Below are 72089 nucleotides of genomic sequence, written 5' to 3'. Positions count from 1 at the left end.
TATGAACAGGGAGGAGACGTGCTTGTTTGTTTGTCCAGGTGATCCGGCGGCTGAGGGAGCGAGGGGAACCGGTGCGTCTTTTTGCAGAGTCAGACTACGAGGCCTTCCAGAGGCTCAGGAAGATTGAGATTCTCGCTCCGGAAGTCAACAAGGTAACATCCTGTCACTGTAATGAGGCGGTGCGAACTTGCTCTTTGTTTTTGCGGTGGGTTTTATATTGTTTTTGTAAGGTTAAAGAAGAGTTAGACACACTTTTAAACACTCACCTCTCATTGTCCCTGGTAGTGTTGTGTACATGCTAGCCCAGAACTTTATACGTAACTTTTCAGGCACTGACAACCTGTGATGTAAAGATGATCACCTGTGTTACTGTGTATTCTCTGGGCAGGGTTTGAGGAACGACCTGAAGGCAGCCATGGATAAGATTGATGCACAGTACCTGAATGAGATCGTAGGGGGCACTGGGGAGCCGGGTGAGGTGGACACACAATTCGACCTAAGAGTACACGAGGCAGACACAACCATCGAGGAGCTGGAGGTACACAGCGACTGGAGAGTCACTAAAGCCACTATATTTGTTCTTAACTTAGGGTTTAAGGGCCACATTTAAATCCACAATTGTAAATAAAAAAGTGCTGAATGTCCCTCTTCTACCACAGATCAAACAAAGTCCTATGTGTCAAGGCATCATAAGAACAATGTATTCCCTTTGTCCTCTTGTTTGGTATTTGTTGTCCTACAGGCCCTGGGTAAATCTCTGGGAACGGGAGATGACAATGGGGACCAGGATGTCATCGACAAAGTCCTTAGGGTGAGACTGAGAGCGTTATGCTCAGCTTTTTGCTTCAGGGAGAGTTGTTTGCTAATTCAACAGTTGCTGATGTGATCTCTATCCAGTGTTGTAATTATTTATTGTAATGCTGCGATGGAGATATAAAAAAAAATATATATATATAATGTTTGTGTGCTTAACATGGTTGTGTTATGGTCAGTAGTTTCTTGGCAGTTGTGGATATAGTTTGTTGTGGTCTGTAGTTCCTGCTGGGAGTCTGGGCGAAGGACCTGAACGGTCGAGAGGACCACGTGAAGCGCAGCGTCCAAGGCAAGCTGGCCAGCGCCACCCAGAAACAGACTGAGTCCTACCTCAAACCTCTATTCCGGAAACTACGCAAGAAGGTGTGTTCACCTCAGAACTGCCCTCTGTGAAATGAGTATGGTGGATATGGTCTTGTTTTATTGTCATTCTTTATGTTTTTTAGAGTTTGCCAGCAGACATCAAAGAATCAATCACAGACATCATTAAATTCATGCTGCAGAGAGAATATGTAAAGGTATTGAACTTGTTTTCTACCTGTTGTCACTTATCACTTATATTGGGTGTTTTGTGTTTATTATGATTGGTAATAGTGTGTGTCATGTAACTAAACTAAGATTGGGTGGTTGTCCTTAAACTGTGCTTGTCCCAGGCGAACGATGCATACCTGCAGATGGCCATTGGTAATGCCCCCTGGCCCATCGGGGTGACCATGGTGGGCATCCACGCCCGTACGGGGCGAGAGAAGATCTTCTCCAAACATGTGGCCCACGTCCTCAACGACGAGACCCAGAGAAAATACATCCAGGTTAGGACTTCCAAATAGAGTATCATAAGTAAGATAGCTGACTGCTCAGCCTTCTTGTGAAAATATCTTAACGTCTGCTCTCTCTTCAACAGGGACTAAAAAGGTTGATGACTATCTGCCAGAAACACTTCTCCACAGACCCCTCAAAGTGCGTGGAGTACAATGCCCTGTAGTACACTGACTGTCTACACCTGTGGTTACCAAGCCTTGTCTTAGAGTCCTGGGGTGCGCAGGCTTTTGTTCCAACCTAGTGCTACAGCACCTAATTCAATTGACTATGGTCTTAATGATCATAAAATACGTTGAATCAGGTGCGCTAGTGTTGGGTTGGAAGGAAAGCATACCTGTATACTTTGTAGTCTTACAGGATCAGGATTGGTATCCACTGGTTGGTTACACGTCTGTGGAAGTCGCTACATACCTGTCAATGGAGATCCAGCTGTTCATGTATATTTGGAGGCTCAATTTTTGCCACTGTTTACTGTTTTGGCTTTTTTTTTTTTTAGGGTGTACAGGTTACTCAAATGAACGAACATGCCGTGTAAATATCCCTCCTAAGATTAGTCTTTCTCCAGTGTGCCAGTTCTATATCTTTGTAAGAATAACCATGATGTGTACGTTTTCTTATGCAAAGCTTTGAAAAAATAAGCTTTAAATTCAAGAATGAGAAAACAGCAGTTGAAACCTGTCAAAGTATACATCTCTGAATAGTAAACTGTTCTTATTAATGCAATACATATTTCTAAATTCAGGGGGTGTTTGGTGTCAGTCCATTTTCATTCCTTTATTGAGAAGTAATATTATTTAGAGAATACATTTTGATGGAACTTTTAGATAACTGCAAATGTTCCCTATAATTTCCCAATGCACAAGATTATTAAATGAGAAGCGTTCGCTATACAGCTGTACAATTATTCATCTATAAACTCCAGAGGCCAACAGCAGAGCCAATGTTTATTATACACTTGTCTGTCTACAGACCAACGCATTGCTGCATATCTTTACGTGCTGACCAGACACTGCTGTGAATGTTGCCAAATAAATTTACACATGTTAACAAATGTTGTTCGTGCACGTCTGCGTGGCCAGGCGCTAAAATGGAATTTGGTTCTATTTGTGAAGTTTAATGCACTGCAAATCCTGCCTCTCCCATCTCATTTGTTTTTAGGAGCATATACCCATGTGATTGAAAGATGAATTGAGGTTCATACTCCAGTCAGTTGTGGTAATGCACCTTTAAAGTTGGTTGCCAACTGCTATATAAAATGCCAAAAGAAGAAAAAACCTGAAGGAGAGATTACGAGAAACAAATTTGGTTGACTGTTAATCTGTGGATTAATTGTAGGAGTAGAGATCCTTGGGCATTTCAGGTAAAATAACAACCCAAATTTATATCCCAGGGCAAATTAGCTAACAGCTAGCTAAATTGCCGTACATGTTTAACGCTTTTCGACCAGTCCTCAAATTAATATAGTTGGTTCAGAGTTAGTTTTCATATTTCAACCTGCATGTCCTGATAGCATCTGGTGTGGGGGGACAAAATTAACATGTTAAACCTTTGCGCCACTCAGCAGCAAATGTTAAAATAAAAAAGACATTCGGACCTTCAAACTTCAATAACTCGCAAACGACCTCAGGTAAGAGACTATGAAAGGAAAAAAACATGTGCAACATTGCACAGGTCTTATTTGACACATTCCGACCCGAGTTTCATACATCGCAATGGTGTAGGCAGCCTAGCGCACCGACATTGCAACTAGTTAGGGTCCGTCAAAAAAGTGCTTGATCACAATATTCAAAATGTCAACTGCTTGATTTAGGAACCTCATTTCAATTTTCCATTATTCCTAACACGGAGAGAAATGTTGCACACCCTTGGGTTTTCTCATAAAATTATTCATTTTATACATACAGTGGGGCCACCAATTGTGCAAGTTCTCCCACTTAAAAAGATGAGAGGCCTGTAATTTTCATCATAGGTACACTTCAACTATGACAGACAAAATGAGAAGAAAAAAATTCTGAAAAATCACGTATGATTTGTAATGAATTTATTTGCAAATTATGGTGGAAAATAAGTATTTGGTCACCTACAAACAAGCAAGATGTCTGGCTCTCACAGACCTGTAACTTCTTTAAGAGGCTCCTCTGTCCTCCACTCGTTACCTGTATTAATGGCACCTGTGTTTGAACTTGTTATCAGTATAAAAGACACCTGTCCACAACCTCAAACAGTCGCACTCCAAACTCCACTATGGCCAAGACCAAAGAGCTGTCAAAGGACACCAGAAACAAAATTGTAGACCTGCACCAGGCTGGGAAGACTGAATCTGTAATAGGTAAGCAGCTTGGTTTGAAGAAATCAACTGTGGGAGCAATTATTAGGAAATGGAAGACATACAAGACCACTGATAATCTCCCTCGATCTGGGGCTCCACGCAAAATCTCACCCTGTGGGGTCAAAATGATCACAAGAACGGTGAGCAAAAATCCCAGAGCCACACGGGGGGACCTAGTGAATGACCTGCAGAGAGCTGGGACCAAAGTAACAAAGCCTACCATCAGTAACACACTACGCCGCCAGGGACTCAAATCCTGCAGTGCCAGACGTGCCCCCTGCTTAAGCCAGTATATGTCCAGGCCCGTCTGAAGTTTGCTAGAGAACATTTGGATGATCCAGAAGAAGATTGGGATATGGTCAGATGAAACCAAAATATAACTTTTTGGTAAAAACTCAACTCGTCGTGTTTGGAGGACAAAGAATGCTGAGTTGCATCCAAAGAACACCATACCTACTGTGAAGCATGGGGGTGGAAACATCATGCTTTGGGGCTGTTTTTCTGCAAAGGGACCAGGCCGACTGCTCCGTGTAAAGGAAAGAATGAATGGGGCCATGTATCGTGAGATTTTGAGTGAAAACCTCCTTCCATCAGCAAGGGCATTGAAGATTAAATGTGGCTGGGTCTTTCAGCATGACAATGATCCCAAACACACCACCCGGGCAACGAAGGAGTGGCTTCTTAAGAAGCATTTCAAGGTCCTGGAGTGGCCTAGCCAGTCTCCAGATCTCAACCCCATAGAAAATCTTTGGAGGGAGTTGAAAGTCAGTGTTGCCCAGCAACAGCCCCAAAACATCACTGCTCTAGAGGAGATCTGCATGGAGGAATGGGCCAAAATACCAGCAACAGTGTGTGAAAACCTTGTGAAGATTTACAGAAAACGTTTGACCTCTGTCATTGCCAACAAAGGGTATATAACAAAGTATTGAGATAAACTTCTGTTATTGACCAAATACTTATTTTCCACCATAATTTGCAAATAAATTCATTAAAAATCCTACAATGTGATTTTCTGGATTTTTTTTTTCTCATTTTGTCTGTCATAGTTGAAGTGTACCTATGATAAATTACAGGCCTCTCATCTTTTTAAGTGGGAGAACTTGCACAATTGGTGGCTGACTAAATACTTTTTTGCCCCACTGTACATGTATGTGTTCCAGTCAAAAGTTTGGACACACCTACTCATTCAATGGTTTCTTAATTTGTACTATTTTCTACATTGTAGAATAATAGTGAAGACATTAAAAATATGAAATACACATATGGAATCAGCGCTACAGGGAGACAGGACGGACAGCTGATCGTCCTCACAGTGGCAGACCATGTGTAACACCTGCACAGGATCAGTACATCTGAACATCAAACCTGAGGGACAGGTACAGGATGGCAACAACAACTGCTCGAGTTACACCAGGAACACACAATCCCTCCATCACTGCTCAGACTGTCCCCAATAGGCTGAGAGAGGCTGGACAGTGGGCGTGTAGGCTTGTTGTAAGGCAGGTCCTCAGCAGACATCACTGGCAACAACATCGCCTATGGGCACAAACCCACCGTTGCTGGACCAGACAGGACTGGCAAAAAGTGCTTTTCACTGATGAGTCACTGTTTTGTCTCACCAGGGGCGATGGTTGGATTCGTGTTTATCGTCGAAGGAATGAGCGTTACACCGTAGCCAGTACTCTGGAGCGGGATCGATTTGGTCGTGGAGGGTCTGTCATGGTCTGGGGCAATGTGTCACAGCATCATCGGACTGAGCTTGTTGTCATCGCAGGCAATCTCAATGCTCTGCGTTACAAGGAAGACATCCTCCTCCCTCGTGGTACCCTTCCTGCAGGCTCATCCTGACATGACCCTCCAGCATGACAATGTAACCAGCCATACTGCTCGTTCTGTGCATGATTTCCTGCAAGACAGGACTGTCAGTGTTCTGCCATGGCCAGCGAAGAACCCAGATCTCAATCCCATTGAGCACGTCTGGGACCTGTTGGATCAGAGGGTGAGGGCTAGGGCCATTCCCCCCAGAAATGGCCCGGCCTGAAATCCCAAATGTCCTCACAAGGATAGAAAAACAGGAACACACACACACACATTGAGGCTAGGATACTGTATACACACTTCCATGGCCCCTGTGTGTGTGTTTGGGGGTGGGGGTTATACTTTTTTTTTTAAATCGTGTTTTTTAATTCTTTTTTTTACAGGGTCCAGCGGTAGAGAACAGTCTCACCTGTACCCAGCTCTGTGTCCATGAAGAGTGACTGGTCTATGGGAATACCAATAAGGTTCACAATGGTAGACTCAGAATTACAGAAAGAAGACATTCACAACAAGGCGAAGAGGTAGGAGGGGACAAATGAAGAAAAACACACACACATGCACAAGCACACAACCCCTGGATTGAGTTTTTTCTGGATTTTGATTCATTTATTGCATTAAGAAGACTTTTGTTTTGGTATACCTCTACACTTTTACAACATGTTTTAATAATATACTGTGTTCACATTTCTTTTCACAGGGTCCAGCAGGAGAGACCAGTCTCACCTGTACCCAGCTGTGTGTCCATGAAGAGTGACCAGTCTATAGGAATACCAATAAGGTTCACAATGGTAGACTCATAATTACAGAAAGAGGACATTCACAATGAAGCAAAGAGGTAGGCGGGACACAGAAAGCAACACATAGACAAAATGATACTCATCGCCATGTGAGAGGAAGTGCTACTTTTCGCTCACAAGGATTTGTTTATGCTCCGCTCTTCCATTTTGTGGAATGAAAGCATTTTCATCAAGGATCTCTCTGTTCTTTACTCCGTTCATTTTTCCCTCGATCCTGACTAGTCTCCCAGTCCCCGTCGCTGAAAAACATCCCCACAGCATGATGCTTTCACTACTATGCTTCACTATATTTTATTATTATTTAACTAGGCAAGTTAGTTAAAGAACAAATTCTTATTTACAATGACTGCCTACCCCGGCCAAACCCTAACCCGGACAACGTTGGGCCAATTGTGCACCGACCTATGGGACTCCCAAACACAGACAGTTTTGATACAGCCTGGAATCCAACCAGGGTCTGTAGTGATGCGTCTAGCACTGAGATGCAGTGCCTTAGACTGCTGCGCCACTCGGGAGCCCTAGGGATGGTGCCAAGTTTCCTCCAGACGTGACGCTTTGCATTCAGGCCAAAGAGTTCAATCTTGGTTTCATCAGACCAGAGAATCTTGTTTGTCATGGTCTGAGAGTCCTTCAGGTGTATTTTGGAAAACTCCAAGCGAGCTGTCATGTGCCTTTTACAGAGAAATGGCTTCCGTCTGGCCACTCTACCATAAAGGCCTGATTGGTGGAGTGCTGCAGAGATGGTTGTCCTTCTGGAAGGTTCTCCCATCTCCACAGAGGAACTCTGGAGCTCTGTCAGTGACCATTGGGTTCTTGGTCACCTCCCTGACCAAGGCCCTTCTCCCCCGATTGCTCTGTTTGGCCGGGCTGCCAACTCTAGGAAGAGCATTGGTTGTTCCAAACTTCCTCCATTTAAGAATGATGGAGGCCACTGTGTTCTTGGGGACCGTCAATGCTGCAGAAATGTTTTGGTACCCTTCCCCAGATCTGTGCCTCGACACAATCCTTTCTTGAAGCTCTACGGACAATTCCTTCTACCTCATTGCTTGGTTTTTGCTCTGACATGCACTGTCAACTGTGGAACCTTACATAGACAGGTGTGTGCCTTTCCAAATCATGTCCAGTCAATTGAATTTACCACAGGTGGACTCCAATCAATTTTTAGAAACATCTCAAGGATGATCAATTGGAACAGGATGCACCTGAGCTCAATTTAGAGTCTCACAGCAAAGGGTCTGAATACATTTGTAAATATGGTATTTCTGTTTTTGATTATTAATGTATGCAAAAAAGTCTAAAAACCTGTTTTCGCTTTGTCATTATGAGGTATTGTGTGTAGATATGATGAGGATAAAAATGTATTTAATCCATTTTAGAATAAGGCTGGAACGTAACAAAATGTGGAAAAGGGGAAGGGGTCTGAATACTTTCCGAAGGCACTGTAGCTCCATTCTTGTGTATTATTTTATTCCTCTAGTGATTCTATTTTATTTGAAACTCTGCATTGTTGGGAATGGCTCGTAAGCAAACATTTCTCGGTTAAGTCTACACAGTTGTAATCGGTGCATGTGACAAATAAAATGTAATTTGATTTTGAGTTGCGTACATACAGTAGGTTTGTGGTGTTAAAACCGAATATGTAGTTATGTAGAATTGTAGGTTTTCAAGTCATCACAACATAAATGCACCTGTACAGAGCCCCTCTTTGTCAAAACATGAAGTTAGTTAGCTTGCTGTTAAATTTAGATATGTGTCTATGGCAACAATAGTGTTTTCTTTTCTTTTTGCAGACTATCATGCTGTAGTGTCACAGAGATTGGTTGTGGTGCTCTCGCTTCAGCTCTGAGCTTAAATCCCTCACATCTGAGAGAGCTGGACCTAAGAAACATTCACACAGGAAGTTCAGGACTGAAACTGTTCTCTGACTTCATAACTACAGTTGTCATGTTTTAGTTCAGGTAATGACTTTATATAGTGAGAATTGTTTCGGATTTTGATTGTACAAATACACTCAAAAGTACTTTGGTTTTAAAACCGTATCCAAATACAGTATGTATTGTAATTGACTGATTTCTATAGTGTATACCATTTCTGAATGTACATATTGATTATTAAGGATGTATTTGTTTTCATTATTGACTAGATAACATAATTTTTATGAATTTATTGCCACCTCACAAACCCTTCTACTGTTCATTCTCAAGCTTCATTTTGGGTCATCAATGTTCATGCAGTTTGGGCTTAATTTCAATCATTGGAAAAACATGTATAAATGTATCTACAAACAGGTGTGTGGTTTTAACCTATTATGAGCTGTATGCTCACTCCAGCAGTCCCATGTAACCATAAATTCCAAATATAGATTTTCTGTAAAAATATATATATATATTCTAAACATTCTCTTAAATACTTTAAAGGCCCAATGCAAACATATTTTTACATCAATATCAAATCCCTTCGGGGTTACAATGAAGTACCTTACTGTATTAGATTCCATTAAAATGGGCAACAATAGCATACATTCAGATATTACATACATTTCTAAGACAGGACACTACTAGGTGTGTGATGACAGTTGAGATGTTTGAATAGACCAGAAGAGGGCAGCAGTTACAACACAAGTCTGTTTGTGCTTTCATTCCAGTCTATGGTATTCAGGGTTTATAACATTTAAAAACTGTTCCAAAGATTTGCAATTGAGTTTACTGTGAACTGTTTCACTTGATTGTCAACATTGTTTCATGGTTGAATTGTGGGTGGAAATGCTTGCCCCATCAGTACAGTATGCCAGCACAAAAACATCCTGTGGTGTTCTGCATTAGCATCCAATAGCCCCCGTGATATGCAACTTTTCAGGGAAGTAAGGAACAAATATACTCAGGCAGTTAGGAAAGCTAAGGCAAGCTTTTTCAAGAAATGTGCATCCTGTAGCACAAACTCAAAAAAGTTATGGGACACTGTTAAGTCCATGGAGAATAAGAGCACCTCCACCCAAATGTCCACTGCACTGAGGCTAGGAAACACTGTCACCACCGATAAATCTGCGATAATTGAGAATTTCAAAAAGCATTTTTCTACGGCTGGCCATGCTTTCCACCTGGCTACCCCTACCCCGATCAACAGCCCTCCACCCCCCACAGCAACTCGCCCAAGCCTCCCCACTTCTCCTTCACCCAAATCCAGATAGCTGATGTTCTGAAAGAGCTGCAAAATCATCTGGACTCCTACAAATCAGCAGGGCTAGACAATCTGGAACCTCTCTTTCTAAAATGATCTGCAGAAATCGTTGCAACCCCTATTACTAGCCTGTTCAACCTCTCTTTCATATCGTCTGAGATTCCAATAGATTGGAAAGCTGCCGCGGTCATCCCCCTCTTCAAAGGGGGAGACACTCTAGACCCAAACTGCTACGGACCTATATCTATTATACTCTGCCTTTCTAAGGTCTTCGAAAGCCAAGTTAACAAACAGATCACTGACCATTTCGAATCCCACTGTACCTTCTCCACTATGCAATATGGTTTCAGAGCTGGTCATGGGTGCAACTCAGCCACGCTCAAGGTCCTACATGATATCATAACCGCCATCGATAAGAGACATTACTGTGCAGCCGTATTCATCGACCTGGCCAAGGCTTTCGACTCTGTCAATCACAACATTCTTATTGGCAGACTCAGCAGTCTTGGTTTCTCAAATGATTGCCTTGCCTGGTTCAGCAACTACTTCTCTGATAGAGTTTAGTGTGTAAAATCGGAGGGCCTGTTGGCCGGACCTCTGGCAGTCTCTATGGGGGTGCCACAGGGTTCAATTCACGGGCCGATTCTCTTCTCTGTATACATCAATGATGTCGTCGCTCTTGCTGCTCTCACCATTCTGTATACCTCTGGCCCTTCTTGGACACTGTTAACTAACCTCCAGACGAGCTTCAATACCATACAACTCTCCTTTCGTGGCCTCCAACTGCTCTTAAACACCAGTAAAACTAAATGCATGCTCTTCAACCGATCGCTTCCCGCACCTGCCCGCCCATCCAGCATCACTACTCTGGACGGTTCTGACTTAGAATATGTGGACAACTACAAATACCTAGGTGTCTGGTTAGACTGTAAACTCTCCTTCCAGACTCACATTAAACATCTCCAATCCAAAATTAAATCTAGAATCGGGTTCCTATTTCACAACAAAGCATCCTTCACTCATGCTGCCAAACATACCCTTGTAAAACTGACCATCCTACCGATCCTCGACTTCGGCGATGTCATTTACAAAATAGCCTTCAACACTCTACTCAACAAATTGGATGCAGTCTATCACAGTGCCATCCGTTTTGTCACCAAAGCCCCATATACTACCCACCACTGCGACCTGTACGCTCTCGTTGGCTGGCCCTCGCTTCATACTTGTTGCCAAACCCACTGGCTCCAGGTCATCTACAAGTCTCTGCTAGGTAAAGCCCCGCCTCGTCGCAGCTCACTGGTCACCATAGCAGCACCACCCATAGCATGTGCTTCAGCAGGTATATCTCACTTGTCACCCCCAAAGCCAATTGTTCCTTTGGCTGCCTCTCCTTCCAGTTCTCTGCTGCAAATGACTGGAATGAACTGCAAAAATCACTGAAGCTGGAGACTCTTACCTCCCTCACTAGTTTAAGCACCAGCTGTCAGAGCAGCTCACAGATCACTGCACCTGTACACAGCCCATCTGTAAATAGCCCATCCAATCTACCTCATCCCCATACTGTATTTATTTATTTATCCTGCTCCTTTGCAACCCATTATCTCTACTTGCAAATTCATCTTCTGCACATTCTACCATTCCAGTGTTTAATTGCTATATTGTAATTACTTCGACACCCTGGCCTATTTATTGCCTTACCTCCCTTATCCTACTTCATTTGCACACAATGTATATAGACTTTCTACTGTATTATTGATTGTATGTTTGTTTATTCCATGTGTAACTCTGTGTTGTTGTATGTGTCAAACTGCTTTGCTTTATCTTGGCCAGGTCGCAGTTGCAAATGAGAACTTGTTCTCAACTAGCCCACCTGGTTAAATAAAGGTGAAATAAAATAAATGTTTAAAAATGGTGTGTCACTCAATAGTTTCCAAACTAGGAGTGTGGTAGTCCAGTTTACCTTATCATCTGTACTTAAAAGACATCAGTGAGATCTGTTATCTGCCTGATTTATGTTATTCTATAAATAATCTGCATTGGTTATTAATCCTTCACATGATATGACAAGCCTGTCTTGATGTGGGAAGGAACAGCAGGAGGATGTGTAACAGAATAGACACCGAATAGCAGAAATATACTATTTTTAGCTTCTGTTCTCAGATCTGCTTAAGGTCAGCTTGATGGTGTCTTTTTTTCTGCTGGGATCCATCTCCTAATAAATGGTTCAGCTGACTATATAGCATGGTCCAATCATTATTTGAAACAAGTAGGATTTGGTTCCAGATAGCCTACCAGTTTTGTTGGATTCTTTGATCTTAAAACTAAAGAAAGTATTAATGATATAACACATTGATGAAAGTATTATACATTCTGCTATATTACGTATGGAATATGCTTTCTGTTACTATACAATTGAGGGACAAATAGGCCAACAATGGTTAGCATTGATTTGTGAAACATTTTCACTGGCTATGTACTGGTAACTGCCAAAATAAAGGAAACACCAACGTAAAATGTCTTAATAGGGCTTTGGGCCTCCCCGAGTTGACAGAACAGTGTCAATGTACCATGTCATAGATTCTACAAGTGTCTGGAACTTTATTGGAGGGATGTGACACCATTCATCCACAGGAAATTCCATAATTTGGTGTTTTGTTGGAAAACGCTGTCTCTGGCACCGCTCCAGAATTTCCCATAAGTGTTCAATTGGGTTTAGATCTGGCGGCGGAGACTGCCATAGAATATGGTTTACATAGTTTTCATGCTCATCAAACCATTCAGTGACCACTTGAGAGACCACAAATGATTCACCAAAAGTTGAAGGTGATCACACAGAATGGCTGTTAATTGCCACTTACCTTGCCCTCTAAGTGGTTGACAGAACCTAAACCATGCCATTAAAATGCACCCCACACCATAACAGAGCTGCCAGAACCCTAAAGTGTTTCCTTTATTTTGGAAGTTACCTCTGTGTGTAACCATACAGCGATGCATAGAATACAGCAACCTTATTATATTGAGTTACCATGGTAACTTCATCTGTTGCTTTCTGTTATTAGTCTGTTCTTCTGCTGTAGGAACACACACCACTGTTCTACTGTATGTCTCTGCTCTGGCTAAATCACACAGTACTGCTCTATGACTGTTCTACAACTGCTATGTTTTATGTATTTGTGTTCATAGGGGTTCATAGTATCTCTATTCCCTTTATTTGTCCTTCAGATTAAGAAAGCTCTCCTTCACAGCTTGCTGGCTTCAGTCCAACCCAACCCCTTTGTCCCACTGCCAACAGTGATACTCAGTTTTACTAGGATTCAAGGTCATTACTTCATATTCCCATGAAAAGCATTTGTACTTATTTTCATCTCAACAATGGCCCTCCCTATGAGCATTATCAAAGCACAGAAGGTTGTATTGGTTCTGTTATATCTAAAAGCCAGAGCAGAGAGAAGTTTAGCGGGAACACTTTACTCTGGCTGACCGGGCCTAGTACAGACCACCCTGAATTTTAAATGGATAGACAAAACTTGTCTAAATGTTCTTCCGGGCCCCCCTCCCTTTCTACCTTCTATGGTAGATGGTAGAAATAATATTGTTTTAGAATATGAAAAACAAATATTGATACTCACTCCTGGTTTGATGAGACACTAATTCTGAAAAGATTTCAGGAGGCTTTGCTTTGTGTGAGTTAACGAAAGCTGGCCATGCAAACTCCTGACCCATATGAGGACCTCAACTATCTCCCTCCCCCGTCCCTCTGGTGCCCTGACCCACCATCGTGTGCTGAAGCACTGAGCATTCTGGCACCAACCATGTCCTTCATACTCTACCAAAGGGTTTTAACTTGGTGGTATGCATCCATGACTGGAAGTTACTTTTTCGCAGCAGATTAGGAGAATTTACACAACAGGTTAGGATAATTAGGTTAAGTTCGGAAAAGGTTTAGGGTCAGCTAAAATCCTCTTCTTACCTGCTACGAAAAGTCACTTCGGGCCATAGGTGTACTCCATCTAGTCACAACCAATGATATGTATACATAAATCATTGATCACAACCCTATAAAAGGGACTCCTCATCTGTTGACAACATTCTCAAACAAGAAGCACTGGGAACAAGCAAAACAGAAGAGTGAAATTAACTCTGATTTTCTTCTGATTCACATTTTCTTTGGATTGACATTTATTATAGGCCTACTCTATGCGTTTCTAGTCATGGCATCATGTCGACAAATGACATGTTGGTTTTCATTGCGTGCTACAGCTGAGTGGGGAAGGCAGAGTTGGGGATGTCTGATTGTTGACAGGCTGAATAAAGGAAGGTAGAGCAAGAGAGGGAGATAGGAGTGTTGGTATTGGGGACTAGGGGACAGTGGGTCAGGGTGCATGTGTAACGGGATTCTTCCGTCGAAGGAGAGGCAGACCAATACGCAGCGTGGTTGAGGTTCATGGTTTTTTAATAAGGAAAACTATACATGAACAAACTACAAAACAATAAATGTGAAAACCCGAAACCAGTCCCGTGTGGTACAAACACTGACACAGGAGACAATCATCCACAAAACCCAACACCAAACAGGCTACCTAAATATGGTTCCCAATCAGAGACAATGACTAACACCTGCCTCTGATTGAGAACCATATCAGGCCAAACACAGAAACAGACAAACTAGACACACAACATAGAATGCCCACTCAGATCACACCCTGACCAAACAAAACATAGAAACATACAAAGCAAACTATGGTCAGGGTGTGACAGCATGTTAATGTTTCTGCTCTCAATAGACTGGGCCTGACAGAACAGACACCAGGGCTAAATCAAATAAAATACTATTCTATTGGTACACGTGACACGTGATTGGTACACATACACGTGATTAGCAGATGTCATTGCGGGTGTAGCGAAATGCTTGTGCTTCTAGCTCCGACAGTGCAGTAATATCTAACAAACAATATCTAACAAATTACACAACATATACCCAATACACATATCTAAGTAGGAATGAATTAAGACTATATACAGATGAAGTTGGAAGTTTACATACACCTTAGCCAAATACATTTAAACTCAGTTTTTCACAATTCCTGACATTTAATCCTAGTAAAAATTCCCTGTCTTAGGTCAGTTAGGATCACCACTTTATTTTAAGAATGTGAAATGTCAGAATAATAGAGAATGATTCATTTCAGCTTTTATTTTTTTCATCACATTCCCAGTGCGTCAGAAGATAACATACACTAAATTGTATTTAGTAGCATTGCCTTTAAATTGTTTAACTTGGGTCAATTGTCTCGGGTAGCCTTTCACAAGCTTCCCACAATATGTTGGGTGAATTTTGGCTCATTCTTCCTGACATAGCTGGTTCACAGATGTTCTATAGGATTGAGGTCAGGGCTTTGTGATGGCCACTCCAATACATTGACTTTGTTGTCCTTAAGCCATTTTGCCACAACTTTGGAAGTATGTTGGGGTCATTGTCCATTTGCTACCAAGCTTTAACTTCCTGACTGATGGCTTTAACTTCCTGAGATGTTGCTTCAATATATCCACATAATTTCCCTCCCTCATGATGCCATGTATTTTGTGAAGTGCACCTGTCCCTCCTGCAGCAAAGCAACCCCACAACATAATGCTGCCACCCCCGTGCTTTACGGATGGGATGGTGTTGTTCGGCTTGCAAGCGTCACCCCTTTTTCCTCCAAACATAATGATGGTCATTATGGCCAAACAGTTCTATTTTTGTTTCATCAGACCAGAGGACATTTCTCCAAAAAGTTGGATCTTGTCCCCATGTGCAGTTGCAAACCGTAGTCTGGCTTTCTTATGGCGGTTTTAGAGCAGGGGCTTCATCCTTGCTGAGGGGCCTTTCAGGTTATGTCGATATAGGACTTGTTTTACTGTGGATATAGATACTTTTGTACATAGTTTGCCCCCGGTAATGCGTTGGGCATACCGCACCACTCTCTGGAGAGCCTTGCGGTTGCGAGCGGTGCAGTTGCCGGATGCTTTCAATTGTGCATCTGTATAAGTTTGAGGGTTTTAGCTAACTAGCCAAATAGCTTTAGCCTCCTGAGGTTGAAGAGACTCTGTTGTAGTTTCTTCACCACCCTGTTTGTGTGGGTGGTCTATTTCAGTTTGTCAGTGAGGTGTACACCAAGGAATTTGAAATGTTCCACCTTCTCCACTGCAGTCCCATCGATGTAGATAATGGGGTGCACCCTCTGCTGTTCCCTGAAGTCCACAATCAGCTCCTTTGTTTTGTTGACATTGAGTGAAAGGTTGTTTTCCAGGCACCACACTCCCAGAGCCTTGTCACTGTTGGTAATCAAGTCTACTTTTTATTTTGAATTTTCAACAATGCCTTGTTCAGGGGAAGAACGACAGATTTTTACTTTGTCAGCTCGGGGATTCAATCTTGCAACCTTTCGGTTACAAGTCCAAAGCTCTAACCACTAGGCTACCCTGCCGCTGTCATACTACCTTTGTGTTGTCTGCAAACTTGATGATTGATGTGGAGGCGTGCATGGCTACGCATTCATGGGTGAACAGGGAGTACAGGGGGAGGGCTGAGCACACACCCTTGTGGGGTCCCAGTGTTGAGGATCAGCGGGGTGGAGGTGATAGTTCCTACCTTCACCACCTGGGGGCGGCCCATCAGGATGTCCAGGACCTAGTTGCACAGGGCAGGGTTCAGACCCAGGGCCTCGAGCTTAATGATGAGCCTAGAGGGTACCATGGTGTTGAATTCTGAGCTATAGTCAATAACAGCATTCTTAAATAGGTATTACTCTTGTCCAGTTGGGATAGAGCAGTGTGCAGAGTGATGGCGATTGCATCGTCTGTGGATCTATTAGGGTGGTTGGAAAATATAAGTGGGTCTAGAGGGCAGGTAGGGTGTAGGTGATATGATCCTTGACTAGTTTCTCAAAGCATTTCATGATGACAGCCTTGCGAGGGTTAACACGTTTAAATGTCTTACTCACGGTGGCACTGTGTTATTCTCAAAGCGTGCGAAGAATGTGTTTAGCCTGTCCTGAAGCAAGACTTCGGTCTTGGCGACGTAGCTGGTTTTCCATTTGTAGTCCGTGATTGTCTGTAATCCCTGCCACATATGTCTCGTGTTTCACCCATTGAATTGTGTCTCCACTTTATCTCTATACTGACGTTTAGCTTGTTTGATTGCCTTGCAGAGTGGATAACTACGCTGTTTATATTCTGCCATATTACCAGTCGCCTTGCCTTGGTTAAATGCGGTGGTTTGCGCTTTCAGTTTCACGCGAATGCTACCATCTATCCATGGTTTCTGGTTAGGGTAGGTTTTAGTCACAGTGGGTACTACATCTCCTCTACACTTCCTAATAAACTCAGTCACCGTATCCGTGTATGCGGCTAATTTTCGCAAGCTACCCGGAACATATCCCAGTCCACGTGATCAAAATGATCCTGAAGCATGGATTCCGATTGGTCAAACCAGCGTTGAATAGTACAAATCACGGGCACTTCCTGTATGAGTTTCTGCCTATAGGACGGGAGGAGCAAGATGGAGTCATGGTCAGATTTGCCGAAAGGAGGGCAGGGCCTTGTAAGCATTCCTAAGTCGAACCAGCAGGCCGCCTCGAGTGCCTCTCCGCCGGCAGTGTTTTTTAGTCAGCCTCTGGTTCAATTCAATTGAACCAGGGAGAGTAGGATCTGCTCCAGGGAAGTCATATTCTTGGTCGTAATGCTGGTAGTTCTGGCCGCTCTAATATCCAATAGTTCTTCCCGGCTGTATGTATGTAATGACACAAAACATTTCCTGAGCTAATAATTTAAAAAATATTACATAACAAAACTAAATACTGCAAAGTTTTCTAAGAGCTAGTCGCGATGCTGCCATCTCCGTCGGCGCCATCTTAGGTGTGTGTGCGAATAGATAGATACTGCAGGAGAGAGAACACACTGCAGTCAGACACTGTAGTGAGAGAGCGAGAAGGCAGTGATTTACTAATCAAAGTGCAAGTTATGACCTTGATAAAGTGACATGTACTATAGCCAGAAAGATCCACAAACACAAGCACCACTCCGGTCGACGAGATCTGAAACATCTTTGTGCTGAATGTGCTATTTCCTAGGCTCAGAAATCAATGGAGGACACAAAGCATCATCAGCTGTGCAGAGATTCTGTTCACATGACATCAATACGCCCTTGTGTCTCACCGTAGTGTAATTGTATAATTTACCTCTGTGTTATTTTTATAAAATTTAAAAAAAAAGATTATTTCACCTTTATTTAACCAGGTAGGCTAGTTGAGAACAAGTTCTCATTTACAACTGCGACCTGGCCAAGATAAAGCAAAGCAGTGTGACACAAACAACAACACAGAGTTACACATGGAATAAACAAACATACAGTCAATAATACAATCGAGAAAGTCTATATACAGTGTGTGCAAATGAGGTAGGATAAGGGGGGTGAGGCAATAAATAGGCCATAGTGGTGAAATGATTACAGTATGGCAAATGAAACACTGGTAAATGATTATCCTCTGTCAGGTAAAGCCATGAACAGATCCAGTAGCTCCACACTGCTTGCAGCAGCCATGTGTTCCCTGTTCCATGTGAGAGCACATGCTCTACTGAGCCACAAGTTGCTACCAGTTCCACAGAGGTCAGGTGCCTCTGTGGGTTTTAATTGGATATTGAGAGGTGACACCCAGGGTTCATGGGTCATCTGATTCATACTGAGAGTCTTGACTGTGTCTGGTTCTCTCTGCCCACACACTCTGTTCAGCCATGGCACACAGGCAGACTCAGACACTCAGACATGTCTCTATCGCTCTCTTTCTTTCTTTCTTTCTTTCTTTCTTTCTTTCTTTCTTTCTTTCTTTCTTTCTTTCTTTCATTCTTTCTTTCTTTCTTTCTTTCTTTGTCTCTCTCTCTCTCTCTATCGCTCTCTTTCTTTCTTTCTTTCTTTCTTTCTTTCTTTCTTTCTTTCTTTCTTTCTTTCTTTCTTTCTTTCTTTCTTTCTTTCTTTCTTTCTTTCATTCTTTCTTTCTTTCTTTCTTTCTTTGTCTCTCTCTCTCTCTCACTCTCTCGCTCTCTCTCCTCATCTGTGTTTAACCACATTCGTTATGTTCTATTCATTATGTAAATGTGTGGAGGTTCCATGTGTGAGATGTCCTCTCTGCTTTCCAATGTGTTGTCTAATGCTTCTCAAATTATGAACAGGACAACTCTGTGTGTGTGTGTGTGTGTGTGTGTGTGTGTGTGTGTGTGTGTGTGTGTGTGTGTGTGTGTGTGTGTGTGTGTGTGTGTGTGTGTGTGTGTGTGTGTGTGTGTGTGTGTGTGTGTGTGTGTGTGTGTGTGTGAGTGAGTGAGTGAGTGAGTGAGTGAGTGAGTGAGTGAGTGAGTGAGTGAGTGAGTGAGTGAGTGAGTGAGTGAGTGAGTGAGTGAGTGAGCTGGCAGTGTAAGGGAGATTCACTCAGTGTTAATAACACATTCATAATCCTCAGCCCTTATGGCTGGCTTAGCTTCATATCCCTGGGTAATTGCATACATTAGCATGTCATTATTTTGTTTTTGTTATTCTTAAAGATGTTTAGTACTGCAGAAAATACTGAGGTTGGAGGGGAGCATCTCTGTTCTGTTATTTTGTGTGATTCCAGAAATGTAATATGAATTGTGTGTGTATTAATTTAAATGTATCTTAATCTAATAAGGCTGGTTAGTTCAGAACCAATTTTGCAATGTTGACTTGGCCAAAGGGAAGAGACCGAGGTGAATGGCACATGCTGTTTGTAATAGAGCAAGCTTGTGTTTAATTCACTTCTTTGTCAATAAGCTGTTTCTGTTCCTTTCTGAGAGAGACAATGAGAGCACAGACAAAGACTTTATAAGGTGGTCATTACAGAATCAGGATATTTCATCCCATCATTCTGTGTTCCTAGGTGACTGCTAATCACGTCACGCTTTCCTGGAACTATCTGCTCTACGGGCCGTCCGCCCGTCTGCCTGTCTTTAATTAGAGCCTTATTTCTCTTTTGATCAGGCCCTCGGCAGGAAGCACGTTGCCAAGCAGGCGCCTCACCAGAGGTGGAAACCAATTACCTGTTATGAGAGAGATACGCACGCACACACTTGTATATGCACACAAATGAATGCACATGCACACAAACACATGCAAGCAGTTTGTGTGTTTGTACTCACATGTCTGTGAGTCTGCATGCTGATATTCATGGTCCTCTGTAGCTCAGTTGGTATAGCATGATGTTTGCAACCGCCAGGATAGTGGGTTCTATTCCCGAGACCAACCATACTGTATGTAAAATGTATACATGCATGACTGTAAGTTGCTTTGGGTAAAAGTATATTAGTATATTCAGCGTATTTAATGCACTGTGAACAGGTTTCTGTGAGCTCTCATGCTCTTACAGGCCCATTACTGCACTGTCTACATGAACACATACAGACTGCTTTGCTATATTACATCTAACGCTCATAACCAATCCCTATACATCTCTCTTGTAATAATACACTTACCACTCTACCTCTCCTCCACATAAACACATGCTCTTATTATTAACAGCCACTGTGAATGGATGTTAGTTCTCTCCTCTATTACAGTATGTTTACCAATCTTCCGCTCCTATAGCACAACCCTATACCTCTGTCCTCTGAAAAACCATGTATTACCTCTTTACCTCTATTCTACTAACAACTCATGTGACAAATGAATGTCTGTTCCTCAGCTCTCAGTGCTCAAAATGATCATTTTATTGGCCAGGTCCGGATGGCTTTAAACGTCAGAACAATAGGCTACACAGGCTGATCAGGACGTTGGGTTTGATGGATTAGGTCGTTCAGGAATAAGTCAACGCTGTGGGAGCCTCTGCAGAGAGGGCTAAATAGAAATGTGGTGTTTTATTGATGTAGAGTGAAACATGAAGGAGAGGAGAGCATATTCACTTCACTGACACTTCATTTAGCAGTAATATAATAGACACATGATTTGTTTTATTTTAGAAGGAATGTATTGAATATAAAGTAGCATTAAATCCAGAGAAAGAGAGAAGTAGACAGAGAGGTATGGAGAGAGAGAGACTGTATTTGCTGTGTTTTGTGTGATAATTTATCTTGAGCTCTTTCAGTTTCGGCTGTATCATTTCTATTTATTTCCACATAGTAACAGCTCTTCCCAGGCCTTGACAGAAACCATCTCCATGGTAAATACTCTACAGCATCTAGGAGCATAGCAGGGAAGAGAGGAGATGCAGGCTTACAACGCCCTTCCATTTCTCAAGCCAAGCCACTGAAACACAGTAACTGCTGTAGTCTATTAGCTCTCTGTATACAGTACTCTAATTCACCACTACACTGATGTACTGTATACTGAGCCTGAGAAAAGCAATCATATTTTATTAAGCTGTTTAGTGAGGTATGCCTTTAATATGCCTGATTCCTTTCCATATACAGTACCACTCAAAAGTTTGGATACACCTACTCATTCAAGGGTTTTTCTTTATTTTGGATATTTTCCACATTGTAGAATAATAGTGAAGACATCAAAACTATGAAACAATACATATGGAATCATGTAGTAACCAAACAAGTGTTAAACAAATGAAAATATATTTTATATTGAGATTATTCTAAGTAGCTCCCCTTTGCCTTGATGACAGCTTTGCACCCTCTTGACATTCTCTCAACCAGCTTCATGAGTTAGTCACCTGGAATGCATTTCAGGTGTGCCTTGTTAAAAGTTAATTGTTGAATTTCTTTCCATCTTAATGCGTTTAAACCAATCAGTTGTGTTGTGACAAGGTAGGGGTGGTATACAGAAGATAGCCCTCTTTTGGTAAAAGAGCAGGTCAATATTATGGCAAGAACAGCTCAAATAAGCAAAGAGATATTACAGTGCATCATTACTTTAAAACCTCTTTGGGCTAGACAAGACAAAACCAATGGAAAATTAAAAATGGATCAATGATGGCTAGAAGGTCGGTGACGTCGACCGCCGAACAACACCCGAACAAGGAGAGGGACCGACTTCAGTGGAAGTTGTGACACCGGTGAAATTGCAGAGCGCGAAATTCAAATGACAGAAATAGTAATATTTAACATTCATGAAAATACAAGTGTCATATTTCAGAAAAAAAGCTTAACTTCTTGTTAATCCAGCCGCTGTGTCAGATTACAAAAAGGCTTTGCGGCGAAATCGCACCATGCGATTATCTGAGGACAGCGCCCAGCTAACAAATGCATTAAAAACATTTTACAACCGGGCAGGTGCGCCACGAAAGTCAGAAATAGCGATAAAATAAATGCCTTACCTTTGAAGATCTTGTTATGTTGGCACTCCAAAAGGTCCCAGCTACATCACAAATGGTCATTTTGTTCGATAAAGTCCTTCTTTATACCCCCCAAAACTCAGTTTAGCTGGTTTTCCTCCTTCAAAACGCATACAAAATGAATCCCAAACGTTACCTATAAACTTCACCAAACAAGTCAAAGAATGTTTATAATCAAACCTCAGGTACCCTAATACGTAAATAAATGATAGAATTTAAGACGGAGAATCGTTATTGTCTTTACCCGGAGATAAACAGCAAAGTACGCGCTCTTATCCATGCGTGTGAAAACACTACAGCCAAAATGGGAGCCACTTAGAAAAACTACAAATTCTAGCTCATTTTTCAAAAAACAAGCCTGAAACTCTTTCTAAGGACTGCTGACATCTAGTGGAAGCCTTAGGAACTGCAATCTGGGAGGTTTTCCCTTCATATTAAAAATGACAGCCATTGGAATCAGTGGTGGGCTGAAATTCTTTTTTTTCTGGATGGTTTGTCCTAGGGTTTTCGCCTGCCATATCAGTTCTGTTATACTCACAGACATTATTTTAACACTTTTTAGAGTGTTTTCTATCCAAATCTACCAATTATATGCATATCCTAGCTTCTGGGCCTGAATAACATGCAGTTTACTTTGGGCACCTCAGTCATCCAAACTTCCGAATACTGCCCCCTAGCCTTAAGAGATGAAGGTTGGTCAATCCGGATAATTTCAAGAACTTTGAAAGTTTTCAAGTGCAGTCGGAAAAACCATCAAGCTCTATATTGAAATTGGCTTTCATGAGGACCGCAACAGGAAAGGAAGGCCCAGAGTTACCTCTGCTTCAGAGGATAAGTTCATTAGAGTTACCAGCCTAAGAAATTGCAGCCCAAATAAACGCTTCACAGATTTCAAGTAACAGACACATCTCAACATCAATTGTTCAGATGAGACTGCGTGAATCAGACCTTCATGTTCTAATTGCTGCAAAGAAACCAATCCTAAAGGACACCAATAACAAGAAGAGACTTGCTTGGGCCAAGAAACACGAGCAATGGACATTATACTGGTGGAAATCTGTCCTTTGGTCTGATGAGTCCAAATTTTAGATTTTTGGTTCCAACCGCTGTGTAATTGTGAGACGCAGAGTAGGTGAATCAAATCAAATCATCAAATCAAATTTATTTATATTGCCCTTCGTACATCAGCTGATATCTCAAAGTGCTGTACAGAAACCCAGCCTAAAACCCCAAACAGCAAGCAATGCAGGTGTAGAAGCACGGTGGCTAGGAAAAACTCCCTAGAAAGGCCAAAACCTAGGAAGAAACCTAGAGAGGAACCAGGCTATGTGGGGTGGCCAGTCCTCTTCTGGCTGTGCCGGGTGGAGATTATAACAGAACATGGCCAAGATGTTCAAATGTTCATAAATGACCAGCATGGTCGTATAATAATAAGGCAGAACAGTTGAAACTGGAGCAGCAGCACGGTCAGGTGGACTGGGGACAGCAAGGAGTCATCATGTCAGGTAGTCCTGGGGCATGGTCCTAGGGCTCAGGTCCTCCGAGAGAGAGAAAGAAAGAGAGAATTAGAGAGAGCATATGTGGGGTGGCCAGTCCTCTTCTGGCTGTGCCGGGTGGAGATTATAACAGAACATGGCCAAGATGTTCAAATGTTCATAAATGACCAGCATGGTCGAATAATAATAAGGCAGAACAGTTGAAACTGGAGCAGCAGCACGGCCAGGTGGACTGGGGACAGCAAGGAGTCATCATGTCAGGTAGTCCTGGGGCATGGTCCTAGGGCTCAGGTCCTCCGAGAGAGAGAGAGAGAGAAAGAGAGAATTAGAGAACGCACACTTAGATTCACACAGGACACGGAATAGGACAGGAGAGGTACTCCAGATATAACAAACTGACCCTAGCCCCCCGACACATAAACTACTGCAGCATAAATACTGGAGGCTGAGACAGGAGGGGGGCTAGGGTCAGTTTGTTATATCAGGAGTACCTCTCCTGTCATCTCCGAATGTGTGGTTCCCACCATGAAGCATGGAGGAGGTGTGATGGTGTTGGGGTGTTTTGCTGGTGACTCTGTCTTGATTCTTTTAGAATTCAAGGCACACTTAACCAGCATGGCTACCACAGCATTTTGCAGCGATACGCCATCACATCTGGTGTGCGCTTAGTGGGACTATCATGCGTTTTTCAACAGGACAATGACCTAGGCTGTGCAAGGGCTTTTTGACAAAGGAGTGTGAGGGTGTGCTGCATCAGATGACCTGGCCTCCACAATCACCAGACCTCAACCCAATTGAGGTGGTTTGGGATGAGTTGGACCACAGAGTGAAGGAAAAGCAGCCAACAAGTTCTCAGCATATGTGGGAACTCCTTCATGACTGTTGGAAAAGCATTCCAGGTTAAGCTGGTTGAGAGAATGCCAAGAGTGTGCAAAGCTGTCATCAAGGCAAAGAGTGGCTTCTTTGAGGAATCTAAAATATATTTGTTTAACATTTTTTGCTTACTACATGATTCCATATGTGTTATTTGATAGTTGTAATGTCTTCACTATTATTATACAATGTAGAAAATAGTCAAAATAAAGAAAAACCCTTGAATGAGTAGGTGTGTCCAAGCTTTTGACTGGTACTGTATGTAGAGTCTAGTACAGTTTTTTTTTTGAGTGTGTGTGTGTGTGTGTGTGTGTGTGTGGACGTGTGTGTATGTACGTGTTTAACTATTCTTGTGGAGACTTCTGTTCCCCGCAAGAATAGTAAACAAACACATTTGACCAACTGGGGACATTTTGTTGGTCCCCACTAGGTCAAATGCTATTTCTAGGGGGTTTAAGGTTAAGGTTAGAATTTGGTTTAGGGTTAGTTTTAGGGTTAAAACTTGTTAGGGAGGATGTTCCTCTGGCGGGATCAAATCAGCGGATATTTTAGAGCGCCACTTATTGTTTTCGATAAAACTCAAACTTTCATTAAAACACAAATGCAAGGTAGTGAATTAAAGCTACACTCGTTGTGAATCTAGCCTCCAAGTCAGATTTGTAAAATGCTTTTCGGCGAAAGCATGAGAAGCTATTATCTGATAGCATGCTCCCCCAGAATACCAGACCGTCAACAAAACAACAGATTTAGCGGTAGCCGGCGCTACCCAAAACGCAGAAATAAAATATAAAACATTCATTACCTTTGACGAGCTTCTTTCTTGGCACTCCTATATGTCACATAAACATCACAATTGGGTCTTTTTCCCGATTAAATCCGTCATTGTATACCCAAAATGTGATTTGCTGACGCTGACGACCGGTCTGATCCAGAAAAATGCCCCTTTACATGACGCAACGTCACTTTTTAAAATTACAAAAGTTACCTATATACTTTTACAAATCACTTCAAATTACTTTTCTAAACCAACTTTAGGTATTAATAAACTTTAATAGTCTATTAGATTGATCACGGGGCGATCTGTATTCGATAGCAGCAAGTCTTGAAATCATCGTCCATGTTTTCACTTTCATAACATCCTGTGGTGTACTCGATGAAAGGAAGTGCTTATACGTCACCAAACCAAGGATAAACCAGCCCCAAAATGACAGCATTGGCGACATCGTGTGGAAGCTGTAGGCGTTTACAGGGGCTTGATAAGTATTTTTTTTCACCTTAGACAATACATTGACTGGCGGATGGATATTATTTTTGTGTTTTGGGTGAGCAGTTTTTCGAAGGATTTTGACTCCTAAACACGTTATGTTCTAGCCACAGACACGATTTAACCAGTTTTAGAGACTTCAGGGTGTTTTCTATACACACACACTTATCATATGCATATACTATATTCCTGGCATGAGTAGCAGGACGCTGAAATGTTGGGCGATTTTTAACAAAAAGCTGCGAAAATTGACAGCCTCCTTAACAGGTTTTTAAGGTTAGGTTTTTGGGTTAAGGTTAGTGTAAGGGTAAGAGTACAGGTTGGGGTTAGGGATTAGGGAAAATACGATTTTGGAGGGACTGAATTGTTTGTCCCCACAAGGTTAGCTGTACAAGAGTGTGCGTGTGTTTGTGCGATATGCAAAAAAAGGTTGACATTTACATTTCCTTTGTATGAATTCTGTATAAAACATGCATATCAATTATGCCCTAAATATACTAAATTCCATGATAAGGAACAGCCACACACAGCCTTTCCTCTGCAAGAGAAGTGTGCTGCTGACTTACTGTCATCCAGCCTGTCTCTGCAGCTGCGCAGTCCCCTGGGGTTAAGCTATCACAGTGACATTGCCATCTCTTATGGCGGAAATTACAAGCCTATGTTATAATACTTTTATTGCATCAAATGGTTATTTTATTCAACAGAGTAGAGGGTTCTTATAACTCTCTATTGTGTCTGTGTGAACTGAAAGTGGGCCTCTGGGAGATAACACTGACAGGAGATTTACGATGTCTTTGGGGATACCGCATTCCAGAGCATGAGTTAATGTTTCTGTTCTATACAGTTCCAGGGAGACATGGCTCCTGTATGACGTTGGGGGGCCAGACACTGGTCTCTACACAATGAAAACTGTTCACACAACAGATACTGTCTGCTGTGAATTATAAGTATAAGTGATTACCAACCCGCTCCATTACTGCACTAATTAAATTATGAAGTTTGATTGTTTTGAAGAAATCTTAAAAGTCTCTCCGTTTGATTACAATAATTCCACCACACTCTCTACTGGGGAGGTCAACCGCAATATACACTGATGGTGTTTTAGGTTACAGCCATGTCATTACAGAGAGAGATAGAGGTCGGAGGTAATCGACATGCCTAGTTTTAGACAGAGAATCAATAGTCCCTGAAATAAACCCAGAGCTGATTGTCCAGACCTGCAGACAGACTGCAGTTAGTGTTGCAGCAGGTCACATAAAGGGCTGGAAGCAATGTGGCCACTGACCAGATGGACAATATTAATGGGATGCATATTTGACTTTGAAAATAGCCTACACATTTACTCACAGTCAAAGTCAATTAGACCCTATTCAAACGGATTAATTGTTTTACACTCGGGTGAAACTGGTCTCTTTTGAGTTTATGCCCTCTGAACTTGTTGCAGGACCTGATTGTGACCACAGGGCAGGACGCCCGGCGCTCGTTAACGTGTAATTGCTACACTTACCGCGGCTGGAGATAAACGGTAAAGCGATACAGTATCGCTTTATCGGTCAGTTATTTTGTTTTATGGTTTTTAAATACATCGCAACTGATTGAATAATTTATTCACAACAGTGTCATGCCTGGGACGTCTAGCCAACTGTGACTTTACTTGCGGGAGAAGAGAAGAGAATGTGTGTTTGGTCGCAGCTGGTCTCGTTGAGTGGATGGGTCTGTGTGGAGAGACGCTGCGTTTCTCTCTCTGCTGGAGAGCACTGACCAAGGCGACAGTTACGTGACTGTGCGCATGTAAGAAAGCTCTCTCTACCTCCAACAAGTCTAAGTGATAAATGCTCATATCTAGCCACAGCATGGACGGGCTGCCGACGGAGAGCACCGGACTCAACAGCATCAACAAGGAGAAAACAGATGAACAGTACCGGGCTCTAGCCTACGACACCGCGCTCAGCACTCTGGTGGCCGTGGTGTTTTACGTGGTGGTCAAAGTGAGCCTGGACGGGATCAGGCAATGGCGGGCCCGGATCTCGGTTCTAATAGTGGGCTCGGGTCCCGTGGGGCTGACGGCCGCGCTAGTCGCTGTTCGCTCGGGGAAGGTGCTGAAGCTCACGCTGCTGGATGAGAGGTACCGCACGGCGCTGCTCTGCCGCCCCCAGCAGATTGCCCTGGACCCGCGCAGTGTGGAGTTCCTGCTCGAACTGGGGGTGGACTTTGATAACATGGAGGGCTGCTGGCACAACGAGCACTTCTTCACGAAGATAGGAGTGTTTCAAGAGTACCTGCTTAGCATTCTGGAGCAGAAGAGACAGAAGGTGGAAATCAAGGTTCAGCTGGGAACGAAGGTACACTACATATATTTCCCTTTATTTCTAAACCTATATTGAAAAAAATGCATTACTTGTCACATTATTTGTAAGTTCTATATTTAGAGAGAGAGAACAATAGGGGGGTTGCACTCTGGCAAGCATCAACCCACTGTATTGAATATATATACTGAACAAAAATATTAACACAACAGGTAGAGTGTTGGCCCCATGTTTCATGAGCTAAAATAAAAGATCCCAGAATGTTCCATACCCACGAAAAGCTTTTCTTTCAAATTGTGTGCACAAATTTGTTTACAGCCCTGGTAGTGAGTGAGCATTTCTCAATTTCCTGGCAGGTGTGGCATATCAAGAAACTGATTAAAACAGCATCACAATTGTGCTGGGGTCAATAAAAGGCCACTATAAAATGAGCAGTTTTGTCACACAACACAATGCCACAAATGTCTCAAGTTTTGAGAGTGTGCAATTGGCATGCTGACTGCAGGAATGCCCACCAGAGCTGTTGTCAGACAATTGAATGTTCATTTATCTACCATAAGCCGCCTCCAATGTCGTTTTAGAGAATTTGGCACTACGTCCAACCGGCCTCACAACCGCAGACCACGTGTAACCACGCCAGCTCAGGACCTCCACAACTGGCTTCTTCACTTGCGGGATGGTCTGAAACGAGCTACCCGGACAGCTGATAAAACTGTGGGTTTGCACAACCAAAGTTTTTCAGCACAAACTGCCAGAAACCGTCTCAGGGAAGCTCATCTGTGTGCTCCTTTGTCCTCACCAGGGTCTTGACCTGACTACAGTTTAGCGTCGTAATCAATAAAAGTATGCAAATGCTCACCTTCGATGGCCACTAGCAAAGGATATTTGTGACGCTGCATGAGGCAAATGGTGGTCACACCAGATACTGACTGGTTTTCTGATCCACACCCCTACCTTTTTTAAAGGTATCTTTAACCATCAAATACATCAAATAAAATGTTATTAGTCACATGTGCCAAATACAGTATAACAGGTGAAATGCTTACTTATGAGCCACTAACCAACAATGCAGTTAAAAAAAATACAGATAAGAATAAGAGATAAAAGTAACAAGTAATTAAAGAGCAGCAGTAAAATAACAATAGCGAGACTATATACAGGGGGGTACCGGTACAGAGTCAATGTGCGGGGGCACCGGTTAGTTGAGGTAGTATGTACATGTAGGTAGAGTTATTAAAGTGACTATGCATAGATGACGACAAAGAGTAGCAGTGGTGTAAAGAGGGGGAGGGGGCAATGCAAATAGTCTGGGTAGCCATTTGACTAGATCAATCAATCAATCACATTTATTTATAAAGCCTTTTTACATCAGCTGATGTCACAAAGTGCTGAACAGAAACCCAGCCTAAAACCCAAAACAGCAAGCAATGCAGATGTAGAAGCACCCATGAACTAGATGTTCAGGAGTCTGATGGCTTGGGGGTAGAAGCTGTTTAGAAACCTCTTGGACCTAGACTTGGCGCTCCGGTACTGCTTTCCATGCGGAAGCAGAGAGAACAATCTATAACTAGGGTGGCTGGAGTATTTGACAATTTTAAGGCCTTCCTCTGACACCGCCTGGTATAGAGGTCCTGGATGGCAGGAAGCTTGGCCCCAGTGATGTACTGGACCGTTCGCACTACCCTCTGTAGTGCCTTGCGGTCAGAGGCCGAGCAGTTGCCATACCAGACAGTGATGTAACCAGTCAGGATGTTCTCAATGGTGCAGCTGTAGAACCTTTAGTTAGTAGAACTGGTGCAGCTGTAGAACCTTTAGTTAACCTCATGTTAGTTTGTTGGTGATGTGGACACAGCTCTCAACCTGCTCCACTGCAGCCCCGTCAATGAGAATGGGGGCGTGCTCAGTCCTCCTTTTCTGTAGTCCACAATAGTCTCCTTTGTCTTGATCACGTTGAGGGAGAGGTTGTTGTTCTGGCACCACATGGCCAGGTCTCTGCTCTCCTCCCTATAGGCTGTCTCGTTGTTGTCGGTGATCAGGCCTACCACTGTTGTGTCATCAGCAAATTGAATGATGGTGTTGGAGTCGTGCCTGGCCATGCCGTCATGAGAGAACAGGGAGTACAGGAGGGGACTGAGCACGCACCACTGCAGGGCCCCTGTGTTGAGGATCAGTGTGGCGGATGTGTTGTTACCTACACTTACCGCCTGAGGGCGGCCCATCAGGAAGTCCAGGATCTAGTTGCAGAGGGATGTGTTTAGTCCCAGGGTCATTAGCTTAGTGGGCTTTGAGGGCACTTTGGTGTTGAACATTGGTGTTCCTTCTCTCCAGGTGGGAAAGGGCAGTGTGGAGTGCAATAGAGATTGCATCATCTGTGGATCTGTTGGGGTGGTATGCAAATTGGTGTGTGTCTAGGGTTTCTGGGATGATGGTGTTGATGTGAGCCATGACCAACCTTTCAAAGCACTTCATGGCTACAGATGTGAGTGCTACAGGTCGGTAGTCATTTAGGCAGGGTACCTTAGTTTTCTTGGGCACAGGCACTATGGTGGTCTGCTTAAAACATGTTGGTATTACAGACTCGGACAGGGACAGGGAGAGGTTGAAAATGTCAGTGAAGACACTTGCCAGTTGGTCAGCACATGCTCGCAGTACACGTCCTGGTAATCCATGTGGCCCAGCGGCCCTGTGAATGTTGACCTTACATCGGCTGCATAGAGCGTGATCACACAGTCTTCCGGGAACAGTTGGTGCTCTCATGCATGTTTCAGTGTTATTTACCTCGAAGCGAGCATAGAAGTAGTTTAGCTCATCTGGTAGGCTTGTGTCACTGGGCAGCTCTGGGCTGTGCTTCCCTTTGTAGTCTGTAATGGTTTGCATGGCCTGCCACATCCGACGAGCGTCAGAGCCGGCCGGTGTAGTACGATTCAATCTTAATCCTGTATTGACGCTTTGCCTGTTTGATGATGGTTCGTCGGAGGGCATAGCGGGATTTCTTCTAAGCTTCTGGGTTCGAGTCCCACTCCTTGAAAGCGGCAGCTCTAGCCTTTAGCTCAGTGAGGATGCTGACTGTAATCCATGGCTTCTGGTTGGGGTATGTACGTGCGGTAACTATGGGGATGATGTCATCGGTGCATTTATTGATGAAGCAAATGACTGATGTGGTGTACTCCTCAATGCCATTGGAGTTATCCCGGAGCATATTCCAGTCAGTGCTAGCAAAACAGTCCTGTAGTTTAGCACCTGCTTCATCTGACCACTTTTTTATTGATCTTGTCACTGGTGCTTCCTGCTTTAATTTTAGCTTGTAAGCAGGAATCAGGAGGATAGAATTATGGTCAGATTTGCCAAATGGAGGGTGAGGGAGAGCTTTGTATGTGTCTCTGTGTGTGGAGTATAGGTGGTCCATAGTTCTTTTTCCTCTGATTACACACTTAACATGCTGATAGAAATTTGGTCAAATGGATTTAAGTTTCCCTTTCCCCATTAAAGTCCCCGGCTACTAGGAGCGCCGCCTCTGGGTGAGCGTTTTCTTGTTTGCTTATGGTGGAATACAGCTCAATTAATGCTGTCTTAGTGCCAGCCTCTGACTGAGGTGGTATGTAAACAGCTACGAAAAATACAGATGAAAACTCTCTAGGTAGGTAGTGTGGTCTACAGCTTATCATGAGATATTCTACCTCAGGCCGAGCAATAGCTTGAGACTTCCATAGATATTGTGCACCAGCTGTTATTTACAAAAATACATAGTCCGCCGCCCCTTGTCTCACCAGACACCATTGTTCTATCCTGCAGGTACATTGTATAACCAACCAACTGTATGTTGATGTTGTCGTCGTTCAGCCATGACTCCGTGAAGCATAAGGTGTTAGTTTTTAATATCCCGTTGGTAGTTTAATCTTCCGTGTAACTAGTCGATTTTATTCTCCAAGGATTGCACATTTGCTCGCAGAATGGAGGGAAGTGGGGGTTTATTTGAGGTTTATTGTGGTTTATTTGATCACCTTGATCACTTCGGACCCTCTTTCTATGCCTCCTCTTCACGCAGATCATGGGGATCGGTGCATGTTCCCGAGGAAGCAGTATATCCTTCACGTTGGACTCGTCAGAGTCATGAAAGGAAAAAAAGTATTCTGCTAGTCCGTGGTGAATAATCGCAATCCTGATGTCTAGAAGTTATTTTCGGTCATAAGAGACGGTAGCAGCAACATTATGTACAAAATAAGTAAAAAAACAAGTTACAAAAAATGCAAATAAACAAACAAAATAACACAATCGGCTGGGGGCATGTAAATCGTCTGCCTTCTTCTCCGGCGCCATCTTACAACAGATGCATGTCTGTATTTCCAGTCATGTGAAATCCATTGATTAGGGCATCATTTATCTATTTAAATTGACTGATTTCCTTGTATCAAGCAAAATCTTTGAAATTGTTGTTTATATTCTTGTTCAGTGTGTGTATATATACAGTACGTGTCAAAAGTTTGGACACACCTACTTATTCCAGGGGTTTTCTATATATTTACTATTTTCTACATTGTAGAATAATAGTGAAGACATCACAACTATGAAATAACACATATGGAATCATGTAGTAACCAAAAAGGTATAGATACAGTTGAAGTCGGAAGTTTACATACACCTTAGCCAAATATATTTAAACTCAGTGTTTCACAATTCCTGACATTTAATCCAAGTAAATATTCCCTGTCTTAGGTCAGTTAGGATCACCACTTTATTTTAAGAATATGAAATGTCTGTATAATAGTAGAGAGAATGATTTATTTCAGCATCTCATTCCCAGTGGGTCACAAGTTTACATACACTCAATTAGTATTTGGTAGCATTGCCTTTAAATTGTTTAATTTGGGTCAAACGTTTTGAGTAATCTTCCACAAGCTTCCCACAATAATTTGGGTGCATTTTGGCCCATTCCTCCTGACAGAACTGGTGTAACTGAGTCAGGTTTGTAGGCCTCCTTGCTCGCACACACTTTTTCAGTTCTGCCCACACATTTTCTATAGGATTGAGGTCAGGGCTTTGTGATGGCCAGTCCAATACCTTGACTTTGTTGTCCTTAAGCCATTTTGCCACAACTTTGGAAGTATGCTTGGCGTCATTGTCCATTTGGAAGACCCATTTGCGACCAAGCTTTAACTTCCTGACTGATGTCTTGAGATGTTGCTTCAATATATACACATCATTTTTCTATTTTGTGATGTGCACCAGTCCCATCTGCAGCAAAGCACCCCCACAACATGATGCTGCTACACCTGTGGTTGGGGATGGTGTCTTTCGGCTTGCAAGCCTCCCCCTTTTTCCTCCAAACATAACGATGGTCATTATGGCCAAACAGTTCTATTTTTGTTTCATCAGACCAGAGGGCTTTTTCTCCAAAATGTACGATCTTTGTCTTCATGTGCAGTTGCAAACCATAGTCTGGTTCTTTTTATGGCGGTTTTGGAGCAGTGGCTTCTTCCTTGCTGAGCGACCTTTTAGGTTATATCGATATAGGACTTGTTTTACTGTGGATATAGATACTTTTCTACCTGTTTCCTCCAGCATCTTCACAAGGTCCTTTGCTGTTGTTCTGGGATTGATTTGCACTTTTGCACCAAAGTACATTCATCTCTAGGAGACAGAACGTGTCTCCTTCCTGAGCGGAATGCCGGATGCATGGTCCCATGGTGTTTATACTTGCTTACTATTGTTTGTACAGATGAACGTTGTCCCTTCAGGTGTTTGGAAATTGCTCCCAAGGATGAACCAGACTTGTGGAGGTCCACAATTTTTTTCTGAGGTCTTGGCATATTTCTTTTGATTTTCCCAGGATGTCAAGCAAAGAGGCACTGAGTTTGAAGGTAGGCCTTGAAATACATCCACACCTCCAATTGACTCAAATTATGTCAATTAGCCTATCAGAAGCTTCTAAAGCCATGACATAAAGGCACAGTCAACTAAGTGTATGTAAACTTCTGACCCACTGGAATTGTGATACAGTGAATTATAAGTGAAATAATCTGTCTGTAAACAATTGTTGGAAAAATGTATTGTGTCGTGCACAATGTAGATGTCCTAACCGACTTGCAAAAATGATAGTTTGTTAACAAGAAATTTGTGGAGTGGTTGAAAAACGAGTTTTTATGACTCCAACCTAAGTGTATGTAAACTTCTGACTTCAAGTGTATATAGATATTTAGTATGTATTTAGGATCATATGATTGTTCACTTTTTAGTTTACATTTTTTTAACCAGCCACCTTTCTGTTCTATAGAATAGCCTGAGATTCAGTGACTATACATCACCACCTGATAGATACACATCTGATGTATAGTTGATTGTAAAGAGTCACTGGTAAATGTGTTCTGATGCAGATTACCGTACCACTCATTGCATAAATCTCCCTAAGCCTTTCTCTGCATTACAGCATTAAACAATGGTAGAATGATGGCAGCCTACAGTACTAGGGCTTATAGCAGCACATCATTATATAATGGCAAAATTCTGATCACATTCACTAAAGCTGGGCTTATCTGCTGACACAACATAACCGGGAAAATGTGTGTCCTCAGGCTCTCTCTATTCTGAAAGGCAGAGACCCTCAGTCCTGCTCCTCTAGAGCCACAGTAGTATTGCAGGTTTTTGTCCCAGCTTAGTGCCATCACACCTGACTCAGTTAATCAACTGATCATTGTCCCCTTGATTAGCTGAATCATGTGTTTTTTTGCTGAGCTGGAACAAAAACATGCAGTCTGCAGCTCTCAAGGAGCAGTGTTGAGGATCACTGCCCTAAAGGCCTTATCTGTTTGCTGGCTGGACAGAGTTTCTCAGTTCACACCAGTGCCTTTTGATCACTTCATGACATTTGTAATGAATAAATCAGTACCTATTGCCATGGCAATAATAATCCCCATTGGTTAATCAGTATCTGATTAAAGGTAGGAATGAAGGCCAGTGGACAGTGCAGCCCTTGAGGATGAGAGCTGTCCACCCCTGGTTCACCTTCCTCTCCTTGCTTCCTCCCTGGCGATCCAGTGACTCACCCCATGTTTATGCATTAAAGCAGGTGAACTTCAAGGTCAAGCATATCTTTGATCGGAACAAAGTTCTGCATCATTAAAAAACATTGACAATTCTGAAGCATCCTGTCCATAGCCATTATTAGACAGGAGTGCTTGATTATTGGTTTAGTTCCAGGCTGTGTGATCTGTGAATTTTTATTTATTTACCTTTATTTAACTAGGCAAGTCAGTTAAGAACAAATTCTTATTTTCAATGACGGCCTAGGAACAGTGGGTTAACTGCCAGTTCAGGAGCAGAACGACAGATTTGTACCTTGTCAGCTCAGGTGTTTGAACTTGCCACCTTCCGGTTACTAGTCCAACACTCTAACCACTAGGCCACCCTGCCGCCCCGAATGAATGACAGGACTTTTAAATCACCAGTTCTCTGTAGTCTGAATGGATTTAACACGTCTTAGCCTCGACTCTCAGCCATCACTGGCTCAAACCTTATTGAGTTTAATGTTGGACACACACCAGGGGAGAACGACTTCTCCCTCTCATTGAAGCCAAAGATGTTCAAGGGCAACCGCGGTCCTGCAGGCTGTTGTTTTCAGAAAAGCAGGATCCCCCATTATAGTGAATGAGAAAATGGCAATCTTCTTGAGAAATATTCATGTAAATAAACAAAAAAGTCTAAGACAATCAATAGTTGCTTCTATTGCACTAGATGTACACTACATGGCCGAATGTATGTGGACACCTGCTCGTCTTATATCTCATTTCAAAGTCATCAGCATTAATATGGAGTTAGTCACACTTTAATGCTATAACAGCCCCCACTCTCTGGGAAGGCTTTACACTAGATGCTGGAACATTGCTGCGGGGAATTGCTTCCATTCAGCCACAAGAGCATTAGTGAGGTCGGGCACAGATGTTGGGCCGTTAGGCCTGGCTCGCACTCAGCTCTTCAGTAAGGCCATTCATTCTACTGCCAATGTTTGTCTATGGAAATTGCATGGCTCTGTGCTCGATTTTATACACCTGTCAGCAACTGTTGTGGCTGAAATAGTAAAATTCACTAATTTGAAGGGGTGTCCACATACTTTAGTATATATAGTGTATGTCCTTGAACCGATTATTTTAAAATCGTACACAGAATAAGTTATAAGGATAATTTAGATTCTAACAGCAGCCTGCAGTACCCCGGTTGTTCTCCAACTTGAGATAGTCAATAAGATAGGGAAGCACTGAGCTAGCCTGCAACATCAGTTCCTGGACTAGCTCAATCTGCGTATATTATGTCTCCAGAAGACACCATTTTAGCAAGCTAAAAACTTACTTCCTAGCCTTTAAATGTGCTATTGAGTCTTCACATAAGAATGAATGGTGTCAAGTAATCGTTGGCTTTATCCATTTATATTTACAATCGGACACACACTCTCACACACACTCCCACACACACTCCCACACGCTCCCTCTTTCTCTTTCTCTCTCTCTCTCTCTCTCTTTCTCTCTCTCTGTCTCTCTGTCTCTCTCTCTCTCTCTCTCTCTCTCTCTCTCTCTCTCTTTCTCTCTCTTTCTCTCTCTCTCTTTCTCTCCCTGTCTCTCTCTCTCTCTCTCTCTCTCATTCTCTCTCTCTCTCTCTCTTTCTCTCTCTCTCTCTCTCTCTCTTTCTCTTTTCTCTCTCTTTCTCTCTCTCTCTCTCTCTCTCTCTCTCTCTCTCTCTCTCTCTCTCTCTCTCTCTCTCTCTCTCTCTCTCTCTCTCTCTCTCTCCCTGTCTCTCTATCTCTGACTATTATTTTCTATCTGTATTATTCATTCCTCTATTCCTGTTATCAGGTATTTCTTTTGTATAAACTAACAATCTTTTGTATTTGTTTTAATCAACAGTTATCTGTGTGTGTGATAGTGTTTACACCAGATCACTGCCCTGCTCTAATGCTCTGGACACTTAGCCTTATCACAGACATGAACCAGTACCTAAACAAACCAGGATATCAGACCCTACGCAACACACACACATACACACAAAGTTGTCTCAAACATAGGGCTGTTATTGTTTGGTATTTTAGATAATAATAACAATAATAGTCCTCATCATAATAATAATTAGGTGGGTGCTTATATTAGTCCTATTTCATGTGTTTTTGGAAATGTATTTTTTCAGCCATTATCAATGGCAACCCTGGAGCAATTAGGGTTAAGTACCTTGCTCGAGGGCACATGGACAGGGGTGTAAGTGTGATCCTTTAAGCTGTATGACTGGTATGTCTCTGATGATGTCGTACCACTTTTAGGATAAGCATTTGTTTAGACAGAAAGAGGGATAGAAAGGGAGGGTATAAACATTATTTTATTTTATTTAACCATTATTTAACTAGGCAAGTCAGTTAAGAAGAAATTCTTATTTACAATAATGGACAAAAATAAATAATCTACCCCCTCCCCCTCTCTCACTCTCTCTGTCCCTTTCTTGATCTGTTCTTCCTGTTTATCAGTTCACAGAGGAGTACCTGCGGAAGATCCCGGGTTCTGATTGGCCGCGTGTGATCGTGGTGGCTGATGGGTCGTGTGGGGACTCATGCTCTGTGCTGGGTATCAGCTCTGACTACACTGTAGAGTCCTGCCACGCATACGGGGCTAATGCCACTATAGAGAGACTGGACCAGAGACAGGTCAGACAAGCACACACACACACACACACACACACACACACACACACACACACACACACACACACACACACACACACACACACAGAGAGAGATCAAACAGAGCCCTGGTGGTTCACAGCTGAATGCAATACAGTATATAACTCCTATATAAACCATATCTCTGTAGAATGGCCATAAGGACTGTCTATACTAGCAATATGGCCCTGTTCCATGTTGGTCTGTCAAACCTGCCCTTGGTGTGTTTATGGTAATCTGAACATCTCCTTAAGTACACTGTATAGAGCTTATTGTACTCTATGGGAACATTGAGATCCATCCATAGATAAAAGTAGTCAGTGACAGGCTGAAGCCCCTTTTGAATTATATTGATGCTATCAGGTGTACAGCAGGTGTTACTGTACAGTATGTCAGGCTTGTCAGGCCCTCAGGCCGTGTATTGTCTTGATCCTCATCTGTTACCTGACTAATGGATATATGAATGTGATGTCATCAGCTCTGGTGTTCCTGGGCCAAAGGTCATCTGTCATGGCAACCAGAGAGTGGATGGTGTGATGAGTTAGTGGTGTTACTGGGAGCAGCGGAGGGGAGGAAGGAAGGAAGAAATGAATGACGGGATAATGAAGGAATAGAAGAAACAGAGGAAATACAGACAGGATGATGACATAGGCAGCTATCAGCACAACAAGATCTGCTATGCAACAGCTGTCTCCTCTATCTGTATGAACTCTGATTTGTTTACTGTGTCTCTTTAAAGAAGAGGTTCACTTCATTTGAACAAATCAATGTTTTTGATGTAAATTGTGTGTTATAGAAATGCCCAGACACTTTTTTTGCAATCTCCCTTGTTTTTGAGAAACTTACCCTACCAGAGATATACTTTCTCATGCTCGTTCAGCAGTTACAGTTAGAGATAAAAAATGAACAAAGGAAACAACTACATTCTCAGTGTAGTGGGACTTGAGTGATACTTATTTCTGTGGTCATGCGCATGCTACATGGAGAAGCAGCACAGCTGGATAGGGGGAACCACTCAGGTCACACAAAATGGAACATAACGTTGTGGATAAAGTTTGGAATGACACAATTTCATGTGTACAAGTATACATCTAACGACCATACTGAGAGCGTTGCAGTTTGTAAAAGGACGTACAGTACTGGGTGTTTTTGGAGCCTTTGTTCATGTTTTATCTCTGCCCCTATAGCTGCTGAATGAGCATGAGTAACTATATTGCTGGTTGGGAAAGTTGCTCTAAGACAAGTTAGAGGCACTTCTATACTGCAACATGCCATTTTCCTTTCATGTGAAATGAATGTTTTATAAAACTGAAAGTCAACTAAACTTGGGTTCATTATAGGTACAATTCTGGCACCAGAAATGTCTTCATTCATGATGATTCTCTCTTACTGGGTCTAGAACATAATTCTCAGTACTCTAAAATAGCCTACTCTCATTATCTTATTTCCTTCAACTGCATTGACATGAAAGAACTGGTCTGGTGAATGCAAATTGTAGATATAATAGGCATCCACTATATTGCTTACACATTGGCTAGGTTTGATCAGTGAAGATGGTGAGCAGATGAAGCCCTTCTAGACAATTGAGATGGTCTCCTAACTAATAAACAGACACAGCCTCTTGGCTGCCCTGCAGGGAGAGATAAGCACCTGGATCATATTTACATAAGCAGTCATCACATGTCCTGCATAGCTAACCAAACATCAGGAAAAACACTGATAAGACACAGTTTATTCTCATAATAAAGAAGACAGGGCTGTGAGCACAGATGTAATAGCAATGCAAACAATGTAAAACACAAATATGAGAGAGACAGAGAATGAGAGTGCGCGCGCGAGAGAGTTAAACCACTTGTTCTATCCAAGGCTATGTCAGGTCAGTGTTTCATAAGGTTGAGCAGTAGCAGTGATGTGTCACATCTGTTTCTCAGAGACCTGTTTGTGTTCATCATGGGTTTACTCTGTTCTCTTATTGTGCTCCAGCTACATCCTCTCCACAGTGGCAGATTCACACAGCTGTGACTTCCAATCACTACTTAACTTATCTATCTCTCGCTGGCCGTTTCCGTTAGTTAATGAATTTAGCTCAGAGGATATGACCTGTTTATCCACCCCGCTCTCTCCTCTGCAGTGGTAAAACACTGTTGGATCACACTGGTCTGGTTCATGTCATTGATGTGAATTTAGATCAATTCTGGGTGGGGGGGGGGGTTAAAGGATAAAACACCCTTTTGGGGTGGAAAAGGGGTCAGATGTGTGAAAAAGAAAGAGAGATATGAAGAAAGAGATGGAGAGTGAGAGCTAGAGAGATAATACACATGCACATAGAAAGAGAGAGGGTGAGAGAGGTGGAAAGCAGAGAGGGAAAAAGGGTGGTATAGAGGGCAACATCAAGTGAGATATATATATTCAATATCTGAAGCACATTTACTGTACTAACACCATGTCATAATTAGTTAATTGTTGATATTTAAGGGAGAATCAACTACGGGCTATGCATTCTATGGAAAATAATGAATGATATGGAAGGTGTGAACTAACCTTCCACGGAGAACGCATAGACCCCCGAGTTGAGAACGCATAGACTACTGAGTTGATTATCCCTTTTATACCATGCCTACAATTTAACACATTTGCTGCAAGAAATTGGTTCATTTGCAGGTAAAAATATATTCATCTTCCACTGAGGTAGCTAGCACAGCTACATTAGTTGCCTTGGTAACCAAACAAACAGACTTGCTTGTTTAGCTAACCAGACCATCAGTCCTAGGGCGCATTCGGAAATTCGCTCTGGCTATCTACTCCTATTTCAGAGCACTCTCATCTGAGTGTGCAAAAGCACAGAATAACAGAAGAATTTACGAACGTACCCCTAGCTGGCTGTTATGAAAATCGAATTCAACAAATGTCAATAATATTGTCAATTCAGCTTATGCTTTCAAAAGAAGCTCAAACATACACTGAACAAAAATATAAACGCAACATGCAACAATTAGTTACAGTTATAAGGAAATCAGTCAATTGAAATAAATACATTTCTATGGATTTCACATGACTGGGGATACAGATATGCATCTGTTGATCACAGATACCTAAAAACTTATTTGGGATAGGGGGCAGCATTTTCACTTTTGGATGTATAATGTGCCTAGAGTGAACTGCCTCCTACTCAGTCCCAGATGCTAATATATGCATATTATTAGCAGTATTGGATAGAAAACACTCTGAAGTTTCTACAACTGTTTGAATGATGTCTGTGAATATAACAGAACTCATATGGCAGGCAAAAACCTGAGAAAAAATCCAAACAGGAGGTGGGAATTCTGATGTTTGTAGTTTTTGAACTCACTCCTATCGAATACAGAGTGGGATATGGGTTATTTTGCACTTCCTAAGGCTTCCACTAGATGTCAACTGTCTTTAGAACTTTGTTTCCGGCTGCTCCTGTGAAGGGGGGCCGGATGGGAGCTGTTTGACTAAGGGGTCTGTCTGCAGCCTCGTTCTCAGTCATACGCTATCACATGAGAGGTATCTCTCGTTCCATTGCTTTTCTACAGACAATGGAATTCTACGGTTGGAACATTATTGAACATTTATGAGAAAAACATCCTAAAGATTGATTCTATACTTAGTTTGACAAGTTTCTTCGACCTGTAATAAAACCTTTTGAACATTTGGACCTGAACGCGATTTTGGATTTGTTTACCAAACGACCCTAACAAAAGAAGCTATTGGACATAAATGAACATAAATGATGGACATTATCGAACAAAGCATTTATTTACAAGCATTTATTTACAAGCATTTATTGTGGAACTGCGATTCCTGGGAGTGCATTCTGATGAAGATCATCAAAGGTAAGTGAATATTTATAATGCGATTTATGAATAATGTTGACTACCCAACATGGCAGATATTTCTCTGGCTGGTTTGGGCTCTGAGCGCCGTTCTCAAATTATGCTTTTTCCGTAAAGTAAAAAAAAAAATCTTACACAACGGTTGCATTAAGGAGAAGTTTATCTAAAGTTCCACGCATAACACTTGAATTTTCATCAACATTTATAACGAGTATTTCTGTGAATTCATGTGGCTCTCTGCAATATCACTGCATGTTTTGGAACTACTGAATGTAACACGCCAATGTAAAATAAGATTTTTGGATATAAATATGAACTTTACCGAACAAAACTTACATGTATTGTGTAACATGAAGTCCTATGAGTGTCATCTGATGAAGATCATTAAAGGTTAGTGATTAATTTTACCTCTATTTGTGCTTTTTGTGACTCCTCTCTTTGGCTGGAAAAATGTTTTTTCTGTGGCTTGGTAGTAACCTAACATAATCGTTTGCGGAGCTTTCGCTGTAAACCATTTTTGAAATCAGACACTGTGGCTGGATTAACGAGAACGTTATCTTTAAAATGGTGCCTAATACTCCTATGTTTGAGAAATTAGATTTATGAGATTTCTGTTGATTTGTATTTGGTGCCTTGAAATTTCATTGGCTGTTGGCGAGCGGAACCCCAGTCCTAGACAGGTTAAGGTAGGGGCGTGTCAGTATCTGGTATGACCACCATTTGCCTCATGCAGCGGACACATCTCTGTCGCATAGAGTTGATCAGGCTGTTGATTATGGCCTGTGGAATGTTGTCCCATTCCTCTTCAATGGCTCTGCAAAGTTTCTGGAAATTGGCGGGAACTGGAACACACTGTCGTACACGTTGATGCACAGTATCCCAAACAGGCTCAACGGGTGACATGTCGGGTGAGAATGCAGGCCATGGAAGAACTGGGACATTTTCAGCTTCCAGGAATTGTGTACAGATTCTTTCGACATTGGGCCGTGCTTTATACTGAAACATGAGGTTTTGCAAAAATCATTGCAAAAATCAGAAACTTTCTGTCCAAAAATGATGCAGAAAAATTAATCCATGCTTTTGTCACTTCTAGGTTAGACTACTGCAATGCTCTATTTTCCGGCTACCCGGATAAAGCACTAAATAAACTTCAGTTAGTGCTAAATACGGCTGCTAGAATCCTGACTAGAACCAAAAAATTTGATCATATTACTCCAGTGCTAGCCTCTCTACACTGGCTTCCTGTCAAAGCAAGGGCTGATTTCAAGGTTTTACTGCTAAACTACAAAGCATTACATGGGCTTGCTCCTACCTATCTCTCTGATTTGGTCCTGCCGTACATACCTACACGTACGCTACGGTCACAAGACGCAGGCCTCCTAATTGTCCCTAGAATTTCTAAGCAAACAGCTGGAGGCAGGGCTTTCTCCTATAGAGCTCCATTTTTATGGAACGGTCTGCCTACCCATGTCAGAGACGCAAACTCGGTCTCAACCTTTAAGTCTTTACTGAAGACTCATCTCTTCAGTGGGTCATATGATTGAGTGTAGTCTGGCCCAGGAGTGGGAAGGTGAACGGAAAGGCTCTGGAGCAACGAACCGCCCTTGCTGTCTCTGCCTGGCCGGTTCCCCTCTTTCCACTGGGATTCTCTGCCTCTAACCCTATTACAGGGGCTGGGTCACTGGCTTACTGGGGCTCTCTCATGCCGTCCCTGGAGGGGGTGCGTCACCTGAGTGGGTTGATTCACTGTTGTGGTCATCCTGTCTGGGTTGGCGCCCCCCTTGGGTTGTGCCGTGGCGGAGATCTTTGTGGGCTATACTCAGCCTTGTCTCAGGATGGTAAGTTGGTGGTTGAAGATATCCCTCTAGTGGTGTGGGGGCTGTGCTTTGGCAAAGTGGGTGGGGTTATATCCTTCCTGTTTGGCCCTGTCCGGGGTGACCTCGGTTGGGGCCACAGTGTCTCCTGACCCCTCCTGTCTCAGCCTCCAGTATTTATGCTGCAGTAGTTTATGTGTCGGGGGCTGGGGTCAGTTTGTTATATCTGGAGTACTTCTCCTGTCCTATTCGGTGTCCTGTGTGAATCTAAGTGTGCGTTCTCTAATTCTCTCCTTCTCTCTTTCTTTCTCTCTCTCGGAGGACCCGAGCCCTAGGACCTGAGCTCCAGGACTACCTGACATGATGACTCCTTGCTGTCCCCAGTCCACCTGGCCATACTGCTGTTCCAGTTTCAACTGACCTGAGCCCTAGGACCATGCCCCAGGACTACCTGACATGATGACTCCTTGCTGTCCCCAGTCCACCTGGCCATGCTGCTGCTCCAGTTTCAACTTCCACCTGACTGTGCTGCTGCTCCAGTTTCAACTGTTCTGCCTTATTATTATTCGACCATGCTGGTCATTTATGAACATTTGAACATCTTGGCCATGTTCTGTTATAATCTCCACCCGGCACAGCCAGAAGAGGACTGGCCACCCCACATAGCCTGGTTCCTCTCTAGGTTTCTTCCTAGGTTTTGGCCTTTCTAGGGAGTTTTTCCTAGCCACCGTGCTTCTACACCTGCATTGCTTGCTGTTTGGGGTTTTAGGCTGGGTTTCTGTACAGCACTTTGAGATATCAGCTGATGTACGAAGGGCTATATAAATAAATTTGATTTGATTTGATTTGAGGTGACCGCGGAGGATGAATGACACGACAATGGGCCTCAGGATCTCGTGCATTCAAATTGCCATTGATAAAATGCAACTGTGCTCGTTGTCCGTGGCTTATGCCTGCCCAGACCATAACCCCACCTCCACCACGTGGGGCACTCTGTTCACAACATTGACATCAGAAAACCGCTCTCCCACAAGACACCGTACTTGCTGTCTGCCATTTGCCTGGTACAGTTTTAACCGGGATTCATCGATGAAGCGCACACTTCGCCAGTGTGCCAGTGGCCATCGAAGGCAATTCGATATTGGGAAGGTGTTCCTAATGTTTAGTATACTGTGAGTATAGCCATTGAATTATACCGTGCTGTTATACTGTGCGTTATAAGGAAATAATGCTTGCTCTATAATGCCCTTCACACCATTCAGAAACGAGTATTCAACGATGACATGGTTTAAACAGTTTTACAGGATAACAACATATCATTGAATCTATGAAGGTTTTTTAACAGTTCTCCCTAAGTAGTTTTATGTTATTTCTATACTGATGATGGTAAGTATGACAGTAATCTCTTCTCTCAGCACTCTAAATTAAATGCATCTGTTGCTCCCTCTCTCTCTTCCTCTATCTCTTATTTACACACACACACTGACATCCCTCTCCTTTTCATCTCCAGGTGCCCACCCCAGAGATCCGAGCCCACAGCCTGTTCTTCGACTTGTCTGCGTACGGAGTGGAGGCTCTCAGGGAGCCGAAAAGCTCTGCCGTCAAGCCAGGGTTCCACCTCAAGATCTACGGAACCTTCCGGAACCGCTACATGGCTCTGGTCTGCCCCGCCTCAGACACCAAGATGGTCCGCTTCCTCCGACACACAGCTAACTCCTCGGTAAAGACCCTAGCAGGCACTGTCTATTTCTGATGACAGCACAGATCATCTGTTCCATACCAATTCCCTGCATTCCCTGCACTTCCCTGCACAATTCCCTGCAATTTCCCTAGGACCTTGGATGGGACCACTAGCCATTACCTAGAGCTAAGACCTATTCTTCAGGCTTGCCAGTCTGCTTACCAACAGAAATAAACTGGTTTAGAAGGTTTAGAAAACAAATGGACAGAAAATGAATCAATCAATCATCCAATAATGAATGCTGTGATCACAGTATGTTTTCTGTGCCCTTCCATGCATGTGTGTATGAGCCTTGGCTCCCTGCTTGGCCAGACTAATGTACTGTATTTCTAATAATAACCCTGGCCACAGAGTCGCTTTTTACACCTACTTACCTCACACCTTTCTTCCAGCATATGACCCCTGACCACACTGTGTTAGTCTGTTGAGTACACAGAGCAAAGCCCTGTGTGTGTGTGTGTGTGTTGTGTGTGGCTGGAGGGGCCATCTGTACACTCTTAGAAAAAAGGGTTACAAAAGGGTTCTTTGGCTGTCCCCATAGGAGAACCCTTATTTTATTCCATGTAGAACACACACACGTATGCTGTTACTTGGTTACGGATGACTGTCCTGGTGTGGGCTGAAGGACAGATGAGTGGAGAGCACAGCAGTGTCACACAGAGAGAGAGAGAGGAAGAGAGTAGAAGAGAGAGAAAGGAAGAAGGGGGGGAATCATTCATTTCATGGCTGTAATCGTTTTACAATCGACGTGATAACAGAGCAGACGTCAGAGGAGGGTCAGAGATGTGTTTTCTACTGTTCTTTTTCAAGTTTCACTGTCTTCCAGAACATCAATGGATAAGATTAAAATGTCCTGATTATATTCCTGTACAATTGACTCTGGTAGGTACCGCAGTTTGTTTGTATGGCAGAGGTAGCTCACTGGGCTGTGCTCTTGGTTTGAGCAACAAATCTGAGCCCATGAGCTAACATGGTTTTGCACTGACAACTTGGGCTGTCAGTTACAGTCACTCAGGTCCCTCTTTTTCTCTAAGAGGATCTTCAGTTGCTTTGTCTTTGTCTTGGCCACACCAGATTTCTTTATCCAGCCGTTGGCTGGCTGGCTGGGTGGGTGGTGTTTCTGTTTGACTATAAAACTGTAGTGTGTAACCCAAAACCAACCACCATTGACCAATCAAACAATACCAAGTTTACAGTGCAACCTGACCACCAAGGCCCAATCTCCATGGGGTGTCACAGCAATTACAGGCTTGTGTGGGGGATGAGACCAGTGTAAATAAGACAGAATTCCTGAGAGGACCACAAAATGTTTTTGCATATATTAATTCAGAGTTCACCCTGTACAGATACAAGTAACCACAGAGATCACATATCAATATACTGTAGAGAGCATCAGAGTTATCCTCAGTGAACAACTTTCAGATAGAGTAATACTATAGTATCCATCTCTGGTATCTATCAAATTCAATAGTCAGTCTCTGGATACTGTACCAGAGAGAAACATTTTGACCACTCAGAAAGGCGAAGGGCTGACTAGTCCTTGGGCATTGTCCTTTGTTCCTGGACTTTTTGCCATGCAACTCCAGGTAACAGTGCACACATAAATTAGGGGCGAGCCTACAAAACACATTCTGTTCCATGACTCATCTCTGGTTTCCTCTCCCTCCAGATCATGAAGAACATCTTCCACCAGTCGTTTAATGCGTATAAGACCGACATCGAGCCCCGTCTCAACGACCTGACACTGCACCGCATGCAGTGCAGTAGACGTCTATTTGACATCCAGCTGTCTCACCGGAGAGTCAGTGCTGCCTACATAGAGGGAGACAATGTGTCTGTGACCGTGGAGGGGGAGGCGGTACGGGTGCTCAACTTCGACACAGGTACACGCAAACGCCCTGACATCAGCTTACATTGGTACACAAAAAAGTTCTGGCCTCACTTGTCGCAGTGCTCAACTTCTGTGGTATCACTAATGCAGGTATGTGTAACTCCTTGACTTCATCATCATCATCAACAGAGTGCTTGGTTTTCCCATAGGTAAAATAAATCACCCTTGTTGTCAAGGGGCCCCTATTTTTAGAGCATGAAGACACTTGAGAAGGAGAGAGAAGTGGTGTGACTCACTACTGTACTGAATGCCATTTTAGCCTCTGAAAATCAATTTCTCCATCTCTCTGAGGTTGCTTTTTACTTTACAACATTTCAACATCTTTTAGAGTACCCCTCAGTGTCTTTCAGGCTACGTGTAACCGTTTTTATTAATGAGGGGTTTATGAAATTAATAATGCCTTTTGATGTGTTTTATCGCTCATATTTTCAGTATCTTTGATAAGAGTACGATATAACATCTCTCCCAAGACCTCATGATTTCAGATTCATCTTCTCACTATGTTTGACAGATATTCAACTCACAGCACTGATAAAATGTATCTTTGCCCCCCCCACCCTCCTCTCCTCCGACCAGGTTGTGGGGTGAACCTGGGGATGAGGGGTCTTGAGTCCTTGGGGACATTTATCTACCACACGGCCACGGCTGTGGACCAGAATGACATGTTGGAGGCCCTGTCCGCCAAGATCCAGCACTCCAGACAGGTGGCCGAGACCTTCAGGCAGACTGGTCTGGCACACACCATGTTCGAGTGACAGCAGGGAGAACACACAGTGACACAGGGGGGCGGAGTGGGACACTGTCTCTAGAGTCCCTGTTTCAGCTGAAAGAGAAAAGTGGCTTTTATATTCAATGTAAAAAAGCTGCTTTACCATCGTTGGCCCATGGATCAGGAGCACAGAGAGGATTCTGAACAGGAAACAGACTCTATGGATGAATGTACAGGAGGTTGGTGGCACCTTAATTGGGAAAGACAGGCTCGTGGTAATGGCTGGAGTGGAAGGGGAATGGTATCAAATAAATCAAACACATGATTTCCAAGATCTATAGCCTTTATGTATGGTCTGCCGTGAGGACCAAAGCGCATATGTCAGTGTTTAATTTCAGGGATGGGAGTGTCTCAGTGTTCTACAGTGGCTTCCTTCCCTTACCTTCGTTCATCCATCCACTCCTGTAGTTTCAGATAGATGGATGATGGACAGGAAGCTGTTAAAGAGCATTGAGATGCAGCCTTGCACTTGATGTTCTGTGGGTTTAACTGAAACTTGAATCGTGTGATGGAGTTTATCTTTTTTCCGGTGGAGTGACCTGTTTTGTGAGATATTCAGTACAGTATGTTCTAATTCTGTGTTTTTGACACCTTTGGTATGTGCCTGGTGCATCGTACAACTCACAAACCTTGGCCATTAGCCAGAAACAAATGGCTTCTGTTGTTACAAACCCTTTACTGCGGAAGAATGTTTGAGTAGCTTTGAAGATTCTAGAACTGCCTCTGATTAGGACTTTTAGTATTGTTGAAGGAAGCTGAGTGGCAGGCTGAAAACGTCTGGTCCCTCTCCTCATCTCCACTAATATAAAAAGGCAGGATAGATGAATGCAATATATGCAGATAAAGGGAAGGAGACAAGGAGAAGAAGCCAGTTTGTACTTTTGGGATTATGCACCCATAGTTCCACAGGAAGATGTGGAAGGAGCTCATTATGGCATTATGTTCCAATGGGGATGAAGAGGATTGACTAGGTAGTAACACGTGGGAGAAGGTATCATGTTGAAGTGCCATAAGTACTGGCTTAATCAGTCGTTACCACACCGGACTGATACAAGTGAAGATTGTACTCTTTCTATGGATATTGTTTGTTTGTTTAATAAAATATATGGTCTTTCAAATCACAGGTTTCTATGTACAGTATGTAGTTCATGGTTAGGTGATAATGCCATCTAGTGGTATTTTAGACGTTAGGACATAATTCTGTATCACAAGAGAGGCTTTGCACTTTTAAAAGTGTAATACTGCTCCCCCCACCAACTAAATATTGTAAAAATAACTAAAATAAAACACACAAGGATTAGGTTTAATGTACACATATTTGCATTATGCACTGTAAAGACAGAGTATACTGTACATTTAACCACCAGTATCAGGAGCATGGCCATGCTTACCTGTTCCTAGCATCTACACTCTATCCAAGCTCCACAACCACAGTTAAGAACCTACTGCCCCTAATCATAGAAAAGAAAACACTGGAAACTTAAACCTTTGACCCTTCATACAAAAGGTGTGTTAAGTTTGTACAACTGATTAACCCATCAACCACTCAATAGTTTATTACCTCCTCTTGAGCAGTTTGCTGTGTAGTCTATTGTCCGTATGAAGGAGTTCTGGTTATGGAATGTTTGTTTGATGCTGGACATGGGCTGCATTGCTCTCCATCTCCTCTAGAGGGCGTTATTGGACACAGAACAATAGTTAGATGTCATCAAGCACTACTATCTCTCTTTTTCACCTTGATGAATGCTCATATCAGGCGCCGTAGCACGGCCTCCTTTCTCTGAGGACACAAGCTGGTCACCTGACCCACATAGCCCAGTAATCAGGACATGATGTGAGGCTGCTGGGACCACACACGCTAGTTGCTGATGCTTTCAACATCTTTGATGAATGTAAGAGGAGGTTGAAGATCCTAAAGTAAGCCATGATATGATTAAACGTGGGTATATGGTCTGACTGGATCTCACCTGCATCAGCACACAGATGGTTCATGTTCTGAGATACTGAGGTCAACCTCTACGTCCTTGGCACTCAGAACAGGCTCCTGCAGAGAGAGAGAGTAGGAGAGAGCTATCAGTTGCAATTTAGTGACATTTTATCTCTGTAGTCAAATTGTGGTTCTTTATCTGATCTCTCTTACCTTGAGTTTCTCCATCCAGGTCCTCAGTAGAGAGCTAAGTATGTATGGATCTGACTGTGACCAGTAGAGCCCAGGCCACTCACTGTTGTTCAGCTCCTCCTGTCAAATCAAGGGTTCTTATATCTGTCTTGTTTCACATATGTACAAGTGTCTAACCTGTACAAGTGTGTGTGGTGTGAAATGGAAATGTGTTTGTTGCATATCCCACTCAGACACCCGCTGAGAGTAGGGTCACAACCAGAGGGATTAGCAATTATTGATGGCGACCCTGTAGCAATAGGTTTAAGTGCCTTGCTCAAGAGCAGATTGACAGATTTTTACCAGCTAGTCAGCTCGGGATTTGAAATAGCAAGCTTTTGGTTACTGGCCCAGTGTTCTTAAACGCTAGGCTACCTGCCGCACCTGTCAGTCATCAAAGAGAGACAGAGTAGCCCATGACAGATTAAGGTATCCCATTCCCATATGTTCATATCATAGTATGGTAAATTCTATTACATTTTAGTCAATTCAGGAGGGCCCAAATGTTGAGATCCGGGGAACAAGCTTTAGGAGCTTAGCAACTTCCTGGCAGATCTAGATTCAATCCGATCTGCCTTATCCTGCAATACCAACAACTGCAGAGCAGTCTTATTGTTTTTATTAAGGCGATGTTGGAGGTGTAACTGTGTTGGAGCTGTCAATTCAGCAAGCGGCTCCCGGTATTATACCGATCACGGATATTGCCATTGGATGCACAGAGTAGCATTAGTACTATAAATCCTATGCAGCCTTCATGCATGTTGTAATCTACACCTATTTTATTATATGATTTTCAATTTGAGTCTCTTTATTTCTATATAACCTAGACACCCTCTCGCTCTGAACTGTTAACGCAGGTGGGATTTAAGGACAGGTGTGGTTTTGTGACAGTGACGGCAAGATAATGGCACCGCAGGAGATGGCTGCCGTTTTACGGGCTCCTAACCAATTGTGCTATTTTGTGTTTTTTCTAATTGTTTGTAACTTATTTTGTACATAATGTTTCTGCCACCGTCTCTTATGACCGAAAAGAGCTTCTGGATATCAGGAAAGGCTCAAATCCCCATCATTCTCATGAAGAAAACGCAGATAAACTGGGTGAGCTCTGTTGAAGAATATCCTACCAATGGGACATGAAAAACAGTAATATCTTATGTTTCACCTAGTCGTGGCTGAACGACGACATGTATAATAAATAGTTGGCTGGATTTTCCATGCATCGGCAAGACATAACAGCTGCCTCTGGTAAGACAAGGGGTGGCTGTCTGTAGGGGTAGGTACTACTTGGCCACCAGCCCTGCCCAGGGCCAGACATACTGCCCTCCTCTCCAGCATGCACCTCCAGAAAGGCAGGCAGGCAGGCTCAAGGACAAGGCTGTAAGATGGCCGGGCACACAGCAGGTGCACCACCTAGTTGATGATCATAATGAACACAGATAGCTTTAAGAAACAGATACAGTAACCCATGGGGTACTGAAGAGAGGGGAGGATTGAGAGAGAGAGAGTGGGCCCTGCTGAAGATTTTGACTAGAGTCATGATTTTTTTTTCATGACTCTAGTCAACTCATTAATTTTAGTCGTTCGTTTGACCTGCTAGTGCTGGCCGCAATGAGTCCTACAGCAGGATTGAAAGCCAATTTATGCTTGTATGCTTTATACCAATAGACATGATTGGTTGACGGTAGGTGAGGGCGGGAGATATAAACACAAACTCACTTCCTTGACAAATTACATCACAACAGCACTGTGCTGCTCCGAGAAGCTCAAGAAGTATGAATGCCCTGACTTCTGCAGAGGTCATACCATCGTGCTAAATGCTACACGGCCAATGCAGTTGTCGGATTGGCCTTTAAGGGCCAATTTAGGTTTGATACGAAAATGTGGTTTGAAACTCCGTAAGGAGGATGTGACACAGCTTTGTAGAACCAAAACATCACACAGCCTCTCTCGAGAACAAATCCTTTGGTGGACTGCAATTAGTGAAGGACTGTGCGAATCACCTTGCGTGGCTACCCAGACTCCTTTCTCCGTTCAAACGCTATGCTGCGCCCACAGACGCAGTAGAATAATTTAGTTTGAGTCGTCAGGCTACTTAACACCCTCAATACAGTCAAGCAATGCATTCCGCAAAGAGTCGTTCACAATCTAGTCCGGTTGCTGCCACAACTAGACCTAATTTCAAATGTATCAATAAAAAATTGTATGTGTATACCTAGCAATCAACAAATGTACATTGTTTAAAGTCTATCACAATAGGAGCCAATTTAAGGTTGATCCCAAAATGTGGTCAGAGATTCTGTATGAAGGGTGTGATGCAATTGCGGAGGTCCTGTATACACACAAACTCACTTCCTTGACAACTTCCTTCACAACAGCTCTGCTTAACAACTCTGCACTGCTCCGCGAAGCGCACAAAGTATGAATGCCCTTACTTCTGCAGAAGCCGTATCACCCCAAAAAAGTTATTTTGATTGAACAAAGCAGAAAAGATCCAAGTCAGTAAAAAGATCCAAACTTCCAATTACTACAGCATACACTGGTCACCATCAACGTCTTGCTGGTTTGCATTCTGAAATGACTTCCAGGATCTGAAAGATCAACTATTTAAAAATATATATAAAGAAAACAAAAATTAATTAAAAAAAATATTCATAATAATACTAATAATTAAAAACAAAAACAAATATTAAATATAAAGAAAAATATATATTTAAACTGGAACAACCATTTCAGTAAAGGGTGCAATAAATCCAACTAACAAAACATGTATGTGATATATCTTTGTGTAGCATAAGATTAATTCATTCATTAATCAATCAATGCACATGCAAAAATACAGATATTGAAACAAACAATTCAAAAAATCTAACTACAATAGAGCATGCTGGGAAGTATGATAATGATGAGGTGTGGTTTTGCAGACCAGCTCGACCAGTGGTCACCAACCTATTTTGAGTCAAGATCACTTACTGAGTCGAAATGTAAGCTGAGATACACTGCTCAGATTTTTTTTTAAACACAATTTAAAAAACATAAGCCTATGCAACATTAACCAATTAAAAACAATTCTGTAGCAATGAGTTTTGTGCAGTACGCCCAATATATTACCACTGCATATTGGCTATGCTTGAATTGCCGTGCCAATATTGTTCTTCTCTGACCATTTAGAAATGATATTTCAACATGTTTGGTATATGATCACACTGTTAATATATAATTTGTAGTATTACTTGTGAGGCACAGCTGAGTGAGCATAATATGTTTTTTTTTTTTACTGGGCTGATGGCCTGCATTTGATGGTCAGTCTGAGGGGAGAGAGCAGCAGTAAGGCTGCCTCTCAACCGACTCACCGTCCCTCCTCTCTCCCTTCCTCCGCTGAGAAAAGGGGACACAGTCTTCCAGCTGATGGTGAAACTTAAGTCGCACTGCATTACTTCTGCCTCATGCACCAATTCATGTTGTTACTCCTATGAACAGAGAAAGTAAAATATTCTTTGATATAAAAAAAAGACACAAGCTTATCGAAACGCTTTGCTCTATTCATTCATTGCAGCTGCAGTGCTGGTTGTAGCGTGAGTGGAAATAGGGAGAATGTGCATTTTTTGGCATAGAAAAGTGTTAAAGTGTTGACAGTGCTGAATAACAATTTAAACATGAACTTACTCATAAAAACAGCAGTTCTTTGCCATATTCGTTGAGTCTCTCTCTATGGTTTTAAACGTTTTGAAATCTCACATTATTAAATTTCCTGTGCATTTGAGGCTAATTTTTTACAGTCTATTGTGCGAGGAAACTTGCAGACAGTGATCTGAGCTATCTGATTGGCCAGGGGTAGGCCTATAGTTGCACTTGATTTGCTCTCTGGGCTTGCTGGGTAGACGGAGTTCTACCTTCAGACACGTGAAATTGTTGAAAATTAGGAGACTGTGCCTTCCCGGAGCTAGGGCGGCTGAATCAGGTGCACCTACCACCAACAGTGGAAAACGGATTTTAAAAAACATGAATGCTAGGCTTTATCGTGTTTTTACAAAAATGTTTGGTGATCAACAAGGAACGCCATGGAGATTGACCTGTTGAACACGATCGGCCGGTTGATGACCACTGATGTAAAGTGTGTATAAATGCCTTGATGATTTGAATTTGCAAGCATTTGGGCGGAAGTGCATTAATGTTTCAGCAGTTCCAGCAGCTACATCTTTATTACAAAAAAACTATATCCACACACTCTGGAAATTACTGTATGGTTAGGGTACAGTGTTGTTCCCTGGGGTACAAAATGGTCAAAGGTACACATAAGGTACTTTCAGAGGCACACTTAGAACTCACATGTTGCTTGTCGGTTTCTTTCAAGGTATATGTACAGATAATCAAGTATAGTGGTAAATTGGTTTGGTATTGGTTTCGGTAGAATACAAAAAGGCTACTTTGCGCACACGCTACAGCTTTTGGGACTTCATCTATAATAATTTGGCTGCCCTAAATTATTTTTACCAGCAGGTGCCACTAGTGTAGCCTGTGTTGATTAAAGCCTAGAGTAATTAACCTATTATTGACACAATTGCCTGGAAAGCCTCAATGCTTCAGGATGCTTAATTTCCCCATCACTGCTATTTTAAGCATCCTTTGTGGTGAGCACACGTGGGACCCAGACTCAAGTGGCCTCAACCGCTTGGTTGGCAGCAAACTGACCTTCCTGCCACACCATCAGGTCAGTGACCATGACAGAGATCAGCCACAGTAAGTTACTGTGCATTTTACAGTAACTGCTTGCAGCAAGATGACAGTTATGGATGTTACATTTGATACTGGAGCTCCAAGGCATGTGTCGAAATCTCTAAGCAGCTAACTTCAAAGCAATGTGCCGATGAGTGTATTACTTTATCAGAAGTATGTCATCAATGTTGTCTGAAGCTTCATTTGATCATGTGCCTTTTCAAACTGTGTGTTGCAAAATGCGAGATCCCACTGATTATGCAGTGGCTCCCGTGCTTTCTTCGATTCTAAGCAGCTTTCAAACACTGACCTTTACTGAACACCGTACTTACAAATATAGTTAGGCCGGTAGCTTAGAGCAGGGAACATAAGGAGGTGAGGGTATGAGGTTCAATCCCATTGAAGACATTATTTTGTGAAACCACACTTTCTGCACTGTTGTTCAAATAATTTGTTTTATTTAGTATAGTATACGATTCTGTCTTAAGCATCCTAAATAATGCCATGGTGTCCCGACTTCTGCCGAAGTCGAAGCCTCTCCTTGTTCGGGCGGTGCTCGGCAGTCGACGTCACCGGTCTTCTAGCCATCATTGATCCATTTTTCATTTTCCATTGGTTTTGTCTTGTCTTCCTACACACCTGGTTTCAATCCCATTCATTACCTGTTGTGTATTTAACCCTCTGTTTCCCCTCATGTCTTTGTCAGAGATCGTTTGTTATTCAGTGGTGTGTTGGTGCGCGACGGGTCCTCGTACCCACGTTGTTTATTGTTACATTTAGTGTTTGGAGTATGTTTCGTTTATTGTTATTAGATAACTCCATTACACTCAGTTTGATTCTCTTGCGCCTGACTTCCCTGCCACCTATACACATGACTCTGACACATGGATTCAGTTTTTGAAAAATGGTAAACTTGAAAGCATGATGTAAACTTAGTATTCCAACTGATTATTTACATCTCATTTAGCAGATGCTCTTATCCATAGCAATTAGTTAAGTGCCTTGCTAAAAGGCACATCAGCAGGTTTTTCAACTATTCAGCTTGGGGATTTGAACCAGTAACCTTTCAGTTACTGGCCCAATGCTCACAACTTCTAGGCTACCTGCCACCCTAGGCTAACAAAGTTAATGACTCACTCTTGTGCCACAAAGTTGTGATGGAAACAGTGGAGATATTTATTGCCGACCAGCAGATGTCACTAATTGTGCATTGTGAACAGATAATAAAGCTATGCATAATTAACTGTGTTTCAGCACAACTTGGTGACAGCGCAAAATCTTTCAGAAAGCCTTGGTTTCCCATCACTACTGACAGTAAGTTAGAAAAAATGTAACATGAACTTTCCAGTGACTTACCACAGTTAAGTTACTGGAAAATGCACAGGAACTTCTTAACAGGGCTGCACTTTGCTTCTCACAAGCTCTTACAAAGATTATAGAACTGTGAGTACACAAATGATGTGCTCAACACTCAACATGGTACAACACTTCCACTAATGGTTGGCAGAAATACAACATATTTCAGGCCATGCCCCCAAATATGCGAATGAGCCTCCGAAAGCACATTGCTCCCACCTACATTTCAAAGTGCAGTGAATGTAACAACAAATCCTTTCACAACAATAACCTTAATTCAACAGTCAAAATTCTGTATTTTCACTGCAATTCGGTAGCTGGTAACTTACTGTCAAATAACAGGTAATTTTGGACAGTGTGTACTATAAGCAGATCTGAAGTATCGTATAACATTAGAACCTGTCATTGGTTCTGCCTGGAACCAGAGAGGTCCTCATGAAAGGGTTCTAAATAGAAGTCAAAAGGTTCCCCTACAGCAGGGATGGGCAGCTTTGATGGGGTGGGGGCCACTAAAAGTCTGAACTCATCTTGAGGGGCCACAGTGGCTCACGGGTCTGCAAACCCACATCCATACCCACACATGCAGTCTGAGCCAGTCCTAGCCTTTTGGGGGCCATAAGCAGAGAGAAAAATGTTTAGTTTTAGAATGAATTTCCTGCAATTCTACACATTTTGACATGGGCCATAGATAAAATGTTGCGATTTTAAAGCAAGTTTTCTGCAATTCTACAAATTTTTCCATGGGGCAGAGAGAAGATTCAGCAATCTTATAACATATTACATGCAAGTCTACACATTTTGCCATAGGGTGGAGAGAAATATTTACAGTTTTTAAGCAAATTTCCTTAAATTCTACACATTTTGCCCTGAAATCTGCCATGTTAATATGATATCTGAGTAGAGTGAAAACAAAATCAATGGGGGTCCCCCGATCAGTAATTTATTTAGCTGATGTCGGCTGACTGAGTGATTGTCAGTGACTAACATAAAAAGGGAAACTGCTGATGCTCAACCAAATCTCGAAATTGCACCTTGTGTATTATATTATTCTAACTCTCAAAAGTAAGTTTCTAAATGTAATTTTGTTTCTATTTCTTTTTTGGAAATTGATCTGCACAGGCCGACAGTTGCCCAACTCTGCCCTACAGGGACAAATCAAAGGGTTCTACAACAGGATTCTATGTAGAACCCAAAAGGGTTCCCCTACAGGGATAATTCAATTTTTTAGGCAAGTCAGTAAAGAACAAATTCTTATTTACAATGACGGCCTAGGAACAGTGGGTTAACTGCCTTGTTCATGGGCAGAACGACAGATTTTTACCTTGTCAGCTCAGGGATTAGAACTAAGAACTAAGAACAGATATACAGTTGAAGTCGGAAGTTTACATACACCTTAGCCAAATACATTTAAACTCAGTTTTTCACAATTCCTGACATTTGATCCTAGTAAAAATTCTCTGTCTTAGGTCAGTTAGGATTACCACTTTATTTTAAGAATGTGAAATGTCAGAAAAACAGTAGAGAGAATGATTTATTTCAGCTTTTATTTCTATCATCACATTCCCAGTGGGTCAGAAATTTACATACACTCAATTAGTATTTGGTAGCATTGCCTTTAAAATGTTTAACTTGGGTCAAACAAGCTTCCCACAATAAGCTGGGTGAATTTTGGCCCATTCCTCCTGACAGAGCTGGTGTAACTGAGTCAAATTTGTAGGCCTCCTTGCTCACACATGCTTTTTCAGTTCTGCCAAAAAATTCTCTATAGGAAGGTCAAGGCTTTGTGATGCCCACTCCAATATCTTGACTTTGTTATCCTTAAGCCATTTTCCACAACTTTGGAAGTATGCTTTGGGTCATTGTTCATTTGGAAACCCACTTGCGACCAAGCTTTAACTTCCTGATTGATGTCTTGAGATGTTGCTTCAATATATCCACATAATTCTTCTTCCTCATGATGCCATCTATTTTGTGAAGTGCACCTGTCCCTCCTGCAGCAAAGCACCCCCACAACATGATGCTGCCACCCCCGTGCTTCACGGATCGGATGGTGTTCTTCGGCTTGCAAGCCTCCCTCTTTTTCCTCCAAACATAACAATGGTCATTATGGCCAAACTGTTCTATTTTTGTTTTATCAGACCAGAGGACATTTCTGCAAAAAGTACAATCTTTGTCCCCATGTGCAGTTGCAAACCGTAGTCTGGCTTTTTTATGGCAGTTTTAGAGCAGGTGTTTATACTTGCGTACTATTGTTTGTACAGATGAACGTGGTACCTTCAGGCCTTTTGAAATTGCTCCCAAGGATGAACCAGAGTTTTGGAGGTCTATAATTTTTTTCTGAGGTCTTGGCTGATTTCTTTTGATTTTCCCATGATGTCAAGCAAAGAGGCACTGAGTTTGAAGGTAGTCCTTGAAATACATCCGCAGGTACACCTTCAATTGACTCAGATTATGTCAATTAGCTGATCAGAAGCTTCTGAAGCCATGACATAATTTTATGGAATTTTCCAAGCTGTTTAAAGGCACAGTCAACTTAGTGTATGTAAACGTCTAACCCACTGGAATTGTGATACAGTGAGTTATAAGTGAAATAATCTGTCTAAACAATTGTTGGAAAATTGACTTGTGTCATGCACAAAGTAGATGTCTTAGCCGACTTTCCAAAACTATAGTTTGTTAACAAGACATTTATGGAGTGGTTGAAAAACGAGTTTTAATGACTCCAACCTAGTGTATGTAAACTTCTGACTTCAACTGTAGCCCTTGGTTCACTCCAGATTTGACTGCCCTTGACTAGCACAAAAACATCCTTTGACGTACTGCATTAGCGTTGAATAGCCCCTGCGATATGCAACTTTTCAGGGAAGTTAGGAACCAATATACACAGGCAGTTAGGAAAGCAAAGGTTAGCTTTTTCAAACAGAAATTTGCATCCTGTAGTACAAACTACAAAAAGTTCTGGGACACTGTTTAGTCCATGGAGACTAAGAGCACCTCCTCCCAGCTGCCCACTGCACTGAGGCTAGGAAACACTGCCACCACTGATAAATTTATGATAATCGAGAATTTCAACAAGCATTTTTCTATGGCTGGCCATGCTTTCCACCTGGCTACCCCTACCTCGGTCAACAGCTCTGCACCCCCCACAGCAACTTGCCCAAGCCTGCCCATTTCTCCTTCACCCAAATCCAGATAGCTGATGTTCTGAAAGAGCTGCAAAATCTAGACCCCTACAAATAAGCTGGGATAGACAATCTGGACCCTCTCTTTCTAAAATTATCCACCGCAATTGTTGCAACTCCTATTATTGGCCTGTTCAACTCTTTCGTATCGACTGAGATCCCTAAAGATTGGAAAGGGGCTGTGGTCATCCCCCTCTTCAAAGGGGGAGACACTCTAGACCCAAACTGTTACAGACCTGTATCTTCAGTCTTCGAAAGCCAAGTTAACAAACAGATCACCGACCGTTTCGAATCCCACTGTACCTTCTCCGCTATGCAATCTGGTTTCCGAGCTGGTCATGGGTGCACCTCAGCCACGCACAAGGTCCTAAACGATATCAGAACCGCCAACGATAAAAGATAATAGTGTGTAGCCATCCGTGCGGCCAAGGCTTTCGACTCTGTCGATCACCGTATTCTTATTGGCCGACTCAACAGACTTGGTTTCTCAAATGACTGCCTCGCCTGGTTCACCAACTACTTCTCAGATAGAATTCAGTGTGTCAAATCGGAGGGCCTGTTGTCCAGACCTCTGGCAAACTCTATGGGGGTGCCACAGGGTTCAATTCTTGGGCCGACTCTTTTCTCTGTATAGATCAATGATGTCACTCTTACTGCTGGTGATTCTCTGATCCACATCTACGCAGGCGACACCATTCTGTATACTTCCGGCCCTTCTTTGGACACTGTGCTAACTAACCTTCAGACGAGCTTCAATGCCGTACAACACTCCTTCCGTTGCCTCCAACTGCTCTTAAATGCAAGTAAAACTAAATGCATGCTCTTCAACTCACCCGTCTAGCATCACTACTCTGGATGGTTCTGACTTAGAATATGTGGACAACTCCAAATACCTAGGTGTCTGGTTAGACTGTAAACTCTCCTTCCAGACTCACATTAACCATCTCAAATCCAAAATTAAATCTAGAACTGACTTCCTATTTCACAAGAAAGCATCCTTCACTCATGCTGCCAACGGTACCCTCGTAAAACTGACTATCCTACCGATCCTTGACTTTGGCGATGTCATTTACAAAATAGCCTCCAACACTCTACTCAGCAAATTGGATGTAGTCTATCACAGTGACATCCGTTTTGTCACCAAGCCCCAAATACTACCCACCACTGCGACCTGTACGCTCTCGTTGGCTGGCCCTCGCTTCATATTCATCACCAAACCCACTGGCTCCAGGTCATTTATAAGTCTTTGCTAAGTAAAGCCCCGCCTTATCTCCACTCACTGGTCACCATAGCAGCACCCACCCGTAGCACGCACTCCAACAGGTATATTTCACTGGTCATCCCCAAAGCCAACTCTTTCTTTGGCCGCGTTTCCTTCCAGTTCTCTGCTGCCAATGACTGGAACAAATTGCAAAAATCACTGAAGCTGGAATCTTATATCTCCCTCACTAACTTTAAGCATCAGCTGTCAGAGCAGCTTACCGATCATTGCACCTGTACACAGCCCATCTGTAAATAGCTGATAAGAGAATTTCCAATCCCAATGTTAATAACAATCAATCATTAGCTCTGACCAATTCCTGAGGTTTGTAAGACGATGGGTATAATAATAATTAGTCAAAGACTCAGCTTATACAAAAGGTTAGTACAGTTTATTCAGAGAACGTTTTAAAGTCAAGAATACAAAACAATTCATTTTATACTGACTTCTCACACCCACGCATACACACAAACATACGCACACACATACACACAAACATACGCACACACATACACATAAACATACGCACACACATACACACAAACATACGCACACACATGTCCTGCTACGCACACACTGTCCTTCTCACTTCCCAGCCGACAGAGATAGTGACATTGTCCTTGAGACGTACTCCCCGTTCTCTCCCAAATCTCTATTCAGGTCGGCATCAAGCTCAGACAGTCTGTGTTTAAAATACCATAAAGGCATATTGTTTTACCCTAATTCTGACTAGGACTACACATTTATTGATTATGATTTCATACATTCTAATCAATTCCAAACAATTATATGTTTCAGGGCGGAATATTCTAATCATTCAATTAACAGACAATCCTCACCTATCAATAGCCCACCCAAATACCTCATATCCATATTGATATTTATTTTTTGGTCCTTTGCACCCCAGTATCTCTACTCGCACGTTCATCTTGTGCACATCTATCACCCCAGTGTTTAATTGCTAAATTATAATTATTTGGCCTATTTATTGCCATACATTTGCACACACTGTATATAGACATCTCTATTGTGTTAGTGATTGTATGTTTGTTTATCCCATGTGTAACTCTGTGTTGTTTGTGTCGCACTGCTTTGCTACATCTTGGTCAGGTCGCAGTTGTAAATAAGAACTTGTTCTCAACTGGCCTTCCTGGTTAAATAAAGGTGAAATAAAATAAAAAGAGATTCAATCTAGCAAACATTCAGTTACTGGCCCAATGGTCTAACCACTAGGCTACCTGCCGCCCCAGGTAGCCTAGACAAAATGAAGAACACAGAGGGTGTTCTGTAATGGAAGCCTCGCCAACATAATCCAGGTAGAATCAGGAATTCCCCAGGGCAGCTGTCTAGGCCCCTTACGTCTTTCAATCTATTCTAATGACATGAAACTGGAAGCCATATATCCTGAGGCTGCACAATGGTCCAGTGGTCCAGTGGAAAAACACTGGACCATTGTTACTCTAACTTCCGGGATGCATAGAAGGCCCTCCCTCGCCCTCCTTTCGGCAAATCTGACCACGACTCCATTTTGCTCCTCTCTTCCTATAGGCAGAAATTCAAACAGGAAATACCCATGCTAAGGACTATTAAACATTGGTCTGACCAATCAGAATCCACGCTTCAAGATGTTTTTGATTGTGTAGCTTCTGAGAATAATATGGAGGTGTTCAAATCAAACTTTATTTGTCACTTGCGCCGAATACAACAAGTGTAGACCTTACCGTGAAATGCTTACTTACAAGCCATTAACCAACAGTGCAGTTCAAGAAGAGTTAAGAAAATATTTACAAAATAAAATAAAGTAAAAAATTATAAAAAGTAACACAATAAAATAACAATACGAGGTTATATACAGGGGGTACAGGTACAGAGTCAGGGTATAGGTTATTTGAGGTAATTTACATATGTAGGTAGTGTCTATGCATAGATAATAAACAGCGAGTAGCAGCAGTGTACAAACAAATGGAAGGGGAGGTCAATGTAAATAGTCCGGTGGCCATTTGATTAATTGTTCAGCAGTCTTATGACTTGGTGGTAGAAGCTGTTAAGGAGCCTTTTGGTCCTAGACTTGGCGCTCCGGTACTGAGTTTCTCAAGAGGTGTATAGGAGATTTTGTACCCACTGTGATTATTAAAAACCTAGCCAGAAGCCGTGGATAGATGGCAGCATTCGCGCAAAACTGAAGGCACGAACCACCGCATTTAACCATGGCAAGGTGGCAGAATACAAACAGAGTAGTCAATCCCTCCGCAAGGCAATCAAACAGGCAAACGTCAGTATCAAGGCAAAGTGGAGTCGCAATTCAAAGGCTCAAACACGAAATGGATAAGGCAAGGTCTACAGACAATCACGGAATACAAAAGGAAAACCAACCACGTCGCGGACACCAGACAAGCTAAACACGTTCTTTGCCCGCTTTGAGGATAACACAGTGCCACCGACGTAGCCAGCTACGAAGGACTGTGGGCTCTCCTTCTCCATGGCCGACGTGAGTAAAACATTTAAACGTGTTAACCCTTGCAATGCTGCCGGCTCAGACGGCATCCCTAGTTGCGTCCTCAGAGCATGCACAGACCAGCTGACTGGTGTGTTTACGGACATATTCAATCTCTCCATATCCCAGTCTGCTGTCTCCACATGCTTTAAGATGGCCACCACTGTTCCTGTTACCAAGAAGGCAAAGGTAACTTAACTAAATGACTATCACCCCATAGCACTCACTTCTGTCATCCTGAAGTGCTTTGAGAGACTAGTCAAGGATCATATCACCTCCACCTTACCTGTCACCCTAGACACACTTCAATTTGCTTACCACCCCAATAGGTCCACAGACGATGCAATCGCCATCACACTGCACACTGCCCTATCCCATCTGGACAAGAGGAATACCTATGTAAGAATGCTGTTCATTGACTATAGCTCTGAATTCATTACCATAGTACCCTCCAAACGAATCATTAAGCTCAAGGCCCTGGGTCTGAACCCCGCCCTGTGCAATTGGGTCCTGTACTTCTTGACGGGCCACTCCCAGGTGGTGAAGGTAGGAAACAACATCTCCACTTCGCTGATCCTCAACACTGGGGCCCCATAAGGGTGCCTGCTCAGCCCCTCCTGTACTCCCTGTTCAACCATGACTGCTTGGCCATGCATGCCTCCAACTCAATCATCAAGTTTTCAGACGACACAACAGTTCAGTAGTAGGCTTGATTACCAACAACGACAAGACGGCCTACAGGGAGGGGGTGAGAGCTCTGGGTGTATGGTGTCAGGAAAATAACCTCTCACTCAACATCAACAAAACAAAGGAGATGATTGTGGACTTCAGGAAACAACAGAGGGTGCACCCCCCTATCTACATCGACGGGACAGCAACGGAGAAGGTGGAAAGTTTTGAGTTACTTGGTGTACAAATCACTGACAAACTGAAATGGTCCACCCACACAGACAGTGTGGTGAAGAAGGCACAACAGCACTTTTTCAATCTCAGGAGGCTGAAGAAATTTGGCTTGTCACCTAAAACCCTCACAAACTTTTACAGATGCACAATTGAGAGCATCCTGTCGGGCTGTATCAACACCTGGTACGGCAACTGCACCGTGCACAACCGCAGGGCTCTCTAGAGGGTGGTGAGGTCTGCACAACGCATCACCGGGGCAAACTACCTGCCCTCCAGGACATCTACAGCACCTGATGTCACAGGAAGGCCAAAAATATCATCAAGGACAACAACCATGCAAGCCACTGCCTGTTCACCCCGCTATCATCCAGAAGGCGAGGTCAGTACAGGTGCATCAAAGTGGGGACCGAGAGACTGAAAAACAGCTTATATCTCAAGGCCATCAGACTGTTAAACAGCCATCACTAAGACCGAGAGGCTGCTGTCTACAAAGAGGCTTGAAATCATTGGCCACTTTAATAAATGGAACACTAGTTACATTAATAATGTCACTTTAATAATGTTTATATATCTTGCATTACTCATCTCATATGTTAATACTGTATTCTATTCTATATATTGCATCTTAGCCTATGCCACTCTGACATTGCTCAACTACATATTTATATATTCTTATTCCTTTACTTAGATTTGTGTGTACTAGGTAGTTGTTGTGGAATTGTTAGATTACTTGTTAGATATTGCTGCACTGTCGGAACTAGAAGCACAAGCATTTCGCTACACTCGCAATAACATCTGTTAAACACGTGTATGTGACCAATAAAATTGGATTTGATTTGATGCCGCTGGCCTGAGTAAAGCCACATGTTTTCACTGCAACACTTAACAAAGAACTGTAGTTAGTTTTAGAATGGGTGGCAAGGAATAAGTTAGTCCTAAATATTTCAAAAACTACAAGCATCTTATTTCGGACAAATCATTCACTAATTCCTAAACCTCAAATAAATCTTGTAATAAATCATGTGGAAATTGAGCAAGTTCAGGTGACTAAACTGCTTGGAGTAAACCTGGATTGTAAAATGTCATGGTCAAAACATGCGGATACAACAGTAGCTAAAACCTCAACACCCAATCTACTCACACCTGCAAACACTCACATTCAGACTCCCCTTATCTTCGTTGGCCTCTAATTTTATTTTTTTTGTCTGAGAAAATGACAGTTTTCGTGGTATTGCTTTGTGCACTGACTTTACTAAACTCTGGAGAAAACGAACATTGTCGCTGGGTGAGTAAATCTGACAATGTGTTCTCCCATCCATTGGACATTTTGTCTGCAGGAACTCGCTCTTTTTCACTCGGTCCACTCGTCCAAGTGCCGATGTATTTGTGGCATGATGTAAACAATACGAATGTGTCACTACCAAAGTCTAATGGTTTTAAATGACTGTTTTGTATTGTCTGGAAACTCACTTGTAGAATTCGCTTGCAGTGGGTCTCTTAAAAAAAAGTAGCCGTGCAAGGTTATTAAACAGATGTGCCTAGTTATTCTTCTTTTGTTGATATCAGGTAACGTGCAACCTAACCCTGGCCCTGATATGCAATGTCTCCAAACCCCCTCTGATTTAAATCAAGATCGGGTTTTGGTATTTTTCATTTAAATGTACGCAGCCTGTTGTCAAAAATGGATGGGGTTAGGATTTGGGCTAAATCAACTGATGCTGATGTGTTTTCTGAAACCAGGCTCAGCAAGTCTGTTTTTGATAAGGATATTTGTATAAGTGGTTACAATGTTTATCGCACTGATCGGGTTAAGAAAGGTGGGAGTGTGGCTATATATGTAAAATCTAAATTCCATGTAGGTGTGGCAATGTCTGAAACTTTGTAAACAATTGTAATTTCTTGCATTGAATGTTGAGGTTTCAAAGGGCCTCTCTATAACTGTGATTGGCTGTTATAGACCCCCCTCTGCTCTCTATAACTGTGATTGGCTGTTATAGACCCCCCTCTGCTCTCTATAACTGTGATTGGCTGTTATAGACCCCCCTCTGCTCTCTATAACTGTGATTGGCTGTTATAGACCCCCCTCTGCTCTCAGTGATGCATTTTCTTTTTTCATGCACCTTATGTGTAAACTTCTTTACAGTGAAATGATCTCCATTGGTGATCTTAACTGGTGTTGGTTGAAGCCGGTCTGATGATTTAGAAATGTTTCGTAATTATATGAATCTTACCCAGTTGATTAACTCACCCACTCGCCCAAATCTTAAATGCCCAGATAAATCTACCCTGATTGATTTGATATTGACAAATGTTCCACGTAAATATTCTGTGGTTGGAGTTTTTGTAATGATTTAAGGGACCATTGTGCTGTTGTTGCTGTTGGAAATACTACGGTTCCTAAGACAAACCCATGTTTTATTCGTATGTGAAATTTGAAGCGTTTTAATGAGCAGGCTTGCTTTCATGATTTGTTTTATTTTGACTGGAGCAAGATTGAGCTTGTCCCTGATGTGGAAACTGCCTGGAAATTCTTTCATGACGGTTTTTCCCAAATAGTAAACAAACATGCCCCATTCCGCAGGTTCAGGGTTAAAGGGCAGGATAATCCATGGTTTTCTTCTGAGCTGTTTTGTATTAGTCACGACCGTAATCTAGCCTGAGCTAAAGCAAGGAAATCATGTTCTGATGCTGATTGGCTTATTTTTAGGCCATCTGGAAGGCCAAGTCAGGAAGGCCAAGTCTGAATATTTTATGTCTGTTACCACTGATAACCTGAATGACCCTAGAAAGTTTTGGAAGGCTATTAAGTAACAGTAATGTTAATGAATTACCGTCATGTGTTTTGAAGGACTCTTTTGCTATATATGACAAAACGGAAATACTGAATTGTTTCAATGAGCACTTTGTATCATCTGGTAGGCTGTTTGATTCAGTGTCCTCTGTCTCTGTACAACCCTGTGTGGATGAATCAGTGAGAGCTGGTCAAACTTTGAGCTTTTTGCCATTCTCAGTGCAGGTGGTACAGTGCAGTGCAGCCGTGAAATCCTTAGATCAGAGAAAGCCTGCAGGTCCTGATCTTTTGGATACCTGGTTTATAAATCTGGCAGCTGATTTCATAGCTGAACCACTTACATCTCTGTTCAATCTAACCCTGGAATGTAATGAAATTCCAAAGATCTGGAAATCAGCATTTGTCCTACCACATTTAAAAGGGGGAGATCCAACTCTTTTAAATAATTATAGGCCAATCTCAAAGCTGTCACCCCTGGTGAAAATACTTGAAACCCTTGTAAGTGAACAGCTAAAAGAGTTTTTATTTACTAACTCTATTTTATCAATGTACCAATCGGGCTTAAGGAAGAAGCATAGCACAATTACAGCAGCCATGAAGGTTTTAAATGATATCTCCTATGCCATTGACAAAAACAGCACTGTGTCTCACTTTTTATTGATCTCTCTAAGGCTTTTGATACAGTTGATCATGCTATACTAAGGCAGAGATTGTCGAGTGTAGGTCTTTTGGAGCATGCAGTTGCATGGTTTGCTAATTATCTGTCTGATAGAACTCAGTGCACTCAATTTGATGGGCTTATGTCTGTTAAATTGTCTCTCTTCAACGGTGTGCCCCAAGGCTCTGTACTTGGTCCTCTCTTATTCACTATTTATATAAATTATTTAGACAAAAATGTCCAAAATGCACAACTTCATTTTTATGCTGATGATACTGTTATTTACTGTTGTGCCTCGTCTCTTACAAAAGCTTTCCAGAACATGCAAACTGCTTTTTATACTGTTCAACATACCTTGTGTCAATTGAAGCTTATCCTCAATACTGACAAAACTAAACTAATGGTGTTTTCTAATGCAAGAAATAGACCTCTATACCTTTCACCTATTACTACCTGTAAGGGCAAGGAGATTGAGGTTGTAACCTCATATACATATCTTGGAATTTTAATTGATGACGGCCTCTCTTTTAAATTGCATATTCAACAACTTACAAAACAATTGAAGCTGAAATTGGGATTTTATTTTAGGAACAAGGCCTTTTTCTTTTGAAGCCAGAAGGAGGCTAATGTCAACTACATTTATGCCTTTACTAGACTATGGGGATATTTCATATGTGAATGCTTCCGCTCAGTGTTTGAGATCAAATGACACTCTTTACCATGGCACTTTGAGATTTATTTTAAACTGCAAAACCCTTACGCACCACTGCACTTTGTATAGCAGGGTTGGCTGGCCTTCTCTAGTCACTCGTAGGCTCAGTCACTGGTATACTTTTATTTACAAAGCCATTTTGGGTTTACTACCTTTTTATTTGTGCATTTTTATTGTTCAGAAATGTGGTGGGTACTCTCTTCGTTCGCTGGACTTTATCCTGCTAACTGTTCCAAATGTCCGAACTGAATTTGGTAAAAGGGCTTTTATGTACTCTGCGCCATCGTCTTAGAACACCTTACAAAATACTTTTAAACTGGAAGAACTTGTCCCGATTGGTGTTTTTAAATCACTGATGAAGGATTTTGAGGCTGATTCCCTGACCTGTCAATGTTTTTAATTTGCTGTTTTATACTCTTGTGAATTCAATGGTTTTTACTAGATTACTTGTAGTTTTTCATGTTGTCTGTCTGTAATTTTTTTTGTAATGACTTGGTGCTGCCTATCTTGGCCAAGGCGCTCTTGAAAAAGAGATTTTAATCTCAATGAGCCCTTCCTGGTTAATTAAAGGTTTAATTAATTAATTAATTAAATAAAATGATGGGGAGAAGTCTGTCCATAATAAAGCACTGTCCATAACACAACACTATCAACAAGGCAAGTCCTACAGGTTCTAGTTTTGTTGTACGTAGACTACTGTTCAGTCGTGTGGTCAGGTGGCACAAAGGTAGACCTCGGGAAATTACAATTGGCTCAGAAGAGGGCAGCACGGCTGGCCCTTAAATGTACAAGGAGAGCTAACATTGATATGTAAATCTCTCATGGCTCAAAGTGGAGGAGAGATTGACTTCATCACTACTTGTTTTTGTAAGAAGTGCTGACATGCTGAATGCACCGAGGTGTCTGTTTAAACTACTAGCAAACAGCTTGGACACCCATGCATATCCCACATAAGAAATGCCACCAAAAGTCTCTTCACAATCAGCAAGTCAAGAACAGGCTATGGAGGTGCACAGTACCACATAGAGCCATGGCTACATGGAACTCTATTCCACACCGGGTGACAGATGCAAACAGTAGAATCAGATTTAAAAAACAGATAAAAATACACCTTAGGAACAGCAAGGACTGTGAAGAGACGCACACAGACACAGACATACATTTAAGTGATAACTCCCGAGAAGACGGTGTTTGGAGGATATATTGGCACAGGTGTTGTTAGGCCCGAGACAAGGTTGTCAAACCGTGCAAATACATCCTCCAAACACTGGCATCGTTGGCATTATCACATTATCACCTGCATTTGCATTTGTTGAAGCTGTTTTCTAGTGACATTTATTAGGATACAGTGGGGCAAAAAAGTATTTAGTCAGCCACCAATTGTGCATGTTCTCCCACTTAAAAAGATGGGAGAGGCCTGTAATTTTCATCATAGGTACACTTCAACTATGACAGAGAAAATGAGAAAAAAATCCAGAAAATCACATTGTAGGATACTTTGTTATATACCCTTTGTTGGCAATGACAGAGGTCAAACGTTTTCTGTAAGTCTTCACAAGGTTTTCACACACTGTTGCTGGTATTTTGGCCCATTCCTCCATGCAGATCTCCTCTAGAGCAGTGATGTTTTGGGGCTGTTGCTGGGCAACACAGACTTTCAACTCCCTCCAAAGATTTTCTATGGGGTTGAGATCTGGAGACTGGCTAGGCCACTCCAGGACCTTGAAATGCTTCTTACGAAGCCACTCCTTCGTTGCCCGGGCGGTGTGTTTGGGATCATTGTCATGCTGAAAGACCCAGCCACATTTCATCTTCAATGCCCTTGCTGATGGAAGGAGGTTTTCACTCAAAATCTCATGATACATGGCCCCATTCATTCTTTCCTTTACACGGATCAGTCATCCTGGTCCCTTTGCAGAAAAACAGCCCCATAACATGATGTTTCCACCCCCATGCTTCACAGTAGGTATGGTGTTCTTTGGATGCAACTCAGCATTCTTTGTCCTCCAAACACGACGAGTTGAGTTTTTACCAAAAACGTATATTTTGTTTCATCTGACCATATGACATTCTCCCAATCTTCTTCTGGATCATCCAAATGCTCTCTAGCAAACTTCAGACGGGCCTGGACATGTACTGGCTTAAGCAGGGGGACACGTCTGGCACTGCAGGATTTGAGTCCCTGGCAGCCTAGTGTGTTACTGATGGGCTTTGTTACTTTGGTCCCAGCTCTCTGCAGGTCATTCACTAGGTCCCCCTGTGTGGTTCTGGGATTTTTGCTCACCGTTCGTGATCATTTGTGATCATTTTGACCCCACGGGGTGAGATCTTGTGTGGAGCCCCAGATCGAGGGGGATTATCAGTTGATTTCTTCAAACCAAGCTGCTTACCTATTGCAGATTCAGTCTTCCCAGCCTGGTGTCTACAATTTAGTTTCTGGTGTCCTTTGACAGCTCTTTGGTATTGGCCATAGTGGAGTTTGGAGTGTGACTGTTTGAGGTTGTGGACAGGTGTCTTTTATACTGATAACAAGTTCAAACAGGTGCCATTAACTTCTTCGATATAGGGGGCGCTCTTTTAATTTTTTGATAAAAAAACTTTCCCGTTTTAAACAAGATATTTTGTCACGAAAAGATGCACGACTATGCATATAATTGACAGCTTTGGAAAGAAAACACTCTGACGTTTCCAAAACTGCAAAGATATTATCTGTGAGTGCTACAGAACTGATGCTACAGGCGAAACCAAGATGAAATTTCAAACAGGAAATGCCCCAGATTTTGAAGGCGCTGTGTTCCAATGTCTCCTTATATGGCTGTGAATGCGCCAGGAATGAGCTTACACTTTCTGTCGTTTCCCCAAGGTGTCTGCAGCATTGTGACGTATTTGTAGGCATATCATTGGAAGATTGACCATAAGAGACTACATTTACCAGGTGCTCGCTTGGTGTCCTCCGTCAAAATTATTGCGTAATCTCCAGCTGCGTGTATTTTTCCATTTGCTTCAGAGGAGAAACCAAACTGCCACGAATGATTTATCATCGAATAGATATGTGAAAAACACCTTGAGGATTGATTCTAAACAACGTTTGCCATGTTTCTGTCGATATTATGGAGTTAATTTGGAAAAAGGTTTGGTGTTGTAATGACTGAATTTTCATTTTTTTTTCTCAGCCAAACGTGATGAACAAAACGGAGCGATTTCTCCTACACAAATAATCTGTTTGGAAAAACTGAACATTTGCTATCTGAGAGTCTCCTCATTGAAAACATCCGAAGTTCTTCAAAGGTAAATTATTTTATTTGAATGCTTTTCTTGTTTTTGTGAAAATGTTGCCTGCTGAATGCTAGGCTTAATGCTATGCTAGCTATCAATACTCTTACACAAATGCTTGTGTAGCTATGGTTGAAAAGCATATTTTGAAAATCTGAGATGACAGTGTTGTTAACAAAAGGCTAAGCTTGTGAGTGAATATATTTCTTTCATTTCATTTGTGATTTTCATGAAGAGTTAACGTTGCGTTATGGTAATGAGCTTGAGGCTATGATTACGCTCCCGGATACGGGATTGCTCGACGCAAGAAGTTAATACAGGTAACGAGTGGAGGACAGAGGAGCCTCTTAAAGAAGAAGTTACAGGTCTGTGAGAGCCAGAAATCGTGCTTGTTTGTAGGTGACCAAATACTTATGACTTATTTTCCACCATAATTTGCAAATAAATTCATTGAAAATCCTACAATGTGATTTTCTGGATTTGTTTTTCTCATTTTGTCTGTCATAGTTGAAGTGTACCTATGATGAAAATTACAGGCCTCTCTCATCTTTTTAAGTGGAGAACTTGCACAATTGGTGGCTGACTAAATACTTTTCTTGCCCCACTATATATCCATAACAATCAGCTATTGAGGCGCGGCACTGTTGTTCAGAGGAGGTAGCCAACAACAAAGCTAAAACATTCACTTCAAACTGAAGCTGGAAATACTGCAAACTAGCTGCACTTTTTACCTAATTGTCCCTTCATTAAATGTACATTTCTTTGTATATATCTAGAAAAATGATGCCAGCTGATTCATGATTTTGA

General features: G+C 42.3%; 2 protein-coding genes across 3 annotated transcripts in view; both read left to right on the top strand.

Moving 5' to 3' along the window:
* The window catches only part of prpf18 (PRP18 pre-mRNA processing factor 18 homolog (yeast)), a 12523-nt gene extending 10150 nt beyond the window's left edge, over positions 1–2373 (top strand). For both annotated transcript variants that reach the window (XM_024379613.2, XM_024379614.2), the window contains 7 exons: positions 39–152; positions 389–538; positions 743–811; positions 1036–1176; positions 1260–1331; positions 1467–1622; positions 1715–2373. In XM_024379613.2, the coding sequence (XP_024235381.1) occupies positions 39–152; positions 389–538; positions 743–811; positions 1036–1176; positions 1260–1331; positions 1467–1622; positions 1715–1795 (783 nt within the window). In that variant the 3' untranslated portion in view covers positions 1796–2373. The remainder of the gene's footprint in view (positions 1–38; positions 153–388; positions 539–742; positions 812–1035; positions 1177–1259; positions 1332–1466; positions 1623–1714) is intronic.
* Positions 2374–27001: 24628 nt separating this feature from the next.
* si:dkey-234i14.6 lies at positions 27002–48896 on the top strand. Its single transcript, XM_024379612.2, has 5 exons — positions 27002–28054; positions 37518–37694; positions 44891–45100; positions 46791–47004; positions 47589–48896. The coding sequence occupies exons 1-5, from the start codon at positions 27545–27547 to the stop codon at positions 47765–47767; spliced, it is 1290 nt and encodes a 429-aa protein (XP_024235380.2). The 5' UTR covers positions 27002–27544; the 3' UTR covers positions 47768–48896.
* The last annotated feature ends 23193 nt before the right edge of the window (positions 48897–72089 follow it).

The sequence above is a fragment of the Oncorhynchus tshawytscha genome, linkage group LG19 (assembly GCF_018296145.1).
Source record: "Oncorhynchus tshawytscha isolate Ot180627B linkage group LG19, Otsh_v2.0, whole genome shotgun sequence".
Lineage (NCBI taxonomy): Eukaryota > Metazoa > Chordata > Actinopteri > Salmoniformes > Salmonidae > Oncorhynchus > Oncorhynchus tshawytscha.
Note: the sequence above shows the minus strand (reverse complement) of the source record. Positions and strands in the feature narration are given on the sequence as shown.

What these genes read in the sequence shown, in the direction of transcription:
- si:dkey-234i14.6 (XM_024379612.2), top strand. Translation starts at nt 27,545, where the DNA reads ATGCTCATATCTAGCCACAGCATGGACGGGCTGCCGACGGAGAGCACC. An exon ending in AGAGACTGGACCAGAGACAG is followed by an intron (nt 37,695 to 44,890) that starts GTCAGACAAGCA and finishes TTTCATCTCCAG; the next exon opens with GTGCCCACCCCAGAGATCCG. An exon ending in GGTGCTCAACTTCGACACAG is followed by an intron (nt 47,005 to 47,588) that starts GTACACGCAAAC and finishes TCCTCCGACCAG; the next exon opens with GTTGTGGGGTGAACCTGGGG.